Genomic DNA, 72,089 nt, shown 5'->3' with positions numbered 1-72,089 from the left:
CACTTGAAGAGATGCTAAAACCCTCTAGTCATCTAATAAAAATGCAAATTCAAACAACGTGTCCTGTGCTCACCAGACTGGCACAGATGAAAAGCCCTGCCTGAGTACATTCGCCCCTAGGAAGAAGCAGGAAGTGGGCACTTCCTACACGAGGCGGGAGTGGAATCTGGTGCAGCCTTTTAGGAGCACCAGGCGACTCTAAAATGTGCCGACTCTTTGACCCATAATCCTACTTCAAATAATCTACCCTAGAGACGTGTCCGTCAGTGCGTGGCCAGAGGTGTGCCCCCCACCACCCTGCAGCGCTAACAGTTACCGTCATTTCAAAGATCAGCAAACCCGCTGGGGAAGCCCAAGAGCCTGGCCCGAAGTCACAGGACTGGTGAACAGTAGAAACACATTTTGAGTCCAAGCAGCCTAACTCCTTTGCTGTCAATCGACACTATGCATATGCTCATTGCAACCCGGCTGGAAAAGGAGAAAAAGCAGAAACAATCTAAATTCACTCATTAAATAAATTATGGCCCAAGCATTCCATGGTATGTTTCGCAGCTACTAAAACTGATAATGCACTGACATGCAGAGATCTCCAGAGCACATTCTTGGCTGAAAAGAAAGCAAGTCCCAGCAAAACGTGTACTGGACGATCCCAGTCGTGTTAAAGAGCGAGGCGACCGCGCCTGTGCGCGTGGGAAGGGGACAAAGCGCTGGTCCCCACCGCGACCTCAGCCCAGGGCGGGCGCAGGCGGGCAGTGGGGGACTTTCGTTTTGTATTTATTGCTGTACCACTTGATTAATTTGCAGTAGGCGTGTATTCGTGTACTAGTTTAATAAAAATAGCTAAAAACATTTTGAAAGATGAATAGATTTGGTAAGACACACACAGAAGCGATGTGAAGAAAATGGTTAAGTTCTACCAGAACACACGAAAAGAAAAAGTCAGACAGTTAAGTTCTTCTGAAAGAATAAACCAAAAGAATAGGCAGGAAAATTGAAAAAATGAACAGGAGTGTGCCCTGCCTGTGTGAAAATGCCAGATACACCAAACAGTGCAAACGCAGCGTCAAAATACAGGTTGGCTGTGGCGGGAGGACACAGGCAGGAGGGAGAGAGAGTAGAAAGACTCAAAAACAGCCCCAGACAGACACACGTTTTTCCATGAAGTGTGCTTCCTTATTTCTCTTTTCCTACCTCTCATGGAAAAGAACAAGCTTCTTCTTAATGGAAACACTAGCCCCACGTGGCCGCCCAGCGCAGCCCGCTCCCGGGCCGGGTTGCTGTCACCCCTCCCCGCCTCGGTTTTGGGTTATGGCAAACACACTTGTCAAGTCATTGCTTATTTAGAGATCAAGGAACGGTGCTGAGCACCATGGCTCCCCAGATCTGGTGGTATCCTCCTGGGTTCATTTTTCTTGCTGAAATGTTTTCTCCAAGGGTGTTTTGGGGGGTCAATTTTCAGAGGTCTTCTATAAGGGAAACACCTTATTGTGCCCCCCACGTTTCAGTGGCTCGGCTCTAGGTTCAAGGTCTGGCTTTCGCCCTCTGCTACTCGCCTTTCTTCTCTTGTGCATTACTTCTGTCACGACTCTAACGTCAGTGTGGTTCCTGCTCCTTTGTGGGTTATCGTTTTCTCTTCGGAAGCTTTTAGAAATTTTGACTCAAAATGTAGGTGTTTTTCTTTAAAGTCTCCCCTCTCCCACCCTCCTTCCCTCTTCATCCCGGTGACCCTTCCTCACCCCTTCTGGAAGAGCTCCCCAGCCTGACCTGCTGGCTTGCAATTCACTCTTCTGCTTTTCAACCTTCCCATAAAGTCCCCCGTCTCGACACTTAAATCATCCCATCCAACACCCCTAGCTGGCCCTCTGCATAACGGCTTCTCGCCCCTCACGTCCAGTGTCCTTGGAGGGTCTTTGCTACATGTATGTAAATGCTCTCCCTCTCCTGTCTTGCATCTGCTCCCTCAGTGTTCAGCTTGTGGTCTTTCTCTCTCAGAGATAATCCCCTCAGTGCCTCACTTTCCCCCCAGCTGCTCCCTTTCTCTGGAGAAGGTCAGCCACCTTCACTGGTCAGGTGTACTTGGCAAGAAGCTGTAAGCCCGAGTCAGTACCTCCCAGGTGGGTTTTGAGAAGGTGGGCAGAGCCCAGGGCCAGACAACCAGGGACCTCTCTGCTCACCCCCATGGGGCTCCTCTGGTCCTCAGGGAACTCCCCATCTTTCTAGCCCAAGTACTCTAAGAGCTGCCAGCCTGCATGTAATTGACTGTCCCTTAGGGTAGGGAGGAGGGAGTGCCCAGGGGCCACAAGCCAACCTGTCCAGGGGTTGTGGCACTCCAGGGAAGTTCCAGGGCTGCTCTGGCCTTACCTGGACGCCTCAGGCTAGTACAGTTTCTTCTGCAGCAAAGCAGTGCCAGGCAGATGGCAGCCCCAGCGTGGCTCAAGCAGCAGAGGAGTTGCTCCGGCCTGGCCCTGCGTGTGCTGCATGGCCGCTTCCACTCAGACCCCACAGTGCTCTGCCTCCCTGAGAATTTCTCATGCATTTTCATCTTAGGTTTTGGGCTCCATCGATGAATTATCCTTTCTGTGGCATCTCCAAAGTTTGGGTTCATGGGATGGAGCCAGCTGCCTGTATTAATCAATCATCTTATTAGGAACCAAAAGCAAAATTTAAAAATGAAAACCATAACATCATACATTGTCATGGGCAAAGAAAATGGATGGGTGCAAACACTGCTGATGGGAGTGTGAATTGTCACACCCTTCCTGGAGAACAACGTGGCAGCACACTCCAAGTGCTTGGAAAACTGACCGAAGCATTCTGTGACGAGATGACATGGACTCACTTGTGCCTGCTCCTTCCCTCTAAATACAACTAGATACCCTGGGAAGGTGGAAAGAGGAAGGGAGACTGGCCAGGAATATCAGGACTCGAGGGATGACACAGTGCTGAGTCCCTGGGTTTTCTTTTGATCTCGCATATCGTAGACTGGGTCTGGGAGAGGCCTTTAACCTGCCACTGCCAAAAAGTGTCGACGTAAAAAAGAAAGGAAAAAGAAGTGCCTGTTCTCTCTGGCAAAGACGGAGAAAAGGGCAGCCCAGCAGAGTCCTAGAGAGCAGGTTCACACCAACCTACACCATGGCAGCTTCCGGCCTCTGCCCCAGGCCGGGTCCACAGTAGCATCACACCAGGGCAAACCACGAGGCACAGGCAGGGATTAAACCAGAGCACCTGCAGATCCAGAAGAACAAACCAGACCAGAATAACATTGCAAGGCCTTTGGAAACTAAATTGTCACTGACCCTACATCTCCCAGGAGTAGGCCAGGGACAATACGCTAAACCCAAATAAAGGGACTACCTCTCAAATAGAACATTTAAGTAGGATCAAGAATTATCTTACATAATAACCAAAATGTCCAGAATATATTTGAAATTATTCATCACATTGGGAACCATAAAAAGCACAACTTAAATGACCAAGATGAATCAGATGTTGAAATTTTACTGCAAACTGAATGCTTGACCTTGGTGTTACAAGCCTGTGCTCTAACCAACTGAGCTAACTAGCCAGCCCAGATGTTGGAATTTTAAAGCAGCCATTATAAACATTCTTCAACAAAAAATGGTGAATTCTCTTGAAACAAGAACAAAATGGAAATTATAATATTATAATTTATAACATATAATCGTTATATAATATATAACTAAAAAATATAATAACTGAAATAAAAAATGGCTGATCGGCTCAATAGCAGAGTGGAGATGACAGAGAACAGAATCAGTAACTCAAGGACAGATTAACAGAGTTGACCCATAAGAATGTAAGAGAGATGAGAAACTGAAAAAGTTAATAGAGCCTCAAGGACTGGTAAAGCAATGACAAAAGGTCTAATATTCACATCATCAGAGTCCCACAAAGAAAGGAAAAGAGTGTGGGGCTGCAAAGGAATTCAAAGAAGTGATGGCTGAAAACTTCTCAAATCTGGTGAAAGAAATAAACTACAGATTCGAGAAGCTAAGCAAACTCCAAATGGGATAAACACACAAAAAAATCATACAGAGACATACCATTGTTAAAGTTGGAAAAAGACAGAGAAAAAAATTAAAAACCACCAGAGAAAAATGATGCATTACCATAAAAGGACAGTGATTCAAATGACAGTGGACTTCTCATCTGAAACCATGAATGCGGAAGGAAGTGCACATCATTTTCAGATGCTGAAAGGAAACTGCCAACTGAGAATCCTATTCAGTAAAATTATCCTTCAGGGATGAGGCAGTGGGGGAGGGAGAGAGTGTAGAAGCAGATATATCCTAAGATGAAGGAAAAGTGGAAAATTAAGATAATTTGTTATAAGAAAACCTACCCTTAATAAATGGCTAAAGGAAGCTCTACAAACAGAAAGAAAATCATAACAGAAGAAAACTGGAAAGAGCAATAATAGAATGGGGTAAATAGACTTTCAGCTAGCTCATGAGTTTCTTAAATTATATTTTATGATTAAAGCAAAAAACTATAACACCATCTGATGCAGTGCTCTATGTCTGAAGAAATATTTAAGATAATTACATTTTTAAGTGGGGAAAGAAAAGGATACATAAATGAAAATAAGCTTTTGATATTTCACACAAGGTGGTAAAACACTCATACCAGTAGGCTGTGATAAGTTACATATGTATATTGTAATGCCTAGAGCAACCACTTAGAAAAGTGATATACTTAAAAACATTATAAATTATTCAAAATGAAATTCTAAAAAATGTTCAAGTAACTCAAGGCAAGGAAAAAGAAACAGGAAAAACACAAGAAACACACAGAAAACAAAATGGCATACATAGGTCCTAATACATAATTACTGTGTAGTAAAGAATTTAGCCTAACCTAAAGAGGTACTTGGCCTTTGTCCCAACTCCTGGTAGTAAGCCTCTAAATCCAAGTAACAGGGGCCACTTTGCTATTCATGATGTGCCGCTCAGACCACAACTGATAGTTTATGCTAACCAGGGGGGCTTCTCCCACCATGTAGTATCAGCCCCAACTTCCAGGAAAGGGGATGCTGGAGACTGAGTTCTACCAGTCCCCAATCAATCAATCAATCAATCACACCTACATAATGAAGCTCCAGTAAAAACTCTGGACACTAAGACTTGGGCAGGGGGCAGGAAGGTTGGTTCCTAGGTTGGCAATACTCCACAGTATTGTCACATATCAATGCTGGAAGGGTGATGCACCCTGAGGACAAGAGAAGCTTCAAGACCCTCCTAGACCCTTCTTTGGCTGGTTCTAATTTGTATCCTTTCTCTGTAAAAAAAATAAATAACTATGTGTGTAAGAGCTTTCAGTGAATTCTGCGAGTCCTTCCAGCAAATTATTTTAGCTTAGGGTAGTTTTGCAAACCTCTCAAACTTGCAGTTGGTGTCAGGAGTGAAGGCAGGTTTAGGAACTGTGCCCTCAGACTTTGCAGTTTGGCTTAATTTGGGAAAAACTCAGAAATAGGCAGACTGAGTACAAAAACCTGACCCACTATATTATATCCATGAGAAACTCACTTCAAATATCATGGCATAGGCAGGTTGAACGTGAAAGGACAGAAAGAGATACATCATGCAAACAGTTTTTGAAAAGCAGGAGTAGCTATATTAATATCAGATAAAGTAGACTTCATGGCAAAGACAATTCTTAGGGCAAAAGAGGGATATTACATAATGACAAAAAGGATTAATCCACCAATAGTATATGTTGATCCTAAACGTATATGTACCAAACAACAGAGCTTCAAATTACATGAAGCAAAACCTGACAGAGCTTAAAGAAGAAATAGAAAAATCCATAATTATAGATGGTGATGTCAACATCCCACTCTCAGAATTTGCAGAATTACTAGACAAAAATTCAGCAAGAATACAGAATAACTAAACAACACCATCAACCAATAGGATATAATTGACATTTATAGAAAACTGTATCTAGCAATAGCAGAACACACATTATCTTCAAGCTCTAATAGAACATATCTTAAGCAAACCTTAACAAACTTTAAAGAACTGAAATTACACAAAGCATATCCCCTGACCACAGTGAAATCAAACTAAAAATAAATTACAGAAAGAACAAGAAAATCTCCAAACACTTGAAAGCAACACATTTTATGTAAAACACGGGTCAAGAGAAAATCTGAAAGGAAACTTTAAAATTGCAAATAACTAAATGAAAATACAGCATATCAAAATTTGTGGGATGAAGCTATGGCAGAGTAAAGAGACAAATTTATAGCACTAAATTCTTATATGAGAAATAAGAAAAGTTCTCAAACCAATAATCAAAGAAACTAGAAAATGAAGAGTAAAATAAACAGAAGAAAAGAAATAAAGAACAGAATCAATGAAGTTGAAAACAAGAAAGCAATAGAGAACACTAAAGAGTAAAAAAAGTAGTTCTTTGAAAAAAATCAATGAAACATAAAGTTCTAGCAAGATTTACAAAGAGAAAAAAAGAACACACAAATCACCTGTATCAGGAATGAAACAAGGAATGTCACAACAATGCTGCAGCCATTGAAAAAAAGGAATGCTACAAACAATTTTATGCTCATAAATTTGAAAGCCTAAGGAAAAAAATGGACCAATTCTTTGAAAATCACAAATTATCGAAACTCAGAGAAGATGAACTATAACCTGAATAGTTCTATAACCATTATAAAAATTGGATTTGTAATTAAAAAGCTCCTGGACACAAAGTATCCAGGCCCAGATGGTTTCATTGGAAAATTTACCTAATATTTAAAGAAGAATAAACACCAGTTTTATGCGATCTCTTCCAGAAAACAGAAAAGGAGAGAATACTTCCCTACTCATTTTATGAGGCCAGAATTATCCTGATATTAAAATAAGACAAAGACAGCACAAAGAAAGGAAGGAAAAGTGGGAGGAAAGAAGGGGGAAAAGAATCCATGGACCAATATCATTCATTAACTTAGATGCAAAAACCTTTAAGAATTTATTAGCAAATCAAATGTAGCAACGTACAAAATAAATAAGAACACAACCAAGAGGTATTTTACTCAAGTTATGCAAGGCTGTTTCAATATTTTAAAAAACCAATGTAATCCACCATATAAACAGGCTAAAGAAGAAAAATCATATGATCATATCGACTGACATAGTTTTAACAAAATTCAAAACCCATTCATGATATAAACTCTTAGCAAACTTGGAATAGAGGGGAATTTTTTCAACTTCATAAAGAACACCTACATAGATGAATATTCCATATGCAAATAGAGAGTTTTCTTTCTTTTCAACCTGTGTTCTTTTTCTTTCCTTTCCTTGCCTTATTGCACCAGCTAGGACTTCCAGTACTATGTCAAATAAAAATGGTGAAAGAGAACATCCATGCATTGCTCCTGCTCTTAAGGGTAAAGCATTAAGCCTTTCACTATGATGTTAGCTGTAGGTTTTTTTCTCCATCTGGCTGTCCCACAGATACCATGCCCCAAACCCAAATAACAGAAATAAGCTCATTACACAGTGACATAAATAGAATATTCTTGTGAAAAATATTCTCCAAAATAAAAACTACTTGTGGTAAAAGTAGCAATGTTTTACAGTTTTGCAAGTCTGTCATGTCTGACTTAATACAAGCTGGATTCTCATATCTGCAGTCGGGCTACTGCATTCTGCATGTCACATGGCCTCTGGGACTTGGCTGTGCACTTAAGAATGAGTAGGAATAAAAGTTGCAAGTAACATCTTTGTATTGTCATGAAACAGATTTGACCACATGGAGTCCCTGAATGGAGTCTTGAGCATCCCAGGGGTCCCTGGACTGCACATTGAGAACCACTAGTTCAGTGGGAGGAAAGTTTTGAGGGGTACAGGGAGTTATGAGAGAATCCAGGGGAGGCCAGTCTGGTGGGGTGGAGGCTGCCTTGACAAGTGGTTTAGGAGCCAAGGTCAGAGGGAAAAGCAGTTGGGCACCTGGTGGAGGATGGGGAGGTGGATATCAGAGCTAAAGCATTCCAGGCAGACAGACAGCATGTGCTAAGGCCCTGAGGCAAGTGCGTTTGAGGGATAAAGGGCCAGTGTGGCTACAGCTCCAGGCAGTAGAAGAGAGGTATGAGACGAGGGCAGAGGGCCAGAGCAGGCTGTGAGGCCAGGTTAAGAACTTTGGCCTATAAGCAAAGGGAAGCCACTGAAGGAGTTTGGGGAAGTAACATCAAAGTTGCATGTTCAAAAGGGCTGCCTTCAAGAAGTACAGTCAATCAGTAGAGAAAGACATCAGCCAATCATATAAATAACACACATATAAAAAGTAAACAATGACTTGACACTAATTTCTTAGATATGACACCAAATGCACACAACAAAAGAAAAAAATAAATTGGACTTCATCAAAATTAAAAACTTTTCTACATCAAAGAACACTATCAAGAGTGAAGACAACCCACAGAATGGGAGAAAATATCCGCAAACTGCTTATCTGAAAGGGTTTAATATCTAGGATATATGAAAAACTTGTACAACTCAACAAAAAAAAACTCAAATAACCTGATTCAAAAATGGACAAAGGACTTTAACAGACATTTCTCCAAAGAAAATACACAGATGGCCAATAAGCACATGAAAAGATGCTCAATATCACTAGTTGCAAGGGAAATGCAAATCAAAACCACAATGAGCTACAAGCCTACTTTTAAAAAATAAAACAAAAACAGAATAACAGGGCATCCAGGCTGTGGCGAGATTGGAACTCTTGTATATTGCTAGTGGGAATGTAAAATTGCGCAGCTGCTATGGAAACAATGTGGCAGTCCCCCCCCCCCCCCCCCCCCCCCCCCCCCCGCCCCAAAGAAATACACTTGATCCAGCAATTTCACTTTTAGGCATATACACAAAAGAATTGGAAGCAAGGGTCTAAACAGACATTTACACACCAATGTTCATGAAAGCATTATTCACAATAGCCCAAATGTTCAAACCTAGATGATACAGCCAGCTACACACCCAGCCTATTGCTGACCACTGTTGTATATGAGTCCACTGTTGCCCAAACATCGCTAGGCAGCACGACTGAACATACAGGGGAATACTATTCAGCCTTAAAAAGGAAGGAAATTCTGACACGTTACAATGTGGGTGAGCCTTGAAGACACTATGCTAAGTGAAATAAACCAGACACAAAAAGACAAATATTGTACAATTCCATTTATGTGAAGTATCTAGAGTAGTCAAATTCATAGAGACAGAAAACAGAATGATGGTTGCCAGTGGATGGGGGGCTGGAGGGAATGAATAGTTATTTAATGGGTAGAGTTTCAGTTTGAGATGATGAAAAAGTTCTGGAAATGGATGGTGGTGTTGGTTGCACAGCACTGCAAATATAATTAATGCCACTGAATCATATAATTAAAATTGTCAAAATGTAAAGTTTAATGTTATGCATATTTGTGCTTGCTTATTGAAAAAAAAACAAAAACAGGATCTCAAAAAAGTTACTATGTGGCCCAAACGTAGGAAACATGTCCTTCTTTCTACATACCAGTGGCAACCTTAATTTAGAATTCCCTAACTTTGCTTAAAGCAAGATTTAAAATATTCTTCCAAATACCCACCCAACCAAAGTTTACCTAATTTTTAATCATAAGGTACTATCCCCCAATATGAAAAGCTAACACTTTCATAATACCTTTGGAATTTAAATGTCCAATATCTCAGCTTTTTATCTCATTAGTTTAAGGATTTCAAAAAGGTATAATAACACTTTTAAAACAGTGAAATAAACTAGGTAAAACTAAGGAGTGGCAAATAAAATTCAATGTACTTAAGGTAGATTCTGAATAATACTTTTCTTTTTGTCTTTTATGTGACCGGCACTCAGCCAGTGAGGGCACCGGCCATCCCTATATAGGATCCAAACCCGCGGCGGGAGCGTCGCTGCGCTCCCAGTGCCGCACTCTCCCGAGTGCGCCATGGGCTCGGCCCTGAATAATACTTTTCAAAAAATATCTGTAACTGGTAAAATTCTACAAAAGAGGAGTAAGCACTAAGGGCAACTAAGTAAATGCTCTCTCCCCATCAACAGGGGATGCTCTGAAGTCTCCAGAGAGCTGAATACAGACCATACGGCTTTCTTCCTCACTCAAACATTAATTTCTAAAACAGTGGGCATGTCAAACTAAAGCAAGTTCATGTGTTTAAGAAAAGAAGAAAAGTAAGGTATAAAAACGAGTGGTTATCTCAATTCCCAATTTCTGTCAAATATATTACTTTACAATAAAAAATTTTTTTGCAATTTATAAGGGTTCTATAAGAATTATTGAAATATTTTAGAGAGTGAATGTTTACTTTACATAGCAGGCTTCGGTTATCTGGAGTACGCTCCCTTCTTCCTTCCAAGCAAATATTTATTAAGCCCTTATTTTATGCTCAATGGCTGTACTCTAAGTGCCAAGTATTGCAAGGTTGCTCGCACAGAGGAATCCAAGACCAACATTGGTATTACAGCTCTTTATTAGTTAACAGCTCTTTCTGGTGTTACAGCTCTTTTTTGTGTTGCGGGGCTTTATTGCTTGCAAGCAAGGAAAGCACAAGCTTCAGGCTAGTGTCTCCCTAAATGAAGGAAAGGGGCAGTCTTATATAGCCAAAACTTCCCATCCAAGTTCTCATTTAGGTCCTCTTATGCAAGTGAGGGATGCAAGTCTGTTAATTCGGATTGGTTGGCTATGAGACATAGCTCATTGGTCAGTTCTGGAGCCAAATTTGCATTTGTTCCTTAGGGCGGTATAAAACCACTGTTACCTTTCGTTAGCCCAGGGGTGCAGGAAGCAAGTTAGGTTACAGAGGCTAAAGTTCCCGACTAAGACAGCCAAGCATAAAATTTCTAAAACAGTTTCTCCAGTGGAAGGGGGCAGGTTTAACCATCAGAAAATGCTCAGGGTTCCCTGCTTCACAAGGAGGTGAACCACTTTCTGCTCTCATGGAACTCACACTCTGTTGGAATTTACTTTTGCAAAATACTTGCTGACAATATCAAATGAATAAGGCATTAGTATTGACAAATAATTTACAAACTTTCCCAATCTACTCCCCATTTTGATATACTGCCTTCCTCTAAAATAGAGGCAGACTTCACAGTTGCAAAAGATACGCACACAGGGGCCGGCCTGTGGCTCACTCGGGAGAGTGCGGTGCTGATAACACCAAGGCCACGGGTTCGGATCCCATATAGGGATGGCCGGCTTGCTCACTGGCTGAGCGTGGTGCTGACAACATCAAGTCAAGGGTTAAGATCCCCTTACCGGTCATCTTTTAAGAAAAAAAAAAAAAGATACGCACACATATATTTTACTAATCTGGCCAGCTAGACCATAACCAGTAAAAATTCTACATGCGAGATACCATTTATGCTTACTTTCAGACATTAGAGGTTCCCTAACTTCAGTTTTAAATAATCTTGATATGCAAGCTTTTCATTTCCCTTGTTCTCCAAATATGATAAACAATGATTTTTAATTTTAGCAGATATGATTTATAAATACATATACAAGTATACTTCAAAAAGTTTGTGGAAAAATGAAATTAAAAGATAATACAACTAAAAAGCTTCTGTACAACAAGGAACACTATCAACAAAGTGAAGAGACAACCTACAGAATGGGAGAAAGTGTTTGTCAACCACAGATCAGAAAAGGGGCTAATATCCAGAATACATACGGAACTCACACGAATCAACAGCAAAAAAACAAATAACCCAATTAAAAAATGGGCAAAGGACCTGAACAGACATTTCTCAGGCACAAGAAAAAATTCTAAACATCAGCAATCATCAGGGAAATGCGAATTAAAACCACAATGAGGTATCACCTCACTCCAGTCAGAATGGCTATTATCAACAAGACAGAAAATAACAGATGCTGACGAGGATGCGAAGAAACCCTTTTTTCCTCATCCTACACCTCTACCTCTCCTACATTGCTGGTGGGAGTGTAAATTGGTATAGCCATTGTGGGAAAAAGTATGCAGGTTCCTCAGAGAACTAAAAATAGATCTACCTTACGACCCAGCTATCCCACTACTGGGTATACACAAAAGAAACGAAATCAATATATCAAAAAGACACCTGCACTCCCATGCTCATCGTGGCACTATTCACAATAGCCAAGAGATGGAATCGACCTAAATGTCCATCAATGGATGAATGGATAAAAAAAAAACTGTGGTATATATACACAATGGAATACTACCCAGCTATATTAACATAGATGGAATTGGAAACCATCATGTTAAGTGAAGTAATTCAGGCACAGAAAGACAAATACTGCATGATCTCACTCACTTTTTAAAGTCGAATCTTTAAAAAAAAAAAAAAAGCAGCAGTTCTCATAGAAGTAGGAAGTAGAATAATGGTACCACAGTTCAGGGGGCCGGGAGGAAAAGTGGTGGACCAATAGGTACAAAGCTATGCTGTCTATCCTAAGTGAATCATTGTGCAGTATAGGCATGCACTGAAACAAATATACTGCACAAATATGTACTGTATTGTACTGTACATATATGTACAAATTTCAAATTATTTTGAATAGAAAACTTCAAAAAGATAATCATCCAATTAACTTTTTGAAGTATCCTCATATTGTCTCTAGAAAAGACAATTATCTGCAACTGTGCTTAAATAATCCTTTATTTTCCCTACTGCTAAAGGATTTCACTCTTTTGACTAAAACATGAGACTATATAATTATATATACTATATTATTTGTAATACATATTCTGAACAAATTTACTTGTATAAGACACTTTTAAAGCTGGGTTTCTATTCTGAATGACCTTGTAAGCTACATAATCACAAAACATGGTATGACTTACAGTGCCTTACATATTTTTAATTGAATTATAGTTTCATGTTTTAAAATTGGGGGGAAAGCAACAAATATTCTCAGGAGAAAATGGTGGGAAGGGCTGCTTCAGGCTTACTGCACAATGCCAAGGACTAAGGTCGGCTCTCAGTGACAAGTGCAGAAGCTGCAACCCCACTGTAACACTCCCAAAGTGTAAGGGAGTGAGATAAAATTTAACACAGCAAAAGAAAGACAGTGGAAGAGCTTGGAGTCTCACCTGCAAGGAAGTCAGCAGAGCCTTTTCCTTGCAGCACAGACGCTTCTCACAAGATGCTAAAATGTATCAATTAGAAATTATATAACAATAGAAATTAGCTTTACATTATTTTATAATATTATGGGTTTATTATGCATCAGTCCCCAGACCTATCAGCATATTGGATACTGATATTCCTAATTTTTCCTGAAGAATAGAGGAAGGTTTACACCGAGAGTTGCTCAGCATGTTCCAACTGTCACTTCCCAGGGAGACCCAGACCTGGCAGGATTCTCGCCTCCCCAGTACTTCTTATAAAGTCCAAGGCCAAGCGCTTGCCTGCTGACAGTTTTAGGCTTTTATAAAGCCTCCCAGACTATGCCAACTATACACAATCCTGCCAGAAAATCCACGGGTGGGCCTCAGGAGAATTTCCTTTGGCCCATACAATGTTTTAAAAGGTAACATGGTACTTACATTGGCAGCACACATACTAAAATTGGAATAATACATAGATTAGCAAGGCCCCTGTACAAAAATGACATGCAAATTCATGAAGTGTTCCACATTTTTACACACATGCCCACAAGTATAAGTGAAACTTGGGAAATCTGATATTATCAGTGGATTGTATCAATATCAATATCCTGATTGTGATATTTCTAAAATGTTACCATTGGAGGAAAGTGGGCAAAGTGTACTACTGTATGTGAATCTATAACTACCTCAACATATAATCATATGTACATAATATATAAAATAATATACAAATGATTACAATAATAAAAAGTTCAATTTTAAAAGACCGTGTGAGTGTAATATATAAGCACATTACAAGAAGCCTACTTCATTAATATATACTATTTCCTTGGTCCCTATATGTACCTAAGACTGCAATCTCTCAGTTTAAAGCCTTAAAAAATTATTGACAGTTACCTAGCTATTACACTAATATGTACGAAATATGTAATAAGATATAAAATGTCTGGTCAGTGATCAAAGTATACAACAACAGACAAAAAAATCATGAAAACAACTACATACCCTTCTCTAAAATTTTACATTAAAGATGAGGGTTCAAGTTAATATTTTTTCCCCTTCTGGAAGACTCATCATGAAGGTGGTAGTATAAGCAATTATCCACAATCAAATGTCAGGCATAATATCCCTAATTAAAACTACTAAGCCAAAATTAACAGGAAAATATTTTAATGATATTTTTGTAGCACAAAATAATTAAACTGAGACAGGTAGAGGAAAATGAGAGAATCCACATAACCATAAATTCCACTGCTTTGAATCTCTACACTACGAGGATGCTGAGAATGAACATGTGTCTTAGCAGCACAATCTTCCCCATTTCTCCTCTTGAAGGCATTGTACGGGTGACGTATTCAATGAAGAGGTCCCTCTTGGGCTCTCGTCCCCTGACTTGTTACTTACAAGTACTAGGATATTTGAAACCATTCATCTCTGCAGATCCAAAGGACAGTCCCTCCATTCTAAAGGCTCACTTCAGTTGCTCCTCAGCTCCCTTCAGACTGGACTTTTGATTTCTTCTTTCCTTCTGACCCTGAATTCGGAAGAGCTTCTTCCTGAGGTCCTTCTGTCGCTTCAGCCTCTCCTCCTCCTCCTTCTGCTTCACTTTGAGGTGCTCTTTATTGTGCAGATGCCGCTGCTTCTTGGCCTTCTTCATCTTCTCACTGTGCACTGTACTCAGAGCATCCAGCAGCGCAAGGATCTGACAAGGACAAAACCCAGTGAGCAGCAGAATGTTCTCACAGCTACAGCACACTTGCATTCTACACTTTAGGGGTGTAAACACCTCAAATGATGTTATCTAAACTACAATCGATCCATGCTCCAAATAAATATTCACCTAGTGAAAATTCATCCTGAACTAGGAAATCATAATTCACATGGAGATACAGGTGTGAACATATTTGACCTTTACCACAAAACTATCTCTGTTAATCACTGTGCAACTAAGACACAGTGGTTCTTAACTCATAGTGTACCTATTACTCCCCATTAAAATGCATAAAGCAGAGCATGACTAAACAAAGGAAGGGAAATGGTCTCTGGCTCATCCTCCAACTTCCAGTTCTAGTGCCCTGAGTAAGTCTGGCCCTTACCCTCTTCTGATGAAAACTGAGAATGCAGTAGAAATGCCAACTGTGCTACTGAAGGCACTACTTTCACATCTAAATGCAAGTGCAATAAGCCATCGTTGACAGTACCTTCCTTTCATGAGGCTCACGTATAACGGCCGGTCTCAGCCTGTCCTTTGGCACCTTGCCTGCCTTTGCTTGGGTCTTGGGCTTGTTCTTAAATGGCAGGGACTTCTGCAAGGCTTTTGGAATGTGGAGTGAATTAAAATGTTTCTTTTGCCGCAGGATCGGCTGAAAAGAAAAATAAAACAAAGACTGTGACATATTTAAATTATGATCTATGTGCATTTAAAACATTTGAATGAAATCTTCCCCAGCAGATTAACTCTTTCACAACATCAGTAACGCTAGAGTCTGCTGATCATCAGAAGTCAGGATTCAATCACCCATCAAATATGGACTGCCTCAGTGTACATCCATAACTCTAGACAAAGCAGAGGAACAAACTGTGCTCATTTCTACAGTACGGAACTATGGGATTTCAACAGAGCAGATGAATAGATCCAAAGTTATCTTTGGGGCACTGAGGTGGTTTTTCTCCAGCCTAACAAGAATAATCCAGATTTTCTTGGTTAGAGCATGCTGTTGATAACACCAAGGTCAAGGTTTCGGACCCCCATACCAGCCAGCTGCCAAATAAAAAAAGAATAATCTAGCTTTCCATCTTGACTATCAACCTCTCTAAATTTAAGGACATAGTTCTTCCTCCAATCAGCAGCCAAAGTACCCCCAACCCCAATTCTAATTAAGAAGTTTAACTTTATTTATTTCTGATGAGAAAAGTGAGATTTAAATGACAGATAATGGCAAACCACTATACATTGAATCTTCAAGGTAATCTAAGTTTTATGCCTCAGTTAAGTAAGATAACCAAAATTCTTATCTGCCTCAGAAATATTAACAAGTTGAAAGTTTTGCCCCAGGCCTTTACCAAGGTCATTGTCAACTATATAGAGAATATTTGTTATGTCTTTAAATTTATTATTAAAGACATCATCCATACTAATATTTAATATTCTCTGCTTATGAACCAAAATTGCTCTACAATTAAATAAACTAGAGAAATCTTTCTTAAAAAAGAGTAAGCACCAAAGGCTGGATAATGGCACCACATCCTGAAATATATTTTAATAAAAATTCATGGAAGATGACTTAAAATTTTATTATTAACTATTTTATAGAAAAAGTAATGCCTGGGAAACTTCTGTTTCTAGCAGAATGAAACACGGATATGTTGAACTACCCTCTTATTACAAAACAACTGAACATCCTGGATTCAGACAGCAAATCTTTTCAAATGCATTGTTAAAATGTTAAGAAAATAAAAAAAGTTTTCACAGAACCAAATCTAAATGAAAATGGGAATCCAGACAGGCACTGAAAACCTAAAGTAAAAGAATACTAAAGAAGCCAACTACTGGCAAAGATGCGGAATGAGTAGAAAACCCTGAGAAGCTGTTGGTGGGAGTGAAGCTGGTGTGACTTCAGAATACGACAGGTGCCCTATTTCTGAAGCTGAGCACATGTGTGCCTGTAGCCTGGAGCCCACCCTTGTCCTCAAACAGAAGCATGTGTATCTTCCCACCAAACGACTCATATGTGAGCACTCAGGGCAGCATTCTAATGGCTAAACACTGGAAATGATTTTTTCTATCAATGGATACTCTGTGACATTGTCAAACAATGGAACTCGACAATAACAATAAATGAATGTCTGCTATCTACAAGAACATGGATGAATTTTATAACACTGAATCAAAGAAGGAAGACCAAACAGTATGTGTTATATTTTATAGAACTCAAAAACAGGCAGAACTAATCTACATTATCAGGAGTCAAGACAGTGGCTATCTTTGAGAAGGAGGGCCAGTGACTGGGAGAGACCACAGGGGGCTTCTGTGGTGCTGGTGATCCAAATGCTTGATCCAGGGCATGGCAACCTGCTGCAGTTCATCAAGCTGTCCACTTATGATTTGGGCACTTTTCTGTATGCATGTTAGCATTTCAATAAAATGTTTATTAAGGAATTAAAACTTTCATAAAAACCCACATTGCTTCAATAAATATTAGCACATTAATTCAAACAAGTACACAAAAAAAAGTTTAGGAGGGAATGGCATCAGCAAGATGGTTGACTAGAAATCCGTTATACTCATCCCCGCCCCCCCAAGAAAGTCAAAGCAACAAAAAAACACCTGTATTCTGATGAAAATAACTAAAGAAGAGTACATGAGTACATCAAAGGAATAGCACAAATCTGGTAGAGTACAGAAAACCAGGATTACCACATGAAGTAGGGAAAGAAACACCTCGTCTCAGCCACCACATCCCTGACTCGGCATCAGCTCAAAACCAGGAATGACTTCTCCCTACTGGCATAAGGTAAGCAAGGCAACCTCAGCAGCCCCCACCACCATCATAGTCACCCACAATCACTGTCACTGGGGAGTCCTGCAGTCCTTACAGGTGCTTAGCAGAGCTGAGGGAGCTGCCTGGAGTCCACATGGCTACCACCCCCCCAAGAGAAGGAGTCAATGCTGTATCCTGCACCCAAAGCCTGCACTGCTACTGCACTAAGCCGTCTTGGAACTGGAACCACTGCTGGAGTGTGTAGGGTTGAGTAGCCATTGCAGCCTTTCACCATAGAGGCTATTTCGTCCCTGTACCACCCCTACCTGGTGGTGGCCATACCCAAGCTGCTGCTACCTCCTAGCCTGTGGGGCCAAGCTGCTGTACCATATGCCTCCCAGCAGAGAGAGTACCTTGAGAGTACCTCACTGCTGTACCTTGCCCCTTGGACTGAGCTGACTTGGCGCCCTGCCTCCCAAAGAATCAATGCCCTGGTGGAGCCGAGCAGCTGGACCTCCCAGAGCTGAGCTGAGATGGCCTCTGCATCTTAGGGAATCAGAGAATTGGCTGAGCTGGGAAACCCCACCCTTGGCCAAACAACTATAGGATGCTGCTTCCCTGAAACTGGACTAGCCCTCTGAAGTCTGAGCTGCTGAGGCACCCCCCTGACCTGCCTGAGGGGGTGAAGCTGTCACTATGCTGCTCCCTGCACCCCAGGGCCCAAGCCACAGCTATGCTCTGCCATTTCTGGGTCCTTGCTGATGCTGTGCCTGGCTTCAAGGAGCCTGGGATACTGCTGTGTCCCACCATTCCAGGGTTCAGAGTCACCACTACATGGGGCCTCATCCTCCAGGGCCTAAGTTGCTACTGTGCCCTATTGGCTCTGGTTTCTGAATTGTAGCTGTGCCCTGCAACCCAAGCTTGAAACTCCAGAGCATCTTGCTACTGTGCCCTATTGGCTCTGGTTTCTGAATTGTAGCTGTGCCCTGCAACCCAAGCTTGAAACTCCAGAGCATCCCTTTTTCCTTGGAGCTGGGCCAGTGCTATGCCCTGCCCCTAAGAGTCACAGCTACAACCCAGCTGCCTAGGCTCAAGCAGCTGGGATGTGCCTCAGATCACAGACCTCAGCTTTGTGGGCAATGTGCAACCATCCATGCCTCAGAGAGTGAACTTATGCCCCAAAAGTCCCAGGCGCTGCAGTAGGTTCATGAGACCCTGAGCTCAGAACCCAGACTCCACAGCCACTCTAAGCAACTATGCCCTGGAACCCAGTGCCACTGCAGCTGCATGTGGGCCATGTCAAATGTGATGCCAGGAGGGATCCCTTCAATAAAGACTCCCCATTGTGGAGAAAAAAAGAAAAGACTCCAAAAACCCTTGACACGGAGGGTTCTAACAACCCATGCTGCTGCTGCCACTGCCACAAACTCTTGCAACCTAGGCCACAGAGGCACCCAGTCATTGCTGATGTTGATCACAGCTAAAAAAGCTGCACCAAAGGCTATACCACCACATCTACTCAGAACCAGAACCACCACATCCTTCCCAACCTGCACCCTAATACCCATTTGTGGGTGAAAATCTCTCCCTATGAAAGCTACTCTGTAAAGTTTAGACTGCTCCACCACATGCACAGACATCAACACGGGGACACAAGAAACAGGAAAAAGCAAGAAAATATGACACCACCAAAGGAACACAATAATTCTTTAGTAACTGTCCACAAAGAAATGGATAAACGAACTGCCTGAAAAGAAATTCAAACTAATAATCTTAAGAAATCTCAGAGAGATGTGGGAAAATACAAATAGACAATTTAATGAATTCAGCAAAATAGTTCATGATCTGAATGAGAAATTCAACAAAGAAATAGAAATCATAAAAAAGAATCAAACAGAAATCTTGGAGGTGAAGAATTTAATCAATAAAATAAAAATACAATGAGAGCTTCAGCATACTAGATGAAGCAGAGGACAGAATCTCTTGAACTTGAAGATAAGTCTTTTGAAATAACCCAGATAGAGAAAAAAAAAGAAAAAAAAAAAGTGAAGAAAGCCTAAGGATGTATGGGACATCATTAAGCAAGCAAATATTCTCATTTATGGGAGTTCCAGAGGGAGAAGAGATGGAGAGAGGCACAGAAGCTTATTCAACCAAATAATAGCTAAAAACTTCCCAAGTCTTGGGAGGGATATAGATATTCCAGATCCACAAAGTTCAAACAGGCTAAACCACAAAAAGGTTCAACTCAAAGAGGTCCTCAATAAGGCACATTATAATCAAAATGTCAAAAGTCAAAGACTTAAGAGAAAAATTTAAAATCAGGAAAAGTGTCAAGTCATGTACAAGGGAATCCCTATTAGACTACCATAAATGTCTTAGCAGAAACAGGATGATGTATTCAAAGTGATGAAAGAAAAAAATCCACCAGCCAAGAATATTATACCTAGCAAAACTGTCCTTCAAAAATGAAGGACAAATAATGCAAAAGCTTTATTTATTTATAGAGGGAATTCATTACCACTCTAGACCTGCCTTATAAGAAATACTTAAGGGAGTTCTTCGAGCAGAAACAAAAGGACAATAATTACTATTGTGAAAACATATAAAAGTATAACACTCACTGGTAGAGGTAAATTCATAGTGAAATTCAAATATTCCATTACCGTAATGGTGGTGTGTAAATCTTTCAAATTTCTAGTATAAAGGTTAAAAGTAAAAGTGGTCAACAATAACTATAGCTACAATAAGTTGTTAAGAAATACACAATATAAAAAGATGTAAATTGCAACAACAAAAATATAAACTGTGGGGGAAGGGTAAAATCTAGGATATTTGTATGAGACCAAAGTTAAGTTGCTATGATATGAAAATAGTCTATTACAACTATAAGATGTTTTATGTAAGTCCCATGATAATCTTAAAGCAAAAACTACTGTAGATACTCAAACTAGAAAGAGAAAGGAATCAAAGCTTAGCACTTACAGGAAACCACCAAATCACAAAGGCAGACATCAAGAGAAGAAAGTAACAAAGGATCTACAAAACCAGAAAATAATTAACAAAATGGTATGAGTAAGTCCTTACATATCAATAATAAACTTGAATTTAAATGAATTAAACCCTGTGATCAATTGACACAGAGTTGCTGAGTGAATAATAAAACAAGATCCAACTATATGCTGCCTACCACCCATTTTAACTTTAAGAACACACAAAGGCTAAAAGTGAAGGGATGGAAGAAGATATTCCATGCAAATTGTAACCAAAAGAGAGCAGAGGTGGCTCTATTTATATCAGACAAAACAGACTTTTGGTCAAAAACTTATGAGAAAAAAAGGTCATTACTTAATGATAAAAGAGGACGTAACAACTGTAAATATAAGACACCTAACATCTGAGCACCTAAATATATACAGCAAATATTAATGAACACAAAGGAAGAAATAGATCCCAAATAAATAGCCTAACATTATATCTCAAGAAGCTAGAAAAAAGAAGAACAAGCTAAACCCAAGGGTAGTGGAAAAAAATCATAAAGATCAGAACAGAAAAAATCAAGAGAATAGAAAAACCATAGAAAAAAGACAATAAAAACAAGAATTGGCTTTTTTGAAAAATAAACAAAATTGACAAACCCCTAGCTAGACTAATAAAAAGGAGAGAAGACTCAAATAAGTAAAATCAGAAATGAAAGTGGAGATGTTACATCAGATGCCTCAGAAATATAATGGATCATAAGGGACTATAATGAATAATTACATGCCAACAAATTGGATAACTTAGAGGAAATGGATAAATTCCTAGAAAAATATAACCTATGCCAAGATTGGATCAGGAAGAAACAGAAAGCTTGAGCAGAACAGTAACAAATAAAGAGACTGAAAAAATAATCAAAAACCTTCCAACAAAGAAAAGCCCAGGACCAGATGGCTTCATAGCTGAATTCTACCAAATTTTCAAAGAATACAATGCAAAAATCTTCAATAAAATATTAGCAAATCAAATTCAAAAACAAATCAAAAAGATTATACATCACAATCAAATGGAATTTACTCCTGGCATACAAGGCTGGTTTAACATCTGCAAATCAATGTGATACATTACATTAACACACTGAAAAGTAAAAACCACATAATCATCTCAACTGATGCGGAAAAAACATTTGACAAACTTCAGCATCCTTTCTGATAAAGTCTTAATTGTTTAGGTATAGAAGGAAAGTTCCTCAACATAATAAAGGCCATTTATTAAAAACCCACAGCTAATATAATCAACTAGAACTGAATGACTTTCTATTAAAATCTAGTACAAGACAAGGACGCCCACTCTCACCACTTCCACTCCACATAGTACCAGAAGTACTAGCAAGTGCAATCAGACAAGAAAAAGAAATAAAAGGTATCCAAATTGGAAAGGAAGAAATAAAATTATCTCTATTTGTAGATGACATGATCCTATATGTAGAAAACACCAAAGACTCCACTAAAAAAAAAAAGTTAAAATTATCAAATATATTCAGTAAAGTGGCAGGATACAAAATCAACATACGAAAATCAAAGAATGACCCACCTGAATAAAAAAATCAAGAAAACAATCCCATTTACAATAGCATCAAAACAAACAAACAAAAAACTTAGGAATAAATTTAACCAAGGAGGAGAAACATTTGTACACTAAAAACTATAAAATGCTGATAAAGGAAATTGAGGAACACACAAATAAATACAGAGGTATACTGTGTTCATGGATCAGAAGAATTAATAGTTAAAATATCCATACTACCCAAAGCAATAAACAGATTTCATGCAATCCCTACCAAAATTCCAATGACATTCTTCACAAAAATAGATCAATCCTAAAATTTGTATGGAACCACACACAGAAAAATGCAAACAGCCAAAGCAATACTGAGAAAGAAAGAGTTGGAGGTATCACCCTTCTTGATTTAAAATTATATTAGAAAGCTAGAGTAATCAAAACAGTATGGTGCTGGTATAAAAACAGAAACACAGAGCCATATGGTACAGAACAGAGAGCTCAGAAATAAATCCAAATATATACAGTCACCTAATTTTTGCCAAGACCAACAGAGGACACAATGGAAAGAGGAGAATTTCTTCAGTAAATGATGCTGGAAAAACTGAATTTCCTCATGCAAAGGAATGAAAGTGAACCCTCATTTTACACCATACACATAAATCAAATGAAAATAGGTAACAGACCTAAATGTAAGACCTAAAACCTTAAAACTCCTAGAAAAGAACATAGACGAAAAGCTCCTTGACATTGACTTTGGCAATGCTTTTTTTAGCCATCACACAAAACCCCAGGCTACAAAAACAAAAATAAACAAGTAGAACTAGTTCAAACTAAAAAGCTTCTGCACAGCATAGGAAACAATCAACAAAATGAGAAGGCAACCTACAAATCTGGGAAACATATTTGCAAACCACATATCTGATAAGGGGTTAATATCCAAATTTATAAAGAATTCTTACAACTCAAAAACAGAAAAACAAATAACCCAATTAAAATACGGGCAGAGGACCTGAATAGACACTTCTCCAAAGACGACATAAAAGTGGCCAACAGGATATAGGGAGATGTAGGTCAAAGGGTACAAAGTAGCAAACATGTGAGATGAATGAGTCTATAGATATAATGTGCAACATGAGGACTAGTTAATAAAAATGTCTTGTATTCGGGGATTTTGTTAAATAAGTAGATTTTAGCTGCTCTTCTCACAAAAATGGTAGATATGTTAATTTGCCTTACTATGAGAACCATTTTACTATCCCACAGCATCATGTTGTAAACCTCAAATATACACAATAAAATTAATTTTAAAAAAAAAAGTTTAAGACTCCTTTTCAGTCTGGAGTAAACCACTACTACAATTTCCCTGTGCTCCTTTCCAAAATATTCTATGAATATACAATTGTTTAATTCAATTTAACATTAGGTTTTATACTTGAAAATTCAAAGCATATTATATTCGTCCATTACATATAAAAAGCATCTGTATGATTCCATCTGTAGAGCACATGCTCCCTCCTTCACTAACACACACACACATATAACCTGTACCTTATACAGAGAATCCTTGTTCGGCTTTAGTCTGATACCGTGGGCAAGCCTGAGTTGACCTGTTGTCCGCATTCCTGACCAGGTGTCTTTCTCACCCACTGGTTTCAACAAAGATGTTACTGGGTTATAGAAGGCTGGTATGGAGACAGGATACCAAGTCCGCATGAAGATGATATCTGGAAAGAGAGGAAATTTACTTTAACATTTTCCAAAGAAGACTCATATCCATCTTGCCAAGAATAAAGAACAAAACATCTACCCCAAACTTCTCTACCTCGTTGCACAATATTTGAAGAGGGACTTCCCCAAGTAAACTACACTTACACAGTAGATGACCTTTGAACAACGCAAGAAAGGTGGTTAGAGGTGCCAATCCCAAGCAGTCAAAAATCTGCGTGTGACACTAATTAAGCACATCTTGCACTTTTCCCCAGGTCCTAGCCAGCAGCCCCCGGGGCAGACAGAGGTGGGGAGATGACAGCACCAAGTCATTACTTAAGTAATAGTTAACTACCAACAGCATACTGTTAGGTAGGCTACTTAACTGGTTGGTCATGAATTCATGACCTACCTAACCAAGTTTTCCAATATATTTATTGAAAAAAATCTGCATATAACAGGACCAATGCAGTTCAAACTCGTGTTGTTCAAGGGCCTGCACAGAACTTTTAATCACAGAGCTTTTTCTGGGTGTGTGAACCAAGGGGCTGTGGACACAACATGAATCAGCACACCGCACAAGATGTTCCAGCTGGCGGGGGCTGTAGGTGACTCAGACCTTCTAAAGATCTAAACTTCAACTCTAACCAACATGGGCTAGAAATCAATAATGATTGGTAACATGCTATCCTGAACACACCACAAAGGATATTTACCACTCATCAGCAATTTATCCTCAAAGCTGGCCCGGAAAGCTCCTTCTGGAGCCCGAAGTGCTTTTTTAATTTGTCCCCTTATTCCACTGACAGTTCGAATCACAGCACCTTCAAATTTGGCCACTTCCAAGGCCGAATTAAACATTCCCTACAGGAATACGAAAATAAAAATACGTACACATAAAATCCTATACCTTACTAGTTTACATAGCACATAGTAGGTTAAAAAACAAAAAACAACTCATTAAAAGGGTGATAAAACAAGCAAAATGTATTTTCCCCCAAAAGTAGAATTTCTACGTTGAAAAGAATACAACTCTATTTTACTGTCCCCAAAATAACATTAAGATTCCACTGTAAGCTCATTAGCATATTCATCACTGGTACTTTTGTAGAAGAAAAGATCAAAGAGGCATTTATTGGACTGAAATGACCCAGGAAGCCTTTGCTGGCATCTTACAGGCTGGACTGCAGCTCAAATCCCATTGCTTAGGTGCACACACTTAGAAAATAAAACAAGCTATACACACACCAGTGGTATTATTACCTTATGTTACAAGAACATTTTATGATCTTCTAAACTCTGTTTTTAATGGAAACATCCCCACTAATGAAACTCAATAAATGCTGCTCAAACTATCCTCCCAAAATATTGCAAAACATTGTGTTCATTTCTTTGTATCCTTGCCAAGTTTTTTTGTGAATTGCTTTGTCTGTTTTTCTACTAAACTGTTAGACGAACTTATGATTTTTTTCCCCTTTCTTAAATTAACATAAACCAAAAAGGTAGAAAACAAGACCCAGTGGATGAAATTATATATTTTCAATATTAGTTCTGTGACAATCTCACATGGAAGTAACAAGTAATCTGTTTTATTTCATCTTAAGGTTTTTGAGCGTATTTAAGTAACACAGAGACCAATATAAAGAAGTAAACTAAAAAATATCAAAGACCAAGTTTATAAAAAATTTCAAATACTTTTCTAAAAACATCAGAACCATATTTTAGAAGTATTCCATTTCTCTTTTCATGATCTATACATTTATAAATACAAGGATTATATATAGATATACATACCTTAATAAATGAAGTGTTCTTGAAAATTTTGTATGGAAAACCAGTTAGCTTTAATTTCTTCACAATTTTTATGGACTTATCCAGATCAAGAACAACTCCTGTGGCAGCTATCCGGAAATCAGGCTAAAAGGAACTCCCAAAATTTGAATATAGGAATAGGAATAATATCACCAAGAGAAAAAAACTACAATTCTCTGTGATGCAATAAATTATCAAAGTTTACCCCACTTTTAATCAGCTAAGAAAGAACAAGAGAGGACATCTGAACATGCAGAAAAGTGTTTAAACAAAAGCAATCCAACATTATAACACTGGTAAGCCAAACTAACAATGATGATTTGAGTACTTCCTGAGAGGGATTTCACAATACCATAATTTCACAATGATGATCTATTTAGAATGAAAATGAAAATTCTGTTCCAATGTTTAAGAAATTGAATTTTGGACCTCCAGGGCAGATCGCATCTGCTTATTATTCTGCTTGCTTCTCTCTTAAATGGGGCCAACAAAATTTGCTCTGACTGGTCAAGTAAAGACTGTGTGAACATTCTTTGCTAAACTAGCATTACTAGGGGGTAGTCTCATGTCTAGCTGGTATACAATGTATCTTCAGAACCTAGTATACAGCTTATTAGCACATGGTGAGCACTGCTTAAATACTTTAGATAAATAAGTCCAAAATACACACAAAAATATAAAATGTCATTAGTACCAGTGTAATTATAATTATTCTTCTACTTCCCTCCTCTCTATTCCCACCCCTACTTAAAAGGATGTAGGAAGATTAAAAGCAAAGAGAAATTTACTAAAAATGAGGAATTTACGACTTAAATTTCCATGTACATAATAATCCATATTCAGGATATATTGCTCAAACACAATTTGTAAAATAAAGCCCCCAAGATATTTACCATTATGCCACTAACAGACTGTATTGCCAAGAACCCAGTTCCCTGTGGAGTGATAGGACCTTAGAGAAAACAGGAAAAAAAGAAATACAGTGAACCACAAATTTCGGATTCCATTTTACATACAATATATACTCCAAGGGCCGGCCCCGTGGCTCACTCGGGAGAGTGTGGTGCTGGTAGCGCCAAGGCCACGGGTTCAGATTCTATATAGGAATGGCCAGAGCACTCACTGGCTGAGCGTGGTGCAGACGATACCATGCCAAGGGTTGTGATCCCCTTACCAGTCAGAGGAAAAAAAAAAAAAATATATATATATATATATATATATTACACACACACACACACACACACACACACACACACACACACACACACACACACACACACACACACACACTCCAAAACCCCTCCACAAAAAAGGAAAAATCCTATGAATTGGGATTTCATGAAAGGAAAAGAGCAAAACTATAATGATAAAACCTAAAAGGTTTAAATTAACCCAGAAGCAAGTTATTCTAATAACATTTTACCCCAAAAGGTTGCTCCACAATGCATGTGCTGTGGAGTGTATTTTAGGAGTCTCTGCCTGCCATTGTGGTCTTCGATATAATAGAGTGGGATGGTCTGAAACCGCCTCCACCCCACAGAAAAGATGATTGGATCTCGGGACTTGAGGATTTTCTTATACCAACGATGTTTCTTCAGACGCATCTGAGGGGAGAAGAGAGGCAATAAAATGACTGGTGGAGAGTACCTCCGAAGAACACCAGGTGCTGAGCATGCAGCTAAGAGTACCTACCTGCACATACCCAACGTTGCCCTCACTATTGCCCAGACCACCCAGAATAATTGGGTACTGGGGGTCAAAGTTCAGCACTAATTCACACGGGACGTTTTCAATCTCAATTCGGACGTACATCCCAGGTCGAAAACCCTCATACTGCACTCTGGCTTCATCATCTTGATCTTCAAATTCTGCCCTGTTAAGCTATGTATCAGAGGGAAAAATAAAAAATCCCATAATGCCATTATCTTTAATAAACATAAGACTGACATTAAAAAACATGCAATTTCTAAATAAAGGAAACATGGACAAAATTATTTAAGCTTTATCCTAATAAAAATAATATACATTTTACCTCTACAGTTTGTTCAGAGTATGCCCCAACTGTTTTTTTCTCTGTTGCTCCAAGGTACAGCAAATGTAAACTCTGAAAGGACCCTGAATGCAGGTCGGCAAACACTCACAACTACCATCCATATCTTCTTTTCTTACTCTCTAAAATAATGTCATGCTTTTTCCCTGTCCTCAAACACCCAACACCTCCTTCCACATCCTTACTCTCAGGTGATATCATTTCCTAATTCACTCTAAAACCATACAACCCAAAAGAATGTCCATGGTGCACCCCCTACCAGGGTTTACACCTGTATCTTGCCTTTTATTATAGCTCTGCACTGTCCAATAGAACACCTACATGTGGCAATTTAAATTAAAATTAATTAAAATTAAACAACATTTAAAATTCAGTTTCTCAGTCATATTAGCCACATTTCAAGCGGTCAATATCAACATGCAGCCAGTGGTTACAACATTGCACAGCACATTACGGACAGTTTCCATTATTGCAGAAAGCTTTACTGGGCAGCTCTGGCACAGATTATTTATCCATGCTTCTACTTAATGCCAAACTTCACCTGCACACTAGATACCATCCACTCTCACTGGACTTTATTCCAACAGATCTTCACTCTATTATTTCTCTTATCTTAAAACTCTCTTATGACTCCACCTCCTGCACCAACTACTACCCCATTTCTCTGCTTCTCTCTGCAGCAAAACTCCACGAAGGTTTTCTACAGTCACAGTCCCCAGTTACTCTGCTCCCATTCTCTTAAATCCACAAAAACTGGACTTTTACCCACCACACCAAGAAAAGTGGTTAATTCTGTCTTCAACACAGTGAACGTATCAGCAGGATCTGAAACAATGCATCGCCTTCTCCTACAGCTGGCTTCCAGCATGCCTCGGGTGCTCTGAGATTTCTTCTCTCCTGGGCACTGCTCAGTCCCCACTGCTGCCTGTACCCCTTACACGTGCCAGTTCTGCTCCTCCCCACTCCATCTCTGCGCTCACTCTCCAGGCCATCTCATGGCTTTAAGTAGTATCTATATGCTGAAGAGTGTACATCTAAGTCCCTGGCCAGACCTCTCTCTGGATTTGACACTCCGCTTGTCTCAACACTATTTCAAAGTTAACTGAGTCAGACGTCTCTTCCCAGACAAAGCTGCACCACCTAGAGGCTTTCCTATCTTACGTATGGCAATCCATCCTTCCAGTAACTTCCAGTAGCCTCCAGCTGTCATCCTCATTTACTCTCACACACACCACATTTGGTCCACCAGGAAATCCCACTGATCCATCTTTCAAAAAAAGTGTACCCAGATTTGACTCTTCCTCTCACCTTCGCTGCCATCCCACTAGTTTGCACCACCTTAATTTCTTGACTGATTTCTTGCCAGAGCAATCCCTTCAGAGGGAAGTGGATCATATATGTCTCCCGTCTGCTCAAAATCCTCCAAGGGCCCCCATTTTACTCACAGTGAAAAATTCAAAGTCCTTTACAATGGCCCACAAGGTTCTAGGTGATTTTAAATTGTGAATGGTCTAGAGCAAAGACTTCAGAACTAGCTTTACATTTCTTAGCCACTTCTGTCAACACAGAAGGTCAACCCAGAGTAGTAACAACTAAGTTAATGATTAATCAGGAGATACAGTCTGTCTGTATCCATGAGTTCCACATCTGTGGATTCAACCAACTATGGATAGAAAAAAAAAATTGTGTCTGTACTGAACATGTACAAACTTTTTTTCTTGTAATTATTCCCTAAACAATACAGTATAACAACTATTTACCTAGCATTTACACTATATTCTGTATTACAAGTAATCTAGAGATGATTTAAAGTATACAGGAGAATGTGCATAGGTTATATGAAAATACTATGGCACTTTATATCAGGAACTTGAGTTCCTCGGATTTTAGTATCCAAAGGAAGTACGGGAACCAATCCCCCATGGATGCCCAGGGACGACTATACTTTGACTAGATGAAGGCCTAGGTTGAGCAAAGACTGTCAACCATAGTTTCACAAATCACATATACTTAATTTGTATATTTTAGCTTATAGGATTCTCAGTGGCCCCACTAACAAAGCGCAACACTGTATCATCAATTGTGCACACATCTTTGTGTCTCCTTCAAAGTGAAATCGTCACCTCAAACTGCCTGCTCAGCAATCCCAGGCAGGAGGAATAGCCACAGTGTCTCCCCCTTTCAGTGTGCCACACATTCCCTTTATCTCCACATCTGCCCTTACACAAAAATATCCTTCAGAACTCTAACCAAGATGAATTTTCAGAAAACTTCCCCTTGAGAACACTGGGGTGTGCAGAAGCCACATAGGCCACAAATCACCTACCCATTCAAATTGGGGAGCAATAACTAGCATGTGAAGCCAATGCTTGTATTCAAATGAACACACGCTCTCAAATCACTGCACTGTGAGATCCTCAAAAGCAGTGACCTTATCTCAGTCATTTCTGCTTGATCGGCACCTAATGCTTGGTAGAATATAGGCATTGACATTTCTCTGGTGAACTTTAGACTGAAGAAGCGATTAGATGGCTGCACGAAGAAACACGCCCATATGCATCTGGACCAGGGAGTCCAAATGAAAGGCACAGAAGCAGGTCAGGGAGTAGAGACCCAAACAAAGCCAGGTCTTCACAACACTCTTACAGCCTTGAAATGAGTTTTCTCACCTGTGCTTGTTTCTGCATTTCTCCTTTAAGATCATCGAAATATGTGCTTTCTCCTTCATCATATTCTGCATCAAACATCTCTTTCAATTTTCTCTTCTTATCCAAATGCTTTTGCTTGGCACTTTCCTCTTCATGGGGGTCAATTTCTTCTTTAACTTCTTCTTCTACATCTTCAATCTTAAATTTCCAGAAGAGAAAACTTTGTAGAGTTTGTGGAGATTTGTTTCTTTAAACATTAAAGCAGATTTTAAAAGTTCTATTTGAACTGCAAAAATCTTAGTTATGATCATCACAAATAAAACAAAAAAGACACAGCCTTTGGTATAAACAACAAATAATAACATGGTTTTACTACAATAGACAGCCATCTGCACTGCAATTAGCTGCCATTCCTGGGAGTGCCAAACATGAGTAAAAATAACAGCAAATGCCCCAACCTAGATGCTACCAGACACTGTTCTAAAGAAATATTAGGGAGAACAAGGAATTCATTTTTTAAAATGACACTTAAATTTAACGAGAGGAGAATGACGGCAAAAGTTATGGTGGAAAGGAAAACACAGGGACGAAAACTTCCATGGACAAAAAACCATAAGGAACTGATAATTACTATCGTAAGAAGGGGTAGTAGGTGTCATCCAAAACCAAGAATAACAAATAAACGACCTTTTATCTGTCCCCACATCCTCACACTTTTAAGAAAGAATCTAACCATCTGAACTACACTTTACAAAGATAACAAATAAGAATTGCATTTCTCAGTATGGGCCTCTCTCAGAACACACTGACCTCAGATCAAGCTGACAGCTGTCCATGGCAAAGTCATACCTGAGTATCTGAGACTGATTTTCCCTTGTGCACGTTCCCCGTTTCTAGGTCTTCAAAGTCACCGTAGAGCTCCTCTGGGAAAAGAACATCCAAATGGCTCCTCTGTGAATGGGCCTACATGCGACACGAGCACACACTGGCCCAGCACACTGTGCGCTCTGCATTCCAAACTTCATTCTCACTGTCCCCTCTACTACATAGGCAAAAAGAACCATGCTCTTACTTAGGCTTTTAAAAACCGTCAGGATTTCTTTATCTGTTTAGGTAAAGTAAAGGGACCTAACCCACATTTCCATACTTTACTTTGAAATCCCACTTAACCAAGAGCTATTTTTCCAGTACAGGTAACGGACACTCTATTGAGAGAGATGCAGAGGTGGTATGCATGGCCCTGCAGGTAAGTCCCTGAAACCAAAAGTACAATGAGGGAAGAGAAAAGCCATGCCTCGATGACAGCACATGTGAAAAAGAGTCTTGACAGCAACTTCAACACAAAACAGTCATGTCACACAACTAGGGAAAATCTTAGATTACATCAAGTACAGAATTTAGAGCAAGAGTAGAGCCCAAAATAGTGCTGAACCCACAGGAAGAGCTCATTCATTCATCAACTCATTCATTCATTCATTTTTGGAGCTCTGGGTTCAGTTATAGGTCCTCCTCTGAAAAGAAATAGAAAAGTTAAAACTCCTTTGGGAAAACAACATTTAGAATGGTATTAAGACATTTTCACATGAGAAAGAGCCAAATAACTGGGTAGAACATATAATAGATTGGAAACTCCTATTTATAATTAAAACGAAACGATAAAATACTCAGGAATAAACCTAGCAAGAAATAAACACTGGCAAGGGGTGGAGTAGGGGGATCGACTGGAAGCTCCACTGAAAAAATGACAAGAGTAAGTGCACCCCTTTCCTGAGGGGCAGAACCAACTTCCTTTCCTCCACCAAGATACCCAAGTAGGTAAGGGTTGCCAGCAAGGAAGATTCTGAGGGGTCTGAGACTCCTCCCCCACCCCAAGAAATGTGTGGTAGGGAAAGACCAGCAAAGGAGATTCCTCCCCACAACAAGCAAACCAGCCCCAAAGGCCAAGACAACCCTCTCCGACCTAGCTGTAGCAGGTAGCCCAGCCTCAGGCACCAGCAGTGGGAGTCGCAGTGGCACCAGATAAATCAGGCAGACCAAAATAGCACTATGAAGGCTCTGAAATGAAACTGTCATTGGAACCACAGCCCACAAAGATCAGGACCTGCATGCTAAACCTAAACAGAATGACTGCTCACAAAAACAAAAAAATTATATAGGACCCAGCATCTCCTAACATAATAACCAAAATGTGTACGATACAACAGAATATCACCTATTATACCACAAACCAGGAAAATCGTAATTTTAATGTAAAAAGACAACTTAATACACTTAATATCACTGAAATATCACTAAAGACAACTTAATATCACTGAAATGAATCAGATGTTGGAACTATCTGTTCCGTATCTTAAAGCAGCCATTATAAAAATGCACTATAAATCCCATGGTGACAAATAAAAAATTGAAAATCTCAGCAGAGAAACTGAAGAAAAATCAAATGGAAATTACAGAACTGAAAAATACAACAAAAAATTAAAAATTCACTAGATGGGCTCAATAGTAAGAGTGGAGATGACAGAGGAGTGAACTAGAGAACCGGAGGCCTCATCAACAGTATTCACCCAATCTGAACAACAGAGAGAAAACAGCCTGCAAACAAACAGAGCCTCACAGACCTGTGGGAAAACAACAGAAGACCCAACATTTACCATCTGAGCCCCACAAGGAGACTGCAGCTGAAAGAGTACACAAAGAAATGATGACTGAAGCTTTCCAAATTAGGTGAAAGACGTAAACTTACAATTCAAGAAGCCAAGCAAACCTAGTGAACATGAAGAAAACCATACCAATTAAACCTCTGAAAACTAAAAACAAAGAAAAAAATCTTAAAAGCAGCCAGAAAGAAATGACAGAATACTCAAAGGGGCACACCAATCCAAATGACAGCGGATTTCTCCTCTGCAATCATGGAAGCCAGAATGAAATGGCACAACTCTTTCAAGCATTAGAAGAAAAGAACTGTCAGCTGCCAATTCTATGTCCAGTAAAATATCCTTCAGAAATGAAGGAAGAAACAAAGACATTCTCAGAGGAGGGAAAATTAGAGGGAGCTGCAACTAGCTGACCTACCCTTAAAAAATGGCTACAGAAAGTTCTTAAGCAGAAAGGAAATTATAAAAGGAGAAATATGGGACCATTGAGAAAAAAGAGAAGAAAACAATAGAAAGACCAGAAATATGGATACATATAATAGACATCCTTTCCCTTATTTAAAATAAGTTTTTAAAATTACAATTGATAACTGAAACAAAAACCATCTAATACTCAAGCCAATAACCAATGATATTTAAAAGTGGGGAAAGTAAAGGGAACTAAATGGAAGAAAGTTTTCCACGCTTCCAGTAGACAGCATATTACAATATACATATCATAATACCCAGAGCAACCACTAAAAAAACTATATGAAGAGATACAATAAAAAACACTGGAGAATTATACCAAGTATTTCAAGACTTCATCCCTACTGTATACAAACTCTTCCAGAAAACAGAAGCATAGGAAACACTTTTCAACTCATTTTGAGGCTAGTATTACTAATACCAAAACCAGAAGACGACAGTACCGAAGAAAGAAATAAAAAACAAAAACAATATAGACCAATATCTCTCGTGAATTTAGTTGCAAAAAGCCCTCAACAAAATACTATCAAACGGAATCTAACAACATATAGTAAGATTTATATACTACGACCAAGTGGGATTTATTCCAGGTATGCAAAGCTGGTTCAACATTCAAAAAATTAAACAATATAATCCACTTTATCAAAAGGGTAAATAATGAAATTCATACGATCATATCAATTGACACTGAAAGGCATTTGACAAAATCCAATACCCACTCATGATTAAAAAAACCAAAAATCTCAGTACACTAAGGATAGAGTGGAATGGAGCACATAATGAGCATCTACAGAAAAAACAAATTAACATCATACTTACTTAACATCATAACTTATTTGTAGATAACACAACTGTCTATGTAGAAAATCCCAAGCAATCTACCAAAAAAACCCTCATAGAACTGAGAAGTCAGTTCAGCAGGATAAAAGATAAACACATGAAAATCAATAAAAATTAAATACCTAAGTATAAACTTATCAAAATATATTCACAATCAGTATGCTGAAAATCATAAAATACTGATTAAGAAAATCAAGACTTAAATGGAGAAACATACTAAGTTCATGAACTTGAATACTCAAAACAGTAAAGATTCTCCATAAATTGACCTATAGGTTTAATGCAGTTCCTATTAAAATCCCAGCTATGTTTTTGTAGACACAGAAAAATTTATCTAAAATTGATATGGAAAGTCACAGGCCTTAGGATAACTAACTCAGTCTTAAAAAGAAGGAAAAAATGAGAGGAATCACTCTACCCAACATTAATGTTTACTGCAAAACTACAGTTACCAAGACAGTGAGTGTGGTACTGGCCAAGGGACTGACACATGAAATCAATGGAACAGAAGATAGAACCCAGAAATAGACCCATACAAAGATGCTCAACTAATTTTTGACAAAGGCACAAAAGCTATTCAATGGAATAAATGGTGCTAGAGAAATTATATACCCATAGGCAAAAATATAAACCTTTATCTAAGCCTCACATCTTATTTAAAAAAATAAAAATAGACCACAGACTTCAACATAAAACAAAAAAACCTATCAAACTTTTAGAAAACAACATAGGATTCAGATCGCCATACAAGCCATTGCCCCCCCCCCAAAAAAAGAGAAAATCTTCATGATCAAGGAATAGGAAATAGTTCAATTGCACAATCCCCAGAATAAAAAACCTGATAAACTAGGACTCATGAAAATTAAAAACTTTTGCTCTGTGAAAGTCCCTGTTAAGAAAATGAAAGAAAAATTACCTACTAGAAGAAAATATCTGCAAACCATATATCCAACAATGGAGTAAAATATTTAAAGAACTCCCAATACTCAACAGTAAAAAAACCAACCCAATTTTTCTAATTGGGGCAAAAGACATCCAGACATTTTACATCTGTATAGAAGATATAAAGATGGCAAATAAGCACATGAAAAAATGCTCAACATCACTAGCCATCAGAGAAATGAAAATTGAAACCAGAATGAAATATCACCACATACCTATTAGAATGGCTAAAATAAGTAACAGTGAGAACACCAAACCCTGATGAGAATGCAAAGAAATCTGGTCACTCATATACTGCTGGTAAAAAACATAAAATGGTCCAACCACTCTGGCAGTTTCCTATAAAACTAAATATGCAATTTCCATATGACCCAGAAATTGCATTCGTGGGCATGTACCACAGAAAAATGGAAAGTATATATTTACACAAAAACCTGTATATAAATGTTCACAGCAGCTCCATTCTTAATAGCCAAAAACTGGAAATAACCAAGATCTCCTTTGATAGATGAATGGCTAAACAAACTGGAACATCATACCTTGGAATACTACTTAGCAATAAAAAGGAATGAACTATAGTTACATGCAACGACTTGAATGGATTTCCAAGGAATTATGCTGAGTAAAAAAAAAAGGTTACATAATGTATGATTCTGTTTATTTAACATTCTTGGAAAGGATAAAATTGCAGAAATGGAAAACATATTAGTGATTGATAGGGGTAGGAACTGGGGGTTGGGGGACAGGTGGGTGTGTTTACAAAAGAGCAATACAAGGGGTCCTTGTGGTGATGGAACTGTTCTGTATCTTAACTGCTGGTAGACACAAACCTACACATGATAAAAGAGCATGGAACTAAATAAAAACACACACACACACATTAGTATACAAATAAAATTGGGGGAATCTACATAAAATCAGTGGATTGTGTCAACGTCAATATCCAGGTTGTACTCTTGCATATATATGAGTACTCATACAGTACATATAGTACACATATAGTGTTATAGGACAAGATACAAGAAAACTCTCTATTCGTTCTTACAATTGCATGTGAATCTACAATTCAATCTACAATTATCTCAAAATAAAAAGTTTAATTAGGAAAAAAAACACCACAAAGTTTTCTTTTGGAAATAGAAAAGATGATTCTAAAGTTTATTTTTTGGAAAAAAAGCAAAATCAGGACAAAGCAAGGATATTTATTTTCACCACTTCTAATCAAAACTGTACTGGAAGTTTAAGCCAGTGCAGTCAGGCAAGAAAAATAAGTCATACAGATAGGAAAGAAAGAAATAAAACTGTCTTTATTTACAGATCATGTATGATAGTCATCACAAAAATTTCTACAAAATATACAAAAAAGCTCTTAGAAGTAATGAGTGATTTAGCAACGTTGCAAGATACAAGATCAACGTTAAATATCAACTATATTTCTATATATTAGCAACAAACAAACTGAAAAAAATATATCATTTAAATAACATTAGCAATATAAAATACTTAGGGGTACATTTGTTAAGATAACTGCAATACTTATATCCTGAAAACACTGCTGAAAGAAATTAAAGAAGAATAAAATAAATGAAGAGATACAGTGTTCATGGATCAAAAAACAATATTGTTAAGATGTCAGTTTTCCCAAACTGTTTTTACAAGTTCCATGCAACCCCAATCAAAATTACAGTGGGCTTTTTTGTTGCAACTGACAAGCTGACCTTAAAATTTATATTGAAATGCAAAGGAGACCTAGAATAAACAAAATAACTTCGAAAAGAAGAATAAAGTCTGAAAACTTAAACTACCTCGTTTCAAGACTAATTGTGAAGCTATACGTTATTAAGACAGTGTACTGTTAGTGTAAGTGCTGGTAGCGATGTAAAATGATACATCCACTTTGGAAAACAATTTGTCAATTTCTTAAAAAATTAAATGTACATCTCTCACATGACCCATTTAGTCCACTTTGAGGGGTTTACCAAAGAGAAATGAAAGCAGTTGTTCATATAAAGACTTGTACAAATATGCTCACAGCATCTTTAGCTGTCACAGCCAAAAACTGGAAATGACCTCATGGACAGGTGAACAATTTACAGTACATCATACAAATGGACAAATACACTAAAAAAAAAAAAAAAAGAAACTGACTACTCAACAATAAAAAGGAATAAAGATGCAACAGCATAGGTGAATCTCAAAATAATTATGCTAAGTACATGAAGTTAGACAGAATAATGCTTACCCTGTATAATTCCATTTATGTAAAATTCAAGAGAATACAAACTATTGAATATTGACAAAAAGCAGATAAATGGTTAACTGGTGATGGGAGAGGACAGGATGGAAAGATTACAAAGTGGCATTAGGAAACTTTTGGGGATGACAAATTGTTCATTATTTTGATACTGATGGTAGCATATTCACATGCCAAACCTTTCAAATTGTATACTTCAATTAGTGTAGTTTACTGTATATCGATTATAACTCAATAAAGCTATTTAAAAAAGAAACCTACCACACTTTCTTTTAAAAACAGAAAAAGTAACCCTTAGTTCCTATGGAAAAATAAGCAAGCAAGAATATTCAGAATTCTGAAAAAGCATTACAGCAAGGACAGAGAAAGGAACTAGTGGTACCAGTTTTAATAAGTGATGTCTTAACATATGATAAAGCTAGGTTGGGTTTTAAGTTATAGTAATGAATAATCAACAGAGATCAATAATGTTGACTAGAAAGTCCAGATAAAGATATATATAAAGAATATGACAAAAAGGGCATTTTAATCAGTTGGGGACTGACCAGGTTAGCTCACTTGGAAGAGTGTGGTGCAAGTAACACCAAGGTCAAGGGTTCGGATCCCTGTACCTGCCAACTGCCAAAAGCAAAAACAAAAAACAAACAGTGGAAAAAACTGCATCTACACTTCTCAACTGTACTTATTCTCAAAATAATAGATGAATCAGTAATTTAAATGTAAAAGGAAACTGGAATCAAGAAGTACTGGAACAAATAGTGGGAGAATTTTATTTTTTATGACTTTTTTTTTTTTTTTTTTTTTTTAAAGATGACCGGTAAGGGGATCTTAACCCTTGACTTGGTGTTGTCAGCACCATGCTCACCCGAGTGAGCCACGGGCCGGCCCTATTTTTTATGACTTTTTACAAAATGCCTTTTTAAGTGTAAGATAAAGCCCAAAAGCCCAAAGGCAAAAGTGATAAATCTAACTTCATTAGAGAAAAAAATTCCACATAAAAGAATCATAAACTAAGTTAAAACACAAATGTTAAACTGATGGGGTGGCGGGGGTGGTGGATGTGGCAACTCATATCACAAAAAGCTAATTTTATTAATATATAAAGAATTCCTAAAAATAAATAAGAAAAAGATCAAGAGTAACCTGACAGAAAAATGGGCAAAGCATATAGACAGTTCAAAGAAAAGGAAATACAAAATGCCCCTTAACACGTGGAAAGATGTCCTGATTCACAGAGATCCAAGATTTCATCAGCACTCTGTTCATTAACCGCAACAAATGTACCATATGAATATAACATGACAACAGCAGAAGCTGGATGTGAGCTATTTGGGAACTCTACTTTCTGTGAACTTAAAACTGTTATAAAATAGAAGGGTTTTTTTTTTTTTTTTTTTTTTTTTTTTTTAACAAAAAGGGCAAACAACATGAATGGATATCTCACAGAAGAAGACATCTGAATGGCCAAAAAGCACACAAAAGATGCTCAACATCATTACTCATCAGGGAATGCAAATTAAAATCATAATGAGATACTATTTTATAGCCACTAAAATGATTAAATCAAAGACAATGGATGATACCAAATTTTGGTAAAGATGTGAACAACTGAAACTCCATCCATGCTGGAGTTCTCTCTAGAAAACTGTTGGGCAGTTTATTTTGTGGCCACCACATAGAAACACGACTAAACCTCCCTCTCCAAGTTTGGTTTGGATGTTGAGACTGATGACAGCAAGAGGGTATAGGAAGATCTACGACTCACATAATGAGGCTTTCTAGGGAAAGCAAGGCAGATTTCCCAGTAGTTCAAATGTGGCTGGAGAGAGCTGGGAGGGAAAGGAGAACAGCTTGGGGGATGTAATTTCAGGGAATGGGGCTTGCATGAGTGCAGATGTGTACTGATTTGAACTTCCTGCTGGTGCCCAAAAAGGAGCACCCAGGCCTTCTTATAAGTTTACCCAGGGGTAGGATAGAATCGAAACAGGAGGTATAGGGCTTCAAAGCCGTCGGCAGCCCAACATTAAAGATACAGTCAGACTTTCTCATACTCTGTCTTACAAAGTTGGACATCCATCTACTTTATGACCCAGCCATTCCACTCTTAAGAAAACCAGTTTCTACAAAGAGTCTCATACACAAACGTTTAGAACAGCCTTTGTTGCAATAGCCAAAAACTGGAGACAACCTAAATGGCTATCAAAAGAAAAAGTGATAAACAATTGTAGCATATCCATGCAACAGAATTCCATGCAGCAATAAGAAACAAAATCTCAAAAATATTATGCTAAGAGAATCCACAGACAAAAGAATATTTTATTATGTAAATCTAGAAAAGGCAAACCTAATCAGAAAGCAGATTATTGGTTGCCTTGAAGCTGGTGGTGTTGTGGCAGGTGGGAACTGACTGCAAAGGGGCACGAAGTTATTTTCTGGGGTGACAGAAACGTTTTATTTCTTCATTGTAATGGTGGTACATGGGCATTTGCCACTGTCCAAACTAACTAAACTATATTCTTAAGATGTGTTTTTTACTGTATATAAGATATATTTCCACAAAGTTGACTTATGAAAAATGAAAACATTACGTTGAAGTAAAGTACCCAAACACTAGAGAATACATACTGTCTGATTACATTTGTCTGAAGTCCAATATCAGGCAAAACAAATCTGTGGAGACAGAAATCCGAAAGCAGCTGCCTGGGGTAGGTGTTGGGCTACTGACTACAAACATGTACAGGCAAACTTTCTGGGGTGATGGAAATTTTTTCATTCTTGTTTTGGGTGATAAGTACATCACCAAAAACACTGTCAAAATTTATTAGGATGAACATTAAGTTATACTTCAATTTTTAAAAAGTGTTTTCCTTAACAAAAACAACAAAATTTTATTTTCTAATCCCACAACTAAGGAATATAAGTAAAGGGAAAAGTCTGACCTCTTAATTTTCCAATCATGAAGAAAATGGTAAAATTGAAACATAATCCACAAGTGTTGACCTAGCAAAATAGATAACTTGCAAATAAACAAAAAAAAAAAAAGAGGAACAAAATTGGGAATGAGAAAGTACATATAACAGATGAGTTTTTTATTCTATTATAATTAAAAATATCAATAAAACAGGTTTTTGAAAAAATGTTATGAATAACTCACGAAAATGTTAAAATATAAACACAAAAACTACAACCACTACCACAAAAAAACCCCAACTCAACCAGTGACCATAGAAGAAACTAAAAATGTTACCTAAGATCACCTCTAAGAACCTTCTTGATACACACAGATGCATACCTGCCAGAAATGCTTAACCTGGATCGGATCTAATTAAGCCTTCAGTCATAACACTGAAGTTTATAGAAATTTGGGAAAATATAGGAAGGACAAGTTAAATTACACTACAAGAAACAAAGATCCAGAATGAAGAACATTTTTCAAGATAATGGGCCAGTTCTCTTCCAAAAGTGAACTGTCATTATAAAAAATGGGTGGGCAGTTTTACTCTAGGTCAAGGGCTGCCAAATTTTTTCTGTACATGGTCAAAGGGTAAATATTTCAGGCTCTGTGGCTGTACCATCACTGTTGCAACTACTCAACTCTGCCATTGTAGCATAAAAGCAGCAATGGGCAATATGGAAACAAATACTATGGTTGTGTTTCAAAAAAACTTTGTTCATGGAGACTGAAATTTGAATTTGATATAATATTCACATAAAATATTCTTCTTTTTTTGTCTTCTAACACTATTTAAGTATATATAAGGGCTTGTCTCGTTAAGAGGGAACAATGAATAGGTTAGACTTTCTTGCTACAGCAACCTCAAATTGTGTCAGACAGTTTCAGTCAGGTGTCACAAAGTGTTACTTGCAAATTATAATTATTCTTTTGGGGTTTTTAGCCCTTTAAAAAGGTAAAATCCATTCTTAGCCCGCAGGCTATACAAAAATAAGTGGTAGGCAGGCTTGGGCCCTTGAGCCGTATTTGATGAGCATCCCCTCTAGACTGAAAGACTAAGGGGACGACAGCTGACTGTTACACACAGACCTAATCAGACCCAATAAGTGGGGGGGGAGGCTTAAAACACTTGGGATTAACTGGAAAAATCTGAACATGGATTGAATTAAATATTAAGCCATTATTATAGTTAATTTTCTATATAAATATTATAGTTAGGTAGAAAATCCTTACACTTGACAGGTGCCTGCAATTTACTTTCAAATGGCTCTGAAAAGCATGTGCACACAGAGAGAAAGCACATATAGCAAAATATTGACAACTGTTGAATTAGGTAGCAGGTGCACCTGTGATAACTGTGCCATCATTTCAACTTTTCTGTAGGTTTCAAATATTTCTTAAGAAAACAAAAATCCTCCCAAAATGAAAACAAAAGCATATAATGTATTTTACTAGAGAGAAAGGGGGAGGAAGGAGGGAGGAAACCAGGGTTTAACCAGTGAATTCTCTCATATTTGTGGTTAAGATAAACCTCTTGTTACAAAAATCATTCTAGTTCACAAAAAGGATCCAAAGAAAGTTATCTAACTTATTTCATAAAACTATCACCTTCATATCAAAATCTGAAAAAGAGGGCATTCAGAAAGACACAGTAATCCAACTCTCTGATCAATACAGATACAAATGATACAAATGAAACAGAACAAGAGCAAACCATAAGCATCTGTCCAAATCTGGCTTAACCCAGTAGTTTAAGGGTGGTTTAATAATACCAAATCTATACTAATAATTCAGTATTTTAAATACCAAATTATTAAATTTAATCAATTATTAAATTATTAGTTAATTATTAAATTACTGAATTTAATTATTAAATTACTAAATACCAAACACCCATCAACAGGTCTAACAAGGAAAAAACATGGTAACTCAATAGATAACAAAAAGGCATTAAAAAATTAACCAAAAATATAAACTGTCTAGGAACAACCATTATAAGAAATATATAATGATGCAAGACACTTTAATCAGAGATTGAAAGATTTAAATAGGAGCAGAACATGTTCCTAGACAGAACTAAATACTGCATGAAAATTTCAATTATTCACAAATTAATTTTTTAGTTTAATACAATGACCAATTAAAAAACAAAATATGTTTTGTAATTCACCAAAACAGTTTTCAAAGTTAATTTGGACCACTGCTGGCCTATCAAACTGGCAAGGCTAAAGACTAATAATATTCACTTGTGGTCAAGATACAGGGAAAACTGCTCTCTCACATACTGTATAGGTAGGAGTATGAGATTTGGCACATCTGTCTAGGACAACTTAATTTCAAAATTAAAATTTATATACTCTGTGACAAAATAATTCCATTTCTAAAAATCTGCTCTACAGAAATATTCCCACACATTATTAAGAATCTTCACTATGACTTATGTTTAAGAATAAAAAACAAAAGAAAAATGCAATGTTAATCAATGATTAAATAAACGATGGCACATAATATGCAGGCATTAGAAAGAATAAGGTCACTCCATCTGTGTGAAATAGGATGATGTCTATGACATCTATTTGAAGAGCATGTTAGGTTAAACAGAATTTTTATAAAACAAAAAATGGAGTCACACTCTTAACACTGGCCTGTAAGAGTAGCTGAGAAAAAGGAGTAGCTGAGGAGGATCTGAGGGAAAGGATGATTCAGCATTTCCATGGTTCAACTTTACACATTTCTACATTAAAGCTTTTTTGGTTAAAAAATTTGCAAATGTTGCTATTTTTATATAAAGAAAAGTATAAAAATTAAATAGAAGTTAATCTAAAATAACTAAATGTATGAATGTTAAGGACATTAAGAAAACAGAAAATTGAGGCGAGTTGCCTTATTAGGTTTCAAAAGATATAATAAAGATACAGTTATTTAACAGAAAAGATAGTATGATAGTGGTATGAGAATCAAGAGATTAATAATACAGAAGAGACTGCCTTATAACTGACCCCAGGTATACACATACACACTATAAGAACACATCATAAACCAACATTATTCAACCAACAGTGATAGAAAATGATGAGCAAGTAAAATTAAGTTGATCTTTATCTGAGTTCCAGATGAGATCAAGTTAAATGTACAAAATGAAACTATAAGAAACAATTCTAGGGCTAGTCATACAAGATTTAAGTGCTTCAGTGACTGTGCTATGAGGGTTAAATCCAAGAATGTAGAATTAGCCTGAGCTGTTTTGCTAAAGTTCCCTCAGGATATGGACACCTGATCAATGCAAAAAACCTATCAATCAACCTTGTTGCTTTGAAACCATGGGTGCAAGGAGTTTGGGGGCCATCTGCCCCAGGAGCTTGTCAGCACTGTTTATTGATAACAGTGGAATCAAGGACGTGAAACCCTGAGAGGGCTCTGCCCTGAAGGCCAGTTATGCAGCAGGATTATGCCTCAGACAAGTAAAATGTAAAAGTTTTGGAGAGACTCCATTTAGCTTCCTGGTGCCCTTGTGTTCAATTAAAGTGTGTCTAGCCACAGCCTTCACAGTGGAAGGACAACTGGAGCTGCAGTCGGCCTCTACAGACCCGGGCTGAGTGGCACCCTGGACTCATGCTACAATACTGCATCCTTTTCTTTTAATGAACTGTAGATTTGAAAGCACTGTCATCTGGGGTCGTGTGAGTCTTTTTTAGTAATGGAAATCTGTTAAACTGCCTCAGTTAGTGCAGTGATACAAAAGGGGTTTCTATAGAAAAAATGAAATTAATGAAAGGAAATGGCCCCAAAAAAGACTGATAGATCTAACTGCAAAACTTTTAAAACACGCTTATTGTAATACTAAACAAAATGTTAAAATTAAATGATTAAAAAGCAGAAAAAATATTTGCAACAAATGAAGAATAAATATCCTTCAGAAAGAAGGTCTTCAGAGAGAAATCTTGCAAATCAGTAAAAAATATATTAACATCCCCTTAAAAAAATGGGAAAAGGACACAAGCAATTCACCAAAGAAATGCCACAATCAATATGCCTTAAATAAATATTCTCACAAGTAGTCAAAGGAATGTTAGTTACAAATATAAGAACAAGCCATTTTTCATCTATCAAAATGGCCAAAAACACCTTTTTTTATAGACAGTACTCAATGCTGAATGAGTAATAAAATAAGTATCAAGATACACTGCTCACAAGCACATAAACGATAATGACCTTCTGAAAAACTATTTGGTAACTGCAATCCATAAAATGACTAAATTCTGACATTTATGAATCTATTTATTTAAAATGTAATCCAAGAGTTATTTCAAAGTCATCCAGTGTAGACTTCTTTATTAATATGGACAAAGTACGAAACAGCTTAAATGTCAAACAGAATTATGCCTTACAGTATAATACTTTAATCATAAAAAAATCTGAAAAAATTTAATGACAAAATTTATATAAAGTATTATTATAACTAAAGAAAGTTTATTCACACACACACAACTTATAAATGACTGGAAGAAAATACCACAAAAGGTAAACAAAGGTATTTTATGGGTGGTGGAATTCTGGTATGATATGTACTTTTTATTCTAAATTTTCCACAACACATACGATCTTTATTATCAGAAAAAAAATGTCAATGTTATTTGAGTACATTTTTCAATGAAATAAATCTATTTTTAACAAATGCATGATAAAATTTATGAAAACCCTCTCATTTTTCTCTAATATCTAATAAATCCGTTAAAGGGTTGAAAATAAGATCATCACGAGAGGCGAAATCAAAATATTACCTATAACACCTGTCAGAGTTCCTGAAAGCACTTCACAATTGACTATTATTTTCAACCTGACTACAGTTTAAGATAGAAAAGAAAACAAAGTCTAGAGCAGCCAGTCTTCTCTGAAGATCCAGCTCTTTACTCACCATCCTCCGCTAAGACCTTGGCTGCATCTTTATCCTCTTCCCATGTTCCAGTCACGAAGCAGTCTCTGATGCTGTTCATAACCTGACGCACAAAAGTCAGCACTTACATGACATGCTCCAATCACTCAACAAAACAACTGCACTAAGAAACAGTGGTAGGCAACACAGTGCCTTTAAATATTTCTCAAGACACTCTGTGGATATTCTCATTACAGGTGGGATGATGAGACGACTTTACCTTTGATGTAGATAGTATGACCACAGAGATAAAACATAAATTCATAATAGTAAGCAGCGGACAGGGAAAGTACTATTAGCACACTGACCTCATAAGTAAACAAACAGATATTTACTAATTCAACTAATTTTCAAAGTTTCTAAGGAGATGCGGTGAGATAGCATTTTACAAAATTGTTCTTGCTATTTGTTAATCCAAACCTATTGTGTCTGTTTGAAAACTTCATTCCTAAAAAATGAGAGAAAATATTTGTAAACCATGTATCTGTTAAGGGATTTATACCCAGAATATATAAACAATTCTTAAAACTAAATAACCCAATTTAAAAAACAGGCAAACAATATGAATAGATATTTCTTCAAAGAATATATGAGGCTACTCCAAAAATTTCATGGAAAAATGGAAACGAAAGATAATACAAATATTTCCATGAACCTTTTGAAGAATTCTAATACACAAGCTGCCAATAAGCACATAAAAAGATGTTCAACATTATTAGCTATCAGGGAGATACAAATCAATACCGCAATTAGATATCGCTTCACAACTCCTAGGATGGCTATAATCCAAAAGACAGATAATAACATGTACTGATGAGGATGTGGAGAAATTGAAAACCACATACACTAATGGTGAGAATGTTCCACCTTTAAAAAGAGAAATGAGAGAACATATGAGGGAAAAAAACTTTTAATTCTTTTCAGTAATCATATTAATAGAAACATGTATAATGCTACTCTGACACTGTTTTATGTGTAACATAAGATAAAGCAAATGAGTAGTTATGTGGTTTTCTAATTTCATCATCTTCAGATTCAACCAGAGAATAACTCTTCAGTGGAAAAACAGATACAAATGTAAGATGTGGTCCTGAATGTGAATTGGAAATATCTATATGAATTCTCCTAGCTCTGAACACTGAGAAGGCCTAGAAATAATAACCAACTCAAAGCAATCAGCATTTCTATGTCTAGGCTGTGAGGTTAAAATACCATTCATTACTAAACGAAATCAGAACTTCTCATGGCTGACTGCAAGTCTGGCATCACCAATGTACAAGATGATGTTGGACACCTCATCACAGAGAATAAAGAAGCCATCAAGGATGACCAGGATCGTGTTAAAAGGACTCATAAGCCAACGTGAAGAGACTCCCAACAGGATACAGATGGATAAATCTGAGCATCGATAGAATAACCAGTGCAACAGAATGAATCACATCAACTACATTTAAATCCATGACTTCATAATGATACTTAAAAAGAGTCACCTTTGGAGAATCATTCTGAAAACTGATTAAAAAAAAAAATCAAGCATTTATCCTGCTTCCATTAAACTAGGTAGCCAACAGTAGAAGAGGGGAAGTTTCTCTTTACAGAAGTATTCCAACTAATAAATAAAAAGAAATGATTGAACAGACATCACCTCTCTACATCTGTAAGAAATTAGTAGCTCTAGGCATTGAGTGTCAACAATTGCTAACATCATGAAAAGAGACAACTAGACTTTTTGTGCCTCCTAATGAAAAAACACCATCACCCAGGAAGAAGTGTTACCAAAACATAAAAGTCAAATCTAAATCCTATCAAACTTCTAAATGTTCTGTCCACAGGATAACTATAACCACATGGATATTTAAATTAATCTTAATTAAATTAAGATTAAATAAAATTTAGACAAAATTAAAAATTTAGTTCATCAGACTCACTAGCCAAATACATACATTCATTCATTCATTCATTTACTTATTTATAAAAGATGACCGGTAAAGGGATCTTAACCCTTAATTCCTTGATTTTGGTGTTATCAGCACCACACTCTCCCAAGTGAGCCACAGGCCGGCCCTTCAGTAGCCACATTTAAAATACTCAATAGCTACAAGTAGCCACATGGGACAGCTCATATACAGAACACTTCCGATCACAGGAAGTTGTACTGATATTGCTCTGTACCATTTTATAGGACATACAGAGGAGAAAGCCTGATAAACTGCACATAGGGAAGCAATGCAATCCACAAAAATCCAGAATATAAGAAACTCCAGATATCAAATACTTGATTTCTTAAACAAATAACATGCAAGTGGAAAAAAAAAGGTGGGGAGGGGAGTATTGCAGATTGAGAAATTTAAAAGGAATAGTGAAAAACATAATAAAAACCAGATTAAACTAAATTATGGTGTTTGGTGATACAAACTTTGAGGATAAAATTATGAAGAAAAGGAAATGACTACTTTCAGAGTCTGGACATTTCCTTTGCACAGGGAGGAAGGAGACTGTGACTGGGGAGGTCATGTGCAGCACTGCTTGGCAGTGGCAAAGCTTGGTTTCTTGGTCTCAGTGGTGGTTACAGGGGTATTCACCTTCTAGCAACTCATTAGTTAAACAATTGTTTTATGTGGTTTTCTATATCTGTATTAAATTTTACCATAAAAAATGGTTAAATAAAATTTCAAAAAGGGCATAAGTGCTACCAAGTGAATCACAATAGGTAATATGATAATGATTAGGCTTCTATGAGGAGTGACATTTAAGCTAAAAAAAAAAAATGACAAAAAGTAGCCAGCCTTGGGAAGATCAGAAGAGTATTCCAGAAGAGAAAACAGAGGAAAGTGTCTAAGATGGGATTAAGCCTTGGTAAGTCTGAGAGCTGAATGTATTCCAGTGTGTCTAGGGAGTGCTGAGGTGGTGGAGGAACATTTTACCAGTGTCACTGATTTTTGTTTGCTTATAAATACGTTAACTTGGGGACACTAGGTATATCCTAGTTATAAGATACAAAATATTTCAAATGTAGAAAAACGTAAGTGCCATGCTTCAAAATAATTTTCCTTTTCTCCATAACACATGCACATGGTCTAACTAAACTTAAACATGTTACTGTTTAGGATGCATGAAATATCTACTCCAATGTCTGGCAAAACAACCTGTTATCCTACAAAAATAAGAAGCAACAACATGTAAGCAATATTGCAACCAGATAATCTTCTAAAACTATTCCCTAATTCTCTCCTAAGTCAAACATACTACTCAGCCTTACCTCCTCTAAATCCCAATCACGGGGTGCCTCCACAAGAAATCTGGAGCAGTCCAGAGAGTCAGCCTTGTGCTTACACTCTCTGTCAGGCTGGCTGACACGGAACAATCCTCCAAGCTCTTCTCGGTTATCACCATCTTCTTCTTCATTATCTTCTGTCACTAAAGACATCACCATGATGGAAAAGTGAAAACAAAACCTACAACCTTAGAGGACTCATTATCTTTAACTAATTAGGCCACACATCTTAGAATTCAGGGGACTGAGTGTCCAGTTTATCACAGGTATGGTGGTGGCCCTGCGCGAGTCAGCCACAAAGAAAGGCCAAGAAACCATCACTCAGTATGTTTGGAAGACTCCTGCACCCCCCTACAAGGCAGCAGCAGAGAGCTCATTGAGGAGTGAGAATATTGTGGGTTAGGAGAGGGAAGGGACATTTAAACACAGTACTTTAAACTACTGTAGAAGAGTTTCTGTGAGCAGTGTTGAGTCTCTCATCACTAAGAGTACTCAGGGATAACCTGAATGAAAACCAGTACATGGCAGCCCTCCTAAATGCCTAATAGTGTGGCCTTGATCATGTGGTAACTGGGGAGCTCAGTATAAAAGTTCACCACTTTACATTTATTTCTGCATGATTTTTTCCAAAAGGAAAAAAGCAAAGATTTTCCAGGCTGAAATATTTTTCTGGCACTAAATTTACAAAAATGTCTCATGAAGGACTTTTAAATAGGAGGTATGAAATGACATAATAGACAGTATTCATATCAAAAACTTTATGGTAAACCCATTAATCTATTTCATATGATTAATCTGTGGTCCTCATAAGCTGATGATTAAAAACATCTGCCAAATATAAACCATTACAGCCAGGAATTATGGCTGTCAAAAGCACCACCCCAGTCCTCTAACCAATTCCCTCTTCTACTTTATAGAAAATAACCTAAGAAACTAAAAAAAACTTCCAGCTCTGAACCAGAGTTCTTTACCTGTCCCATAAATAAGCTTTCGAAGGTTTGGAGTTACTTGTTGCTGCCTCAGAAAGGCCTCAGCTGCCTTCCTGGAAAGGTCTTCCTTCCACTTGAGGGCACCTGAAAGCACCAATGCCAGCGTCTGGTTAAGTCTGTTCACTTGTCTTGCCTTCTTCACGCTCACTGCTCATTCATCCTAAAATCCACTCATGATGCAACATTTGAAGAGTTAAACTCTCCAAAACAGCAGATGCCCAAATGTGGACATCCTATTTACAGCAACATTTTGAGTGCCAAGTTTACAGCAGCACCCAATTAAATTTAAGCATACCTGAAGTTTCTGTAGAATAGTTTTCTTCCTTGTAATCTTCTTCTTTGAGTAAATCTTCTATGTCACTAGTCTTATCAATTAAGTTCTCTAAGTCCAGTTTCTGACTACTGCCTACTTGAGAAGGCTTTGGAAGACTTTTCCAGGTAACCTCTTCATTTTCTGAGTCCTCTTCCTCTGAACTGGGCGAGGAGCTTTCTTCAGGTTCATCTTCAGATGCAAACGCCTCTTCAGGTGTGCAGTGACCAGAATCGGAAGTGGTGAGTGTTGCTTTTTTCATCAGCAAAGACTTTTCCAGATTCATATGATCAATCCGATGATTAGCTGATGACAGTCCTGCTTCACCACCTTCTCCAGCAGCCTTTGACTCTAAGACGGCCCTCTCTCCTCCTGCAGTGGAGCCCTCTCCCTCACTGCTCTCACTGGCTTCCTCTGCCTCACCTTCTTCCCCTGAACTCCTCTCAAGGTCATCATCGCTGTCAGCAAATGCTGGCAAGTCCACCTCACTGTCTTCTTCCAGCTCCTCCAGTTTCCGCCGTTTGACGCCCTCAACAGTCATGTACTCTTTATCAGTCATTTCAGCATCTTCCTCCTCTTCTGTCTCATCACCACTAGAGCCATTTTCTGACCTATCACCTTCAGACATTTCATCATCTTCATCGTCATCTTCATCATCACTATCTCCAGACTCATCTTCATCTCCAAAAATGGCTTTCCGACGCACTCGACCAGTTTTCATATCCACTTGCTTTTCCTCCTTTGGCATCCACAGCCTATATTATCAAATTAAGTGCAAAATAACTCAATCTGTACAATGATCAGCCAGTTTAGAAAGGGCAATAGAGTCAATAAAAATGCAAAGAAAAATAAAATGTCAAGGAATGGATTAATGACAGTATAGAAATAATTATTCAATACACACTGGACTAGTTAATAGGCAAACTCATGTTTGGTTTTATAACACACTTCAAAAGAACTTATAGAGAGAATAAATAAAGAATAATCTTTAAAAAAAAAAATCCAACTTTAGGAAAAAACTGATCAAAAGGAAAGTTAATTTTAGTAGATCTTTCAGAAGACAGATTAACTTCCAAGCTGGGAACACACAGTCCTTACAGAAATGGCCGACTCCAGGCCTAAAGCAGGGAGAAGACAAAGTAAGCCTGGACTATCCTGTTGTGTCAAAGCAAAAAGTGCTCAAAGACTAATGGGGATGTGCCAAAAGAACACAGGAGACTGAGGACTCCCACAGCCAAATCTGGGACAATGGAGGCATCAGAAAGAATAATGATAGTAACGGGACTATGACCATGGAACAGAACAAAAGTCTATCCATGAACAGTGATACTGATATAAAGGGAGAGGTGAAAGCTCTTTGTTAAACAATGTAGAAGAAATGACAAATTAAGAAAATCACGATTTCAAAGTCACCAATGCCATAACTGATACAGAAGAATCATTAAAATGCTAAAACCATGGGGTGAAATAAAAATGATAATAAAGTTATTTAATGTAGCATTATATGTAAAATTAAGAAAACATCAATTAGAAAAAACCAAAAGTTTTGCCTGAGAATGGTAAATTAGACTATACCAATAATAACAAAATGATGAATATATAACAGGTCTTCAAAAAGTTCATGAAAAGATTCGTATTACCTTTTAATTCCATTTTCCACAAACTTTTTTGAAGTACCTTCATATAAAGACTATAGAAAAAGGAAATGCTTAGAAATAGGAATTTTATACATACTATAACTGCAACTATGTTAGAAAAGAGTATTCATGTACACAAAGATGACTAGAATATACAAAAATGCAAACAGCTAATAACAACAACACTGATTAGAAAAATGGTGATCTTTTAGTGAATTCTTCTTATTCATCAGGCATCATGCTAAGTAGTTTATGGATGCTACAACAAATTATATAATAGACAATGTCAGTCATTTTCAGGTTAATTTTTATTGGGACTCATAAATCAATACAACAAAGCCAATGTTTTGCAAACACCCACCATGTATAAAGGAATACAAATTCCCAACCCAAACTGAAAAATAATTCACATAAGCCATACATTAGTGGAAATCTACCCATAGGAGAAACAACAAAATCTATACAGAACTTTCAGAGACATGATATATGGCTTCTAGACAGCCACTGAATGAGCTCTCAGAGTATGCTCTAGGATTTTGAAAAAGCCAAAAGAAAGACAAGTGGCCTCAGGTCTCCTAAGAAACAAAAAGCAACCTATGGAAAAGATTCTGTTGTATTTGAGGAATATTTTGGGTCTGCTGAAAAATGAATCCTGCATTAATTTTGAGAAAGTATTTCCATGTAAGGTTATGTAAGTGAAAAGTGCACTCTGAAACACATGCATATGCAAAGCAAAACTAAACACCCTGGACAAATCCCACCAAAAAGTGTTACAGCAGCAGAATTACAAGAAATATAATCTTCTGCAATATAATTTTTTTAAATTAAAAATAAGGAAACTTACCCTTGGTTATCTATATCCTCTGACCCCAGTGGTTTGGAATCAGAAAACAGTGTCACTCTACTTGAAGCCATCTTGGCATCAATAGTGGAGTGGGTGGAGATGAGGCTCTGGACCAGTTCGTGGGTGGGCCCCACTTTGTCCTGTCAAGGCCACCAAGAAAGGGCAAGTGAGGAAAGCACAAGGACTTTGAAGAGACACACTGGTTTCAACTGATTTCTTGAAATTATCCTAAACATAGTTCCTGAGAACTTTTCTTACTACCTCAAAAAGAACAAAAGAAAGTTCTTACAACAAACTTTGAAATTGTATCCCCACCTTTGTTAAACTTTGCCAATGTTCACAGAGTATATGACAACCTAAAAACTCAGCTAGATAAACCTGAGGTCTCAGCACTATGGAAAGCATTTACTTTAACTCAATAAAACTCCATTTCAGAACTGAGAAATAAAAATCTGGAGTTCATTTTAAAAAAACAGACTAAGGAGACTATCCTGAATGAGAAAAACAAAGAAAATAAAAAGGTAGAGAGCTGGAAAACACAATGGTTTTGTATAAAGAGGGACAGGCTGCATAGGCACCACACTGGCCACAGTGTCCACGCCGGGGACTATGGACCAAGGAGGTGTGGACAGAACTCTTACTTTCTGCTTGGTACAATTAAGTATTCTCTACGTTCTACATGTTTGCAATATGCATTTGGGCCTTTATTATAAATACGAATAAAAAGCTTCTATAAATATAAGCCAAATACACTACTTTCTGTGACAAAAAACAGATTTGGAAAGAATGATGAGAGTTCAGAGCAAAGACTCCCTTCTCACCAACGCCTGAAAACCGTGGCTGCCACCAAGGTCGACATAGACAGCATCTTTGTCATACAGAACACCCCCAACTCCAGAGAGAGGTGCATAAACCAGCTTCTCCTTCTCGTTTAAACCACGCTTCTTCTGCTGTTCAGGAAGAGCACAGGGGTCTGGGAGGAAGCTGACATCGCTCACAGCAAAATCTCCCACACCTGGAGGACAGAACCCAGGAAGCTGGCTTCAGATGACAAGACAACTGCCGGTAAAAACTGTACCTCTCTAGACAGATGACACCAGCATCAGAGGAGAGGGAATTAGGCCCACTCAACACCTTCACTGGCCAGCACACAGTTAGGTCTCCTTTAAACCCCTCAGCAAGGTGCCTCTCCTTGGTTTGGTCATTTTTCAGTTTTCCCGAGAAATGAAACCATCCCAAGAGTTCTACAAATATAGCATGATTTACAAAAAGAGAATACCTGGTATATGAATTTGGCTTTTATTTTTCAAGTGAGCTCCTCTTAAATAACCGTACAGAGACACCTTTCGGTCACACTTGATGTTTGCTCGGATATCCTCTGGGTTTGTCAAATCTTCCATCCTAGAAAAATAAAATTCAGTCACATGGCAAAGATGACTGTCAAAAGTTCTTGTACCTCCCTTCATGTGTCACTGACTTATCACATTCTTCATTAGAAAACTAGAAAATACAGAAACAAGGAAGCAAAGTTCACCACTGAACAGAAAAAAGGAGCAAACGTACAACTGCATCTCGATTAGGCTCCACGTGTTGTGCATTCCATAAGACACACAGAAAGGGAAACAGGTCAGGAAGAGCAGAGAACATACTCAGAAAAACCCTCATGGAAGAGGGTTAACATGTGATCTGAGTTTTCAGTGTGGCTTGGTGCTGTGGATTGAATACCCCACCAAACTCACTGAAGCTTAAATTATGTCCCCCAAAGTTCCAGGTATTGGAAATTTGGCCACCACTGTGACAGTGCTGAGAGAGTGGGAAATCCTACTGTGATGATTGAAAGGTGGGGCCTTGAAGAGGTGATTAGATTACAGGTCCATGCCATAGTGAATGGATTAATAATGGTGGTCAGGGGTGTGGTTCTGAGGCTTTTAAAAGATAAGCACATGAGAAGTTCTCTCTCTCTGTTCCACCATTTTCTGCCATGTGAGACCCCTGCAAAGCCACCACCAAAGAAGACTCTCACCAGATATGTTCCCTGGACTTTGGACTTCTCAGCCTCTGAAACTGTAAGCAATAAATTTCATTTTCTTACGAATTACCCAGTTCCAGGTGTTTTGTTATAAGCAACAAAATGGACTAATACAATTGGATTCTGGCAGGTAGAAGAAGGGTATTCCAGGCTGAGAAAGTAACACGAGAAAAATCACAAAGGAAGGGAAGCAAAGACACATTTAAGAGACTAGAGCACTAGGGCAAAGACAGTGTCATTGAAAACTGTTGAAAAGTTGAAAAGTACAACAGGGCCACATCCTGTAGCCTTAAATGCTTCAAAATCCTTCAATTTCTCTAAACATCTTATAATTTATCTTATAATACTCCTGAAGGCATAGCATCTTTAAGTAATGATATAAGACGACATTTTCCATCAGCTACATTTTTTCCCCCACTAATCAAATAAGCACAAAATAAGCACTATCACTGTTCTTTTTCTAACCTTTGTAGCTTTGAAATATACAGGCCAGGAAGAAAAAGTTTACATTCACTTTTTACCTGTCTGCCAGGATATAGGGATGAGAAGTTTGCCATGTGAGAGGCCTAAACTTCATAACTGTAATAAAACGGCCCAGATTGTGAATCTCTTGGTTTTGATATTCTCCATGCACCATCCCAGAAAGGTAGAACAGCTTGGCACCCTAAACATGAAAAAAAACTAAAAATTAAATTTCAATAAAATTCTTGTCACTACTACACCAAAATGAAGGCCCAAAATAAAAAACAATCCTAAGCAAAGCCACTGTCCTGATCCTTCTAGAGCTGTACTAGCTGCTTTCAGGACCTATCCCGTTAGGACCTCACAGGGGCAGCTACTTTCCAGTCGAGCAGTGGCATCTGTCTGGGTATGGCACAGGGGGCAGTGAGGCTCCTGAGCACAGAAAGAATTCTGAGACCAAGGGGGCACTGACAGTATGGAAGGGAGGGAGGAGAGGCAGGAGAAACTTCTGTCGCACTCTATCAAATCACAACTCAAAAAGAAAGTCAGACACTGTTACAGAGACAAATGAGATACACCAAGAGGCCCAGAATAAAGACTATTTTGAGGAAAATATTCCAGGGACTGTGAACAAATACACAAAGCAAACTCAGGAGGTGAATCCTATAATGTTTTTAATGTGTCTTCACTCTGTCTATTTTAAAAGGATTATAGTGTTAGAATCTGATCATTATCTCTCTTCCTACCGGGTAGACTTCTGTCCAGAACCTGTGTTTTAATCGCTTCTTTGTCTTCTTCAGTTGCTTATTATGCTTGAAGGAATCTAGGTGGGTGAGAACTCCCATAATTTTAGGAAAGCCATGTACTTGACAGATGTTTAGAAATTCAAATGTTTCCATTTCAAACCCAAAGCCAGCATCTATAAGCATCAGCACCTAAAAACAGAACACACAATTTTTCAAGCAATCTTCCAAAACAGGCCATCTAGACCTGGCCTCTCCAAAGTATGGCCCATGGGCCAAGTCCCCCCCATCGCCTGTTTTTGTAACTAAAGTTTTACTGGAATCCAGCCACATTAATTCATTTACATACTGTCTATGGCTGCTTCTGTACTACAACTGCAGAGCTAAGTAAAACACAAACTAGAAGACCCATAAAGCCTAAAATATTTACCATTTGGCCCTTTACAGAAAAAATGCCAACTCCTTCTCTAAGCTAAACCAAATGACTACTCAGGGTCACCCTGGAAGAGAAACCACCACCCTCTGACTTGCCCTAAAAGGCAACCATAAGATAAGACCCACCAGAATATAAACTTCCATTTCAAGAATTTGGATGTTTGAGATATAACTCAGAAAAGGTTGGATCTAATTTGGCCCTTACCTGAGAAATGCTAACTTCAAGAAATGAAGTAAGGTATTTTTAAGCCAAATAACAGGGCTCTAACAAGGAAATCAAGTAACAGTTCTCTGACATCCAAAAAACAGGAAGTGATAATCAATGAAAAATATTAAAAACATACAGAAAACAAATCTTTTCTTTCAATCTTCTCATACAAAAAAAACCAATGTGTTTCTTGCTGTGAAGTATTGAGTGGGAAAGCTCTATCTTTTAATATGTTAATTTATATCAAGAAATTGTTCAGAAAAATTTTAAAAAGAAATGGTTACCACTTTAGAATTGAGTTAAAAGACAGTAATGATGAATGGTAATCTCTAAGAAAATATAAGCAGATAAGACCAATTTTTAAACTTGAAGACCCTTCAAACATGCAAAGTAATTTCAGAGTTGATACTTGAAGACTTCTAGTTTAGATATTAAAGACATCTCTGTTCTCATTTTTCTGTAGCTAATTAAAAATACCAAAAATAGAAACAGAAACACTATCTTTGATTAAACTAGGGAAACCACAAAATACATGAAGGTGGGCTACTGAGTGTTGTGAGAAATCACACCTGCCACTGCAGACCGCAGGCTGAGCTGGCAAGCAGAGCTCTCTCCACAACCCTGGAACAAGTCAAAGGTGGGGGCTGGCTGTAGAATATCCCAACACCTTGTTTGACACCATGGAGGAATAGGTGGCCGACAGTCCCTTAGCTGCCGACCTTTGTCAACTAAGTCCATACTACTTCCCCAAATTACACACATGCACATAAACACCCAAATCCATGTATAATGTGTGCCTTTGCTGTGGCTTAGGAGGCTTCATGACAACCTAGAGCAGAGAGTTAAATAAATTATGGTGCATCCATACAATGGAATACTATATTAAAAAGAATGAGATTGAGCTCTAGAACTTACTGATTATATACCTCCAAGATATATTACATGGAAAAAGCAAAGCATAGAACAGTGTGTATAACAAACTACCATTTGTGTTTTTAAAGGGTTGCATGTTTTTATACATATCTGGAAGGATACTGCTCTGAGGGGAACTGGAAGACCAGAGGTCAGAGCAGGGAAAGAGAAAATGAGCATTGTGTCTACCCTGCAGTACAATTTGAGTATTTTACCAAATGTATGTATTCCTTTTTAAATGCTTAAAAAGATTTACATAAAAGGCATCTCTTAATATGTACCTTTTTAAAATTAGAAACTTGCTATATTTTACATAAAAGAGAAACTAATGATTTCTATGCTCAACTACTTCAGTGATTTCAAAGACACAAGGTTTAGTGAGTTTATACTACTTTGTGTTGATAACACTTATTTTTACTAACAGTAGCATTCATTACATGTTCAAAATTTGAATGGCATTTAGCTTTCTAACATTAAAATGGCACAGCTCTTAAATCTGTATTACTTTTATGTTAGTTTTTGTTTTTAATTGACACATTGTACATATTTATGGGTTACAGTGTGATGTTTCAATACGTGTATACATTGTGCAATGATCAAATCAGGGTATTCAGCATATCTACCACCTCATATACTTATCATTTCTGTATTACTTTTTATTTTATGTATTAGAAGTCTTCCTGAACCAGAGAATAAATCACTCTGTAGCTCTGTCTCTCCAAAAATAGCTGAATCAAAAAAAAAAAAGAAAGATTGCTAGTCGTTTAGCTCAGCTGTTAGAGCTCGTTGTTGTAACACCAAGAACACCACCAAGGGTTCAGATCTCCGCACTGGCCAGCCACAAAAAATAAAAGAAAAGAAGATTATCTGTCACCCCATACTTACTAATCAATATGGTTTAATTTGGGGGTCTTTATTTTACTTCATTTTTGCTACTTCAAAAGATAGTTAATGGAATATCAGAAATAATGAACACTATCATTTCCGTAAATGCAATGAAGGCTGCAAGTTTTCCATATGCTGGATACTGTCTACATTTTCTAGGGCAATCCAAGTACTTAATCATAATCATTAAGAAAAGATATTTTGGAACCATCAAAAGCAGGTTCCCATTCTCAGACAAATTATTTAACTCTGGGAACCTCAATTTCATCATATGTAAACTGCAGATAATCCACTTACCTCAAAGGTGTACTGGGGGTTACGTAAGCTAAATTTGTAGAAAGCTGTTAGCAAAATACCTAAAAAGGGTCCAAGAAATGGTACTTACTATTATATGTTTGAATGTGTGTATATGTTAATGAACATTTATTAGCTATGTTCATTAAAGGTTTTTTCCACCTGTGTGGTTTGCTTTTAGATTTTAAAATGCATTTCATTGTGCACGTGCTATTTTTATTATAATAATTCATAGAGTTTGGATGTGTTGTCCCCCCAGAACTTATGCAGAAATCTGATCCCCAATGTGACAGTGCTGGAAGCTCTTTGAGTCATGGGGGCGGATCCCTCATGAATGGATTAATGCTCTCCCTGGGGGGTGAGGGTCCTGAGTGAGATCTTGCTCTATTAGTTCCTGCAAGAGCTGGTTGTTTAAAAGACCCTAGCACCAACACTCTCTCTCTCTTGCTTCCTCTGGCCATGTGATCTGCTTGTACCCACCGGCTGCCTGTCGCATTCCACCATGAGTAGAAGCAGCCTGAGAACCACACCAGACGCAGCTGTCCCAGAATCATAAGCAAATAAACCTCTGTTCCTTATAAAGTACCCATTCTCAGGTATTGTGTTATAGCAACAAAAACGGACTAATACAATAATTATTGTCATCATCCTCAATTTCATCATATCTGCTGTACCCCTGATAATATTCACCATTCCTTTAATAATCATAAAACTTTCTTCCCTTCAATTTATTCCTTATGGGATAAATAACCTATCCCATTGTTGTAAATCTCCATCAGAATCCCAGGCTGCCCCTACTGACTTACCAGATCAGCTACTTTAGCCAGATCAATCATCGTGTTAATGTCACACCCACATTCAATAATGGTGAGTCTGCGCTTTTTACCTATAAATGAAAAGATGAAAATTTTTCTTTTAAAAAATCCTGAAAAAACTCTAGCTGTATAATCTAATTATCATTTTTAATTACATCCAATAAAACATCATATACTTTTACAGGAATACACCAGAAATCCACTTTTATGGAAAAAAACTGGTAAAATAAAATAAATCCCATCTTGGGTTCCTTGCTATGTTCTCTCTTTAATTTTAAAGGAATATCAAAAGTTTACTCAGATGAATAAAAGGTCTCAAACAGGTAAAATTCTGACTGGCCAGGCTTCATGATGACCATGATCCTGCTGTGCAGCAGCAGGCCAATGCCTTTAGCACTGTCAAATTTTCCCATGTTCTCACAACAGCTAAAAACATCCTCAAAACTAATGGAACAGAACGTTCATGGAACAATAATTATTTCTAAATTAAGGTAAAAAGAAAATGGTCAAGAAGATAACAATGACCTAAGATAATGAAAAGCCTCAATCTGACTACATAACTGCTAAAGAGATTTCAGATTCTACCATTACCATTTTGGGAATTTGTTTCATCTTCCCTCAAACTTAGAAAGGTCTTCATCTCCCAAAGCAGACAAATTCTCATAGGAATAAAAGAAAAAATTCCCTCTCACTTCCACAAGAACTTGGCATCACGACGGCAAGCAGTTGTGCCTGGTGCACAGAAGGTACTTACTATCTGTTAAATGAATGTGCTCCCAGTGACCAGGCCAGCCTGTCCAGGCCTGCTAAGCCTTTCCAAGGAGCACACTTGGCAAAGCCATAAAGCAGTCAGAATAAAATATATACATCTACATCATTATTTCTAGGAACATATCCTTTTCTGAAGCTACAGCCAACTTAATAAAAGTACAAGAGGTAATATGACATGACAATACTACTTTAACATTTTCCACACAAGAAAATAACAAAGATACATGTATCTCTCAGACAATACCACCTGCCACTTCAGCTGTGGCAGTACCCCTTACCTGACACAATCGTCACGGGACCTCTGATCTCGGTCAATTTCTGCCTGGTGAAGTTCCGAATGAGGCACTGTATCAAAGTGCTCTTTCCAACTTTTGGAGGCCCCATTACAACTACCACTATTGGTGGGGGCTCTAGTGGAGTTCGGTCAACCACTGGTATGTGATGCTTTTTTGTTTTCAAATCCTGAGTCCTGTTGGTAGAAATTGTTTAAAGTTTAAGGATAAACAAATTTAATAAATTAAATTCTATACATTCTTTTCCCTTCAGCAAAAACAAAAAACAAAAAAAAACGCCAACCAGTGCACAAATGCTGGAGGAAAGGCAGATTCTATGGGAACAGCTTCTCACATTTTACCAGAAACCACATGGCATGTATCTCTATGTCCTTCAGAGCTGGACTAGATTCATAAATCCAAATGTCATCTGTGAGAGGCTCCTACCATTTAAAAAGAATAAACGGAAGAACCACCAGACTCCAGCTAAACATACCTGTGAAAGGATCGGGCCATTCGCACAGCAGACTGAACTGCAAAAGCTTTGGGATTTCTCTTCCGGGCATCTTCTTCGTCTCCAAGTTGGAGATTCTGCAGATGCCGTTTTTTTTTCTTCTCAGCTTTAGGCCCACTGTTTTTCTTTCTGTGCTTCTTCTGGTCCTTAGTCTCCATAGTGGCTATTTACCAATTCACAAATAACTCTAACCTGCAAGAATGTGGTGGGAGTGGGGTGGCAGAGGAAGCATTTTACAATCCTGGCAACACCCAGGGAAAAAGAGTAAATTTTATTTATTTCTCTATAAAGAGAGAATGTATTTGCTCACCCAACAGGGATAGAAACCACTTAATATCCCCAATTCCATTTCTCTGTGTGATGCTATAAATTAGGTAAGTTATCTCTGCTAAAATTACTTTTTATGCTTAAGTTACTTGTTAGTTCATCTTATGTGTCAACATCAGCACTGTCCATTTCTGTGATAACGAAAATATTCTACATCTGTACTATTCAATACAGGAGCCATTAGACACATGTGGCTACTGAGAACTTAAAATGCACCCAGGGAAACTGAAAAAATAAAGTTTTTATTTTATTTAATATCAACTAGACTAATGAAGTGGTTTCTTAACTTAAACTAAAACTTAAATTTCAAACAAAACATTTTAAATATTTTAATGACCATCCAACATGATAGCGGTATTACTTTCAGTACCTGTTGACTCTGTAAAACCTCTAAACACTTCTAAACCACAATAGTCATCTACATTTGAAAAACAGTAACATCTACGAGTGTGAGATATGATTGGTTCTGGGTGATATCTAGAGACCACATGGATTTGCAGATTCTTACAATGGTGTCTGAGCATCCCGAAAATCCATGGCCCACAAAGTGGGGACTACTGGATTAGTGAGTTTAGGCAATCAGGCTTCATATAATCTTACAGCTTGGTTTTTTAAAAAATGGGGGGGAGGGGCGTGAGCCTCTCCATTCAATTAAGGTACTGAATTAATTTCAGTTCAATAAGTATTTGCACCTGCCTGTGACGCACTAGGCACTGTCCCAGGAGATGGCTACAACTATGATGTGACTAGTGGAGGAAATCCAAACTAGCATCTTCTGTGCCCTGCTGTAAGGGCCACACCGAAAGGCTGCACAGGGTGCTCCTGGGGCAGGCAGGTCAGTCAGAGGTATCCCACAGACACACACACACACCAGCGGAAACGGAAAAGTCCTTATATATCAGCATAATGTCAAGGAACGCTGGCCGGGAGTTAGGAGAGCTGGGCTCTAAGAATGCTTTTAAACTAAATGGCTATGTGATATCGGAAAAAATCACTTTTCTTCTCTACCATATTTTAATTTTGAACGTGTGCTGCTTCTCCCTCTGTCTGTCTGTCTCTCTGGTGGGAAACGCACCATCTGGAGTCAACAGATCCAGTTTAAGTCTAAGGCACCTGCTTCGATTACCCTGCCATGAAACGACCTGTCCCTGCCGCCATCCCTCCCCGTTCCGGCTCTGCACGAATTCTCTTCGTCACTACCCAACGGCCTCGGAGCACCTCTACAGCAGATGCGAACCAGGTCTGCCCAGCGTATGAGGCACTCCTGAGGAGCACAGACTGTCCGGAAGGACTGAGGGGAGCCATTACCAAGCGCGCGACCCACGATGCTCCCAGAGCTCCAGCCTCACCTCAGGGACCCCGCCGCCGCCCACCTCCCCAACACCGCGGCGGCTACCAGGCTCACGACTGTACTCCTCGTCAGTCCCGCATGGACACCGCCGGAAACGGAAACTCACCCCTCACGCAGACTCGCCGGAGGGAAACAACAAGACTGAAAAAAGAGACCGGCGGAGGGAAGACTTTCAGCGGAAGTCGCAAGGCAGGCTCTCGATTGGCTGAGTGCGGGCGCACGCACCGCCCACGCGCTGCTCTCCACCGAGGCCCGCCCCGCCCCTCCCCGCGCCTCCGGCCGCAGCCCCAAGCAGAGGCTTCGCTGGAGGGACTCTCAGGTCCTGCCGCTATGAGCTCGTGCCGCATCCCTGCGGAAGGCGCGGGAGGCAGTGCTGCTGGTGCCGGTGGCTTGATGCGGGACAGACTCCGGAAGGGGGCACATTTAGTCTTGGTGACCCTGAGTCACCGTGGCCCTCCCTGCCAAAGCCCCGAGCACCACATCCCCCACTCGTCGGATGGACTGTCACTCGATGACAGGGCTGGGGGATTTCTCGGGTTCTTTAGTGCTCTACTGGCCTGGACCAACAGACTTGGGGGTCAGGGACGAACACCCCCCGAGCCTGGAATGCCTTGTCTTTCTCTGTTCCTGGGAAAGGGGCTTTCTCTGAGGGACCGAAGCCTCTGGCAATTTTCTTCGTGTGCTGCTTTGCCTCCCCAGGGCTTCGCCTATTTCCACCTGAGGAAATGCCTTGGAGTTCACTGAACCTCCATCCCAGCTACTTATGATGGCTGCAAAGCTCGGTTCATTGTCAGAGGATGTATCTTTCTCTTGTGTTAGAGGTTTTCTTTTCAATATGATCCCACCAGTGCCCTACTGGTTCAACTGTACCCCACAAAACTAGGCCCACTCTAGTAACCGAGACCCCATGCTTCATGCCTTTTCACAGTGAGCTCGTTCTCGCCCTCGCATTGCACAGGTATTCACTCTGCATACACTGCACACTCCGTGCTGTCCTAGGGAGGCTAGCCGGCCTGGCACACACTGCTCTTGTCTGTGAAGGGCTTAGGATTTTCCTGTAACGCTAGCGATCTCACTTCTTGGGGATTTCAGTATACAGGTGGATAATTCTTCCACCATCCTCTTGGTCCCATGAAACCCACTCTGTCCTCTGCCTTACCTCAGCTTCTCAGTCGCCTGTGATCACACCTTATGCCTTGTCAGGTCCAAGACCTGCAACCCCTGCAGTCTAGTTCCCTCTGACCACGACCTCCTCTTTCCTGGTTACTCAGTCTAGTCCCCTGAAACCAAAATTCCTGTAACCTTACCAGCACCTCCAATCCAGATCTCACTACCTGTCCACGGTTTCTTCCTCTTTTAATGACTTCTGCTCCCTCCCTAGTCGGCAAGCTTAAACTCCATGATCAATCATTGTCACCGGCACACCTCAACTCCGTTACCTCTTCATATCTGCTGCATACAATGAGAGCCCTGGATAAACCCGATTCTCACCTATTCCATGTAACTAAACAGGGCTGAAGGAAAACAGAACCATGCTAGCTGTGCTCATTTTAATAATTCTGTCTTTGCCTGGTCTATTCAATCTCTCATTCTTCAAAATGAATATTTCACACCTCCTCCTGTCTCTTCAATTCTTCCCACCACCTCCCCCTTCCTCACTTCCTGCTTCACTAAGAAAATGGAAGCAGGCAGAAGAGGTCTTCCACAGACTCCCACCACCACATCCATCCACCTGCCCCGTCACTGTAGATGAACCACAGCTGTGTCCACCTAAGGACTCCGGCACTGGACTGTTGGACCCCATCATCTCTTACTGCTCCAGTGTCCCTCCAGCAGTCTATTCACTCTCCAACATCATCAATTTTTACCTTTTCACTGGACTATTCCCATTATAATACAAATGCAGCTATTTCATCTTCAAAAGAAAAAAACTCCTCTTGACCCCATTCCTTATACTAGTAACTGCACCTTCTGCTCCCCTTTACAGCAAAATTTGACAAAAGAATTGTCAATACATTCTCCGGCTCTTCTCCTCCTACTCTTCTTAGATTTACTTAGTTTCCAGGACACCACCTACATCCCTGGCTGCTCTTTCTTAGCCACCTTTGCTGTTTCCTCTGTTCCCGCCTGACCTATTTAAGTTAGAGAGAGCCTGCAGGGTCAGCCTTCAGTCTTCTTCTCTTCTGTGTCTGTACTTAATTCCTAGATGATCTCATTCTGTCTTGTAGTTTTATATGTCATCCGTATCAGTGATAAGTTTACTGCATCAGTGCTACAAATTCATTCTTCATTGCTTTGGAAAAATAGAGCTGGGCCCTTTAAATATTTTTCCTCTGGCACTGGCATGATGTTAAGTTTTGTCAGAAGAGAGCAACAGAGAGATTTTGCAGTAGAAAGCAGTCTTCCTGGCCTCTCCTATGTTCCTTGGCCAGGCTCCTGCAGCTGGGTGACTTCTCGCACCCATCAGCAGTGTCCAGCGCCCAGCAGCACCTCACTTTCCCCACCTCCAGGCAGTTTTGTTATGGAGTGACTCTTCTGAGACACCTCCTCTTTCCTCGACACCAAAAGAGAGATTTCCAGCAAGTTCCAGTGGTACAACCCCACAATGACTCCCCTGACACCCAGTGGGCCATGGCTGTGACCCTCCAATGAGGTAGGGGGTGGGAAAGTAAAGACTCTTCCTGGGACCTCTCTCTCAGCCCTAGGGTACTGGCTGCTCTTCAGATTTTCTTTTCCTATATTTTTTAGAATTCTCTTTACTTCTTACCAGCCCATACCTCCTTAAGACTAATCCTCTGTTGCAGTTCTTTTATAAATTCTTCCTGTTCAAATTACTGTGTGGTTTCTCTTTCATGATTGGAACCTGACTAATCACCATCATTTGCCAACAACTCACAAATTTATATCAATAACTCAAACCTATCACCTGATCTCCAGTTACCGCCCTGACATACCCATTTGAATGTCTAGTATTCATTTCAAAAGTCATATATCCAAATGGAACTCAGGATCTTGCCTCTCAAACCAACTGTCCAGCAGTCTTTTGATCTTGGTTGATGGCAATTCCATCCATAAAGCTGCTTAGCACAAACCCCTCAGACACATCCTTGTGTCGTCTCTTTTTCTATCCTCCATATCTAATCAGTCAGGAAATTCTTGCTGACTCTACCTTTAAAATAGAATCAGAATCCAACCACTTGTCACTACCTCTACTGCTACTGACCTATCCAATCAAACATGGATTACTGCAAAACCTCAATGGTCTCCCTGCTCCCACCCTTACCCTTGTACAGTCAGTTCTCAGTGCAGCAGCCATAGGGATCCTATTAAAATGGTTAACATTAAAAATCAACAGGTCAACGACAAAATGCAGCATTTACTTAGGAAGAAGAGTTTGCAACCTGGGTAGCAGTCAGAGACCATACCACCCCAGAGGGGCAACAGGACTTACATTTATAGGAAATTTATTTAAATTACATAAGTTGTTTATCAGATTATTTCATTGGTTAAACAAAGGAGTTTGTAATCATTAGTAAAATGGGACACCTGTGTCAGTGTGCAAAGAAAAGCTATATGAGGGTGCTTTAAAACATTTATGCAAAAATGGAATTAAAAAATAATATGAATCCTTACATAGACTTTTTGTAGACCCCTTGTATGTAGAGTATCCTATAGATTAGGTCAGTTTCCTAGTATTGTGAATTGTTGGGAGTGCAGAGGTTTGTAAAGGAACTTGGTTCTTATAGTTCCTTTGTGGGTCTCAAAGTTTGTCAACGGTTCAACATGGAGTCAGCAGTCCAAAATGGAGTTACTGATGCCAAGCCTGTAATGTTGCTTAGTTCACAAAACATAAGGCACTATTGGGGACTTAAATTGGTATAAATATTTTGAAAATGTTCAGAATATGTATTACTACTGAGCATGCACATACCCTATAGGCCAGCCAAAGTAGATACTGAAAGACACATACTAGAATGTTCATAGCATTTTCCAGATGTAGAAAAACACAAAGGTCCATCAACAAAAGTATGAAGAAAAAACTGTATGATATTCATACAATGGAATAATATATACAAGGAAAATAACTACCATATGCAATATGGAAGATGTTTAGCAAAAGAAGCCAGACACAATGAAGAACATGTTCTATGATTCCATTTAAAATGTGAAATCAGGCAAAATTAACATATGGCAATAGAAGTCAAGATAATTGTGACTTTTGTAGAGAAGGGACTGTATAACTGGAAGAGGGCACGGACAGCTTCTGGAGTACTAGTAATGTTCTGTTGATGGTGCTAGATTATGGGTGTGTTCAATTTGTAAATATTTTCTAAGCTATAATACGGCAAGTTGTGCTTCTAGGTATTTAGTCAACTGATTTGAAATTTATGTTCACACAAAACCTTGCATGCAAATGTTTATAGCAGGTTTATTCATAACTGCCAAAAAGTGAAGTAACCAAGATGTATTTCAACAGATGAATGAATGAACAAACTCTGGTACATACATTTAACAGAAAAGAATTTGGTGATAAAAAAAAAAGGAATGAGATATTGACTAACACAATAACATGGATGAATTTCAAAAGCATTTTGCTAAGTTAAGAAAGCCAGCAAAAAAAACATTCCATTCAGATTACATTCCAGAAAAGAAAAACTATAGGGATGGAAAACAGACTGGTACCATGGCTGCCATGAAAGTGGCTAGACATCACAACCACCATGCAGATGCTCCACCAGCCACTGGAGTGCATTGACACAAGGAGAGTCACCAGCAGAGACCAAAGAAGAGGATGTCTCTCTCCACAAAGCCCATTCCAGAGTGACAGAAGCAGCATCTGCTCTACGATAATATCAGGGGACCTGATCACGCCTCTCAGCATTGGACAGATCATCTAGGCAACAAATCAACAGAGTAACCATTACTCTTTCAGAAGGAGGGAAGAAATCTAGGGCTATCAGTGGTTGGGGGGGTGAGAGGGAGATAGGGAGAGATTGGACAAGGGACATAAATAGGTACAATTTGTAACAATATACATACTAGTAATTTTTGATCATACTAGTAAGATTTGATCAATATATGTCAACATTGAACCCCCAAAATATGTATAATCAATTATGATTCAATAAAACTTGAAAAAAAGAAAACAGACTGGTAGTTGCCAGAGGTTGAAGAGCTACAAAAGGGATGCTCAGGGGAACTGTTAAAGAGCTCGGACTGTTCTGTATCATACTGAGGTGGTGGGTATGTGATTCTACCACTGTCAAACTCATAGAACTGTATATCATGGAGAGTAAACTTTAATGTGTGCAAAATTTGAAAATCAACCAGGATGTCTGGAGATCCCAGGATGGAATGCAGACTGTGACAAATGGCCTAACTAAACTATAAATGTGTGACATAACTTCACTGAAGGGGGTAGAGGAAAAAGGGGCTGACCTAAGTCACTTTGGAAAACAATATTTTGACTGGAAACTGGAAGACTAAAGACAAAAGAAACTGTACATAAAGACTATGCCCTAGTTGGTAAGTTCATTTCTCAAAAGGTGAGCATTAGCAGCTCAGAAATGGCTTTACTTGTACATTGAGCTTGAGTAAATGGCTGGTGGATGCGAGAGCCAGATGCTCACTGTTGGAGAGAGAAGTCATAGACAAGCAAGTGGAGAAGACGAGATGAACACTGTGGTACTGGACTAGAGCCACGCATGCATGTGCGTGCATGCATACAGTCAAGCAACGCATAATGATGTTTTGGTCAACAATGGACAGCATATATGATGGTGGTCTCATAAAAGTATAATGGAGCTGGAAAATTCCTATAGCCTAGTGATGTCGTTGTCATTTAAATGTCATAGCTCAATGCATTTACTCACGTTTGCGGTGATGCTGGTGTAAACAAACCTACTGCAAAATATGCCGAGGAGGGGTGCCTAGCTCACCCATGGGTTGACCCTCCCTCCCAAAGGTAAGACAGAAAGCCTAGCATTTGTCACTTAGGTCTGCCCCCAAGTGAAAGGGTTGATGTCTGCTTTAGAATTCTTGCATTTTTAAATGATTCCTATCCAACCCCAGAGCAAAATAACAGTTAATAACAGTTAGCTAACACTGACTGACTGAGGTGTTGGTCAAAGGGTATAAAGTTTCCATTAGGCAGAATGAAAACATCCTGGAGATCTAATGTACAGCACAGTGACTATAGTTATTAATACGATATTGTATACTTGAAGTTTTCTAAGAGAGTAAATCTTAAATGTTCTCACCACACAAAAAAAATGATAACTATGAGAGGTTATGGATATTTTAATTAGCTAACTTGTGGTAATCATTTCATAATGTACAAATGTATCAAAACATGTTGTACACCATAAATAAATATAATTTTATTCATCAATTATACCTCAACAAAGCTGGAAAAAACATTATATAAAGTTTAACATGTAATTATTCCCACTACTTTTTTCATTTGACAGCCCAATTTTACCTGTTCTTAAATCTAAAAATAAAATAGAGGGCATCTCATGATGGATCCTAAACCTTAATCCTGCAGTTCCATCCACTAAGGTCCCCATGCCCAGTACCCAATATTATTAAAATTACTAATTCTATTTGATAAATGTCTGGTAAATATTTTGCTTTTACACATTGGCTAGCATGTTCTATTCAGTGCCCATCTCAGCAACCTCTCAACCATAGTTTGCTTCCACCTCTGAAGAGACACGATATACCTTCTCCAGACTACCCATGAGTGCGTTAGCAGCTTTGCCAGCACACACAGCCTTTGCAGACAAGATTTTAACAGCATGCACCTTTCTCCAGGAGCACAGCTATGACATGACATTGATAACATTCTCCTCCAAGGAGATTCATTTCGCACATTTATTAATGACACTTCAGTCTAACATCTTTTAGTCCTTTTGGGTTCTGGTGGCAACATATTCCTCATTTACAAATTTTAACTATAAATTAAAATCAACAAGCACTTCTGTTAGTGCTTTCAAAAACTCCTTCACTGTAGAGGCTCTGGCAACCTCTTCTCAGGCCTCCCAGAACCTCTGGGCCACTTACAATGGTCATTAGTTGCTCCAGAGCTTCTGAAGCTAGAATCTTCCCCTTTGGGCCTCATGCTGTACATCATTAGAACAAATGACTGGCTGCCTACTGGGCTCTCCTGGTAACAGAGGCTCACACAGAACTTGAGGCTGTGACCCAGCTGTCCATTATGTTTCAGGTCATGGAAACAGCACCCCACAAGCTCAGCACAGCTACTAAGACTTCCTTAAGACAGGATGGAGCCAAACCTGGGCCCTGTGGTATATTCCACATGCAGGAAAGGGTAGCTTCCCCTGCCCTCAGTTCCTTGCCAAGTGCCAGGTTGCTGGAGGAGGTCATCTCCCTCAGACCCCTTGGCTACCTGGATGTCACCTTGGGATTAACTGAGTGAACAGCAATGGGTTCATTCAAATGGCACTGCCAACCATCATGCATGATGGAGCTTAGTAGAATACTGCTGCTTTCCACCCCTTAGCCAGAGTGTTCCTGAGAATGGATAGGACGCCCCACCCCCAACCCCCTGCCCTCCAAACACACACACACACACACACACACACACACACACACACACACACACACACACACACGGACAAACTTCAGGCAGTCATTTCAGCACTCGATGCCCGGGTCGACAACGGCCCCATCTTCACATTTATTATAATCTAATAGGCCACTGCCTAAAATTGTCCCCTTCAAGATGAAAAGCTGGGAATCTCTTGCCTCACAGATACTCAAAATATAAATCAAAATCACACCTATCACCAAATATATAAGACCTTGCCAGGACAGTCCTTATTCCTTCAGAGTTATAGACATTACTGGTAGTAACCAAGACACATATTTTCAGTTTTCAAAATATACAAGGCTGGCTCTTGGAAGGGGTATTCAATAGACTTTTTATATCCTTCATAGGTCCCAGATAATTGGTTTGAGAGACATAATGATATGCTCCTTTTCAAATTCCAGTCCAACAAATAAATCCCTAAAGTTCTCTATCCTGCCCCAGGCTTTAACCTATCTTTCATACATTTTCTATCCTGCGCCCACCCCACAGGGCAGGAGGCCAGATGGAGCACACATACTCTCCTGGGACCCATTAACTTTAGACTGTCCCACAGGCCAGGCAGCTGCTCATCTGATATGGAACACTTTGAACCTAAACTTCCACAAAAAAAAAAAGCCCAAAAAAATTCTGCCAGGTGCAGCTGCATGCCATTCTGTTGACTGCTGGTCTTACCACTGCTGCTCTGGATGCTTGCACTAGTTTATAACCCAGAGGCCCACATCAACTTGAGTGAGTACCCACTTAAAGATACCAGATGACATCACCCTGGCCCAAAATCTCACCGCTGGAGATGACATTGCCTCAGATGACTTCATCCCAACCCAAGACCTAGCTGCTGGGGATGACTCTGGCCCTGCACAACTCCACCCAGGACACCAAAGCCTCACCATCATGATGTTCATGATGGCCTCTCCTAATGCACACGTTGGACACTGGACAGTTCTTTTTTCCTGCACTGTGTGCTTTTCCAGTGATCCTGGCATACTCCTTGCTCTCTGCTCAAATGTACACTGTGGAATATGCATAAAGCAAATGTACTTCACAGTGCCTGGCCTCCAAAGCCTTGCAGTTTCAAGTATTGACCTTGCAAAGGACAGGAAATTTTCCCCAGGCTATTGAGTCTCTGTTGTAAGATAAAGAATTATAACACAGCAAGGCTGCTGGTTCAAAGACAGACTAGTTACTGATTGATATGTAAAGTTAGTGGGAAGCTGCTGGAGGGGGAAAGAATGTTTGCTAGATCAAGCTTTTGTTGGTAGATCACTTAATTGCCTAACAGAATGTCATCTGACTTGTTTTTACTGAATGTTACCAGCTTCTATTGTTAAACTTGTTAAACTGTACTTAGCAAAACCCCACCTATGTCTCTTCCTGTAACTTGCTGGTCTGGAGAATAAATGCAGGAAGAGAACCCCAATTCGTGGTTAATTTCCCAAACAGAAGGAATGCCTCATGCTTGAGGGTTCTTGGATATTAACCCCTTTCTGGGGTGTCTTACTGCTCAGAAGAGATGGGCTTTGAGTAATCTTTGGTGGCTCCATCACCCAGGGGAAAAGGGGTGACAAATCCATGGGAGTCAAAGCAACAGTACACCCCTACAGCTCCATGCCTAAAGAGAACTTTGGTAAAAGTTACTAAAATTAATGGAGATTATTGCTTTCCCCAGGAGGCACCTGCCTCACACTAGCCATCCCCGTGGTCCCCTGGGAAGGGCTCACCCATTCCCCGATGCCTTTGTCTGGGATTGCACTTCAATCTCTTCCTTGTGTCTCTAGCCATGACCACCATGATCACTATTTCTCCTTGGTTAAACACAACACCACATTCTCATGGGTATATTACACTCTGAGGAATGGCAACTTCAGGTTCTATTGTGGCCCAAACTTGCAGGCACAGCACCTTATACATTTGTCCTTGCTGACTCCCCGCATGATTCCCTAATTGAACTGTCCCCCAATATGCAATGATTATACTGGGAATTCGCATAGTTC

General features: G+C 38.7%; 1 protein-coding gene and 2 non-coding genes across 4 annotated transcripts; 1 reads left to right on the top strand and 2 right to left on the bottom strand.

The window, feature by feature from the left end:
- The first annotated feature begins 13,557 nt into the window (after window positions 1–13,557).
- LOC134371319 (U6 spliceosomal RNA) lies at window positions 13,558–13,661 on the top strand. Its single transcript, XR_010022757.1, has one exon. It is a non-coding gene; the product is annotated as a U6 spliceosomal RNA (small nuclear RNA).
- Window positions 13,662–14,280: 619 nt separating this feature from the next.
- BMS1 (BMS1 ribosome biogenesis factor) lies at window positions 14,281–62,567 on the bottom strand. 2 transcript variants are annotated; one of them, XM_063087375.1, is made up of 23 exons: window positions 62,482–62,567; window positions 60,788–60,997; window positions 60,298–60,488; window positions 59,240–59,319; window positions 55,703–55,891; window positions 55,016–55,158; window positions 53,745–53,866; window positions 53,287–53,480; window positions 52,466–52,605; window positions 49,970–50,739; window positions 49,657–49,758; window positions 48,671–48,828; window positions 45,394–45,475; window positions 31,217–31,290; window positions 30,389–30,565; window positions 27,362–27,550; window positions 27,093–27,273; window positions 26,563–26,621; window positions 25,652–25,774; window positions 24,574–24,721; window positions 23,699–23,874; window positions 15,329–15,490; window positions 14,281–14,829 (listed from the first exon to the last, which is right to left on the bottom strand). In XM_063087375.1, the coding sequence occupies exons 2-23, from the start codon at window positions 60,961–60,963 to the stop codon at window positions 14,599–14,601; spliced, it is 3,867 nt and encodes a 1,288-aa protein (XP_062943445.1). In that variant the 5' UTR covers window positions 60,964–60,997; window positions 62,482–62,567; the 3' UTR covers window positions 14,281–14,598. The 2 variants fall into 2 exon arrangements, with proteins under 2 accessions (XP_062943445.1, XP_062943446.1); XM_063087376.1 differs by having other exon boundaries at window positions 25,652–25,669.
- LOC134371384 (small nucleolar RNA SNORA28) lies at window positions 41,266–41,389 on the bottom strand. Its single transcript, XR_010022810.1, has one exon. It is a non-coding gene; the product is annotated as a small nucleolar RNA SNORA28 (small nucleolar RNA).
- Window positions 62,568–72,089: the final 9,522 nt, after the last annotated feature.

Source organism: Cynocephalus volans, chromosome 2 (assembly GCF_027409185.1).
Source record: "Cynocephalus volans isolate mCynVol1 chromosome 2, mCynVol1.pri, whole genome shotgun sequence".
Classification (NCBI taxonomy): Eukaryota; Metazoa; Chordata; class Mammalia; order Dermoptera; family Cynocephalidae; genus Cynocephalus; species Cynocephalus volans.
Note: the sequence above shows the minus strand (reverse complement) of the source record. Positions and strands in the feature narration are given on the sequence as shown.

Bases quoted from the DNA above. Each gene is read 5' to 3' on its own strand.
- BMS1 (XM_063087375.1), bottom strand. From the start codon at position 60,963: ATGGAGACTAAGGACCAGAAGAAGCACAGAAAGAAAAACAGTGGGCCT. The intron at 27,551-30,388 runs GTGAGAAAACTC...TCTGATACATAG, and splicing joins AAATGCAGAAACAAGCACAG to CTTAACAGGGCAGAATTTGA. The intron at 15,491-23,698 runs GTACAGGTTATA...TTTTCTTTTCAG, and splicing joins ACAAGGATTCTCTGTATAAG to CCGATCCTGCGGCAAAAGAA.